This window comes from Chanodichthys erythropterus, chromosome 12 (genome assembly GCF_024489055.1).
Source record: "Chanodichthys erythropterus isolate Z2021 chromosome 12, ASM2448905v1, whole genome shotgun sequence".
Taxonomy (NCBI): Eukaryota; Metazoa; Chordata; class Actinopteri; order Cypriniformes; family Xenocyprididae; genus Chanodichthys; species Chanodichthys erythropterus.
In genome coordinates this window covers 228,912-282,019 of record NC_090232.1, presented here as the reverse complement: position 1 = coordinate 282,019, position 53,108 = coordinate 228,912, and the positions used below count along the sequence as shown (strand labels likewise).

Sequence of the window (53,108 nt, the reverse complement as noted above, 5' to 3'; positions counted from 1 at the left end):
ATAGCCAGAGTTGGGCCAGTTACAGTGAACAGGAATCGGCCCAGTGCTTTACAGCCGTAACAAACATACATGTGCCAGAGCGAGCAGCGGGCCACAGTCGGCCCAGTTAACACACGCCGATGCCGATTCTGAGCCGCAGGCACCGCGGGGCAGCCGAGCTCGGGCCGATTACTGTCACGGAATGCACAGACACAGGATGGTAAGATCCAAGCGCAGCTTTAATGGGGTAAATCTACAGGCATAATCAAACAGGCAACGGTCAAAAATCCACAGAAACAGTCCACAAAAGAAAGCCAGAGTCACAAAGTTCATGTAAAAATATACAATGAACCACAAACAAAGGCAGAAACAACAGAGTATAAATAGACAGAACTAATGAGCAAACACAAAACAGCTGAGTGCAATGAAACGAGGATAATGAGTCCAGCAGGTGAATTATGGGAAATGAAGTTCTGACAGGTGACAAAAGTCCATGTTGGAGTGCACTCTAGTGGTCAACTCGGGCACTCCAATTCGTGATCATGACAGTACCCCCTCCTTACGGAGCGGCTACCAGACGCTCCATGAAACAAAGACAAAAACAAAACTCTCAGGAGGGAGGTGGACTGGAGGAGGACCAGGGGGAGGGACGGTGGGCCAGGACTAGAGCCCCTGACTGAAGGCCAGGGAGGAGTCGGAGGAATAGACCACGGGGGCTCTAAGAAGGTCGGGGTCCTGACTGAATGCCAGGGCGGCGCTGGAAGAACTGAAGAGGAGGGGTTCCAGCAGGTCTGGAGTCTTGGCTGATTGCCAGGGCGGCACTGGAGGAACTGACCAGGCAGGCGGGTTCCAGCAGGTCGGGATTCTTGGCTGAGTGCCAGGGCGGTGCTGGAGCAACAGACCAGGCAGGTTTCAACGGTTCAAACGGCCTGGGCAGTGATAGCAGGGCAAAATCCTTGGATGGCGGCAGCAGGACAGAAGGCATGGATGGCGGTGGCAGGACAAACGGTGGCAGGGCAGACGGCCTGGGCAGTGGCGGCGGCGGCAGGGCAGAGCAAGGGGACTCTGTGGCCGTATCAGGGAGAGCGGACAGCTCGGTGACGGCCTCCGTGGCCGTATCAGGGAGAGTGGGCAGCTCGGTGACGGCCTCCATGGCCGTATCAGGGAGAGCGGGCAGCTCTGGGATGGCCACAGGCTGCTCTGGAATGGCAGCAGGCCGCTCTGTGACGGCAGCTGGCTCGGGCTGGTAGATTGGTACAGAGTCATAACAACTTGAGTGCATCCTCCAGGCACGCAAGAACGGCAAGAAGTAGAAGGCTAAGACCGTCCTCCAGGCCTTGACCGAACTGACATGGAGAGCGGGCTGCTCTGGGACGACAGCAGGCTGCTCGGGCTGCTCTGGGATGACAGCAGGCTGCTCGGGCTGCTCTGGGACGACAGCAGGCTGCTCGGGCTGCTCTGGGACGACAGCAGGCTGCTCGGGCTGGCAGACTGCTCCAAAGTCAATAGAGCCATAGAGCTCGAGTTCATCCTCCACGGACGCAGGACAGCCAAAACATAAAAAGTGAGCACAGCCCTCTGGGCCAAGACAGGACTGACCAGGAGAGCAGGCTGCTCTGGAGCAGACTCCCTGGTTGGAGCGGACTCCCTGGCTGGAGCGGACTCACTGGCTGGAGAGGATCCACAGACTTGAGCAGACTGATGGGCTGGAGTGGGCTCTGGAGTGGACTGATGGACTAGAGGGGGTGCTGGAGGTAATCAAACCTGCCCAATCTTACTGTAACAATCACCATCTGTTCCTGTCACGTTCCTGCTCACTCCGGACTCCATTTCCCATAATCCTCCCTTGCCTATCACATGCACTCACTCCACCAATCACCTGCTGCCACATACAGCCTAGCACTCCACACTGATCACCACACCCAGCTGCACATCATTACCAGAACTATAAAGGACTTTCACACACACCACCTCACCGCGAAGTCTTGATTACCATTGTGTCCTTACTGAGCGTTTCTATCCTGTCTGCCTGCTTGTTATCCTTCTTGCCTGTTTCTTGTTTTTGACCCGTTGCTGCCTGTCCTGATCTTTGCCTGTTCCTTGACTACGACTCTGCCTGTTCCTCACTGTTCCTGTTTGTTCCTGTTTTGACCCTGCCTGTACGACCACTCTCATTTGTAAATAAATGCTGCACTTGGATCTCCCGCCTGAGTCTCCATTCATGACAGTAGACTTCGCCAACTACGATCCAGCAGCTTCTACGAGTGTGTCCAGCCTCAGCATGGACCCAGCCATATGTCTTGTCAGCCTTCGTCAAGGTAACTGTACCCTGGAGACACATATTCAAAAGTTTCTGGATATAGCCCACCTATCTGATCTACCTGACTGTGCCCTCGTTGACTTTTTTATTCATGGATTAAACGAGCCACTTAAGGACTATGTATTCACCAATGGTCCACGAGGGTCGTTCGTGGAGTTCTTGGACTTTGCCCTGCTCACAGCTGGTTCAACTTTTACCGTGGGGGTCGCGGAGGAACGCGACACCACGCTGAACCACATAATGGCGGCTGTTACAGACTGCGCACATAAAATGGCGGATGCGGCAACGCTCAATCATGTCTTCGCTGATCGCCCAGAGCAACGTCACGCCTTCGCTGATCGCCCAGAGTCACGTCACGTCTCCGCTGATCACCCAGAGTCACGTCATGTCTCTGGATCTGTCCAAGGGTGCAGAGGACTACGTTCCAGTGTGACTGATCCACTGCTGATTTCAGCACGAGCGGCTGGCATTCCTAAGCCTCCGCAGGCCGCTTCGATCTCGAGCCCACCGACCGCTACACTCTCAAACCCGGTGGCCGCTTCGCACTCAAGCCCGGCGGTCGCTTCGCTCTCAAGCCTGCCGGCCGCTTCGCTCTCAAGCCCGGTGGCCACTTCGTACTCAAGTTCGTTGGACGCTTTGCACGCAAGTTCGCCGGCTGCAATGCTCTCAAGTTCGCCAGCTGCAACGCTCTCAAGTTCGCCAGCTGCAACGCTCTCAAGTTCGCCGGCTGCAACGTTCTCAAGTTCGCCGGCTGCAACGCTCTCAAGTTCACCGGTTGCCATGGACTCAAGCGCCCTGGATGCGATGGACAAGATGGCTGCTTTGCCAGTGCCCACGGGCAAGATGGCCGCCCCCTCGGAGCTTAAGGATATAGGGAGCGTTCCAGCCATTGAGTCTGCTCCAGAGACCGCTCCAGTCGGTGAACCATCGCCTCACTCTCGGAGGAAGAGGAGGAGGAAGAAGGCGTCCTCCTCTCCGCAAGACACAGACGCCCTTCAAGAGGCTGCTGTGGTTCTGGAGACCATTCCAGAGGTCTCTCCTGCTCTGCCCAAGCGCTTTGCCCTGCCGGTGCCTCCCGTGCTTCTCGCCCTGCCGGCGCCTCCCGAGCTCCTCGCCCTGCCGGCGCCTCCCGAGCTCCTCGCCCTGCCGGCGCCTCCCGAGCTCCTCGCCCTGCTGGCGCCACCCGAGCTCCTCGCCCTGCCGGCGCCGCCCGACCACTTTGCTCTGCCAGCACCACCCAAACGCCTTGCCCTGCCGGCGTCATCCGAACTCCACGAACCTGCTACGGGCCCCGCTGAAATCCCCAAGAACTTTTTTTGGGGGGGCAGTGTACCTGAGGGTGGGGAACTTGTGGGTGGGGACCCTGCTCAACCAGGGCCGTTAAGGGCCCCTGAACTGCTATGGCCATCTATGTACTCTGACCCACTGGGGTCACCTATGGACTCTGACTCACTGGGGTCACCCATGGACTCTGACCCGCTGGGGTCACCCATGGACTCCGACCCGCTGGGGTCACCTATGGACTCTGTCCTGCCGTGGTTACCCAAGCCACCTAACCTGCCGTGGCTGCCCGAGCCACCTGACCTGCCGTGGTTGCCCAAGCCACATGACCCGCCGTGGCCGCCCGTGGCTCTTGATCCTCCGTGGCTGCCCATGGCTCCTGACCCTCCGTGGCTGCCCGAGTGCATGGACCTGCTTTGGGGACCCTGTTCTTGTCTGCATGCAGGTCCCCAATGCACCCACCCCCCCTCCCTAGCTCTTCCTTTCACGCCGCGAGGACGCGCCTTCCGGAAGGGGGGCGTTATGTAAAGATCACCATCTGTTCCTGTCATGTTCCTGCTCACTCTGGACTCCATTTCCCATAATCCTCCCTTGCCTATCACATGCACTCACTCCACCAATCACCTGCTGCCACATACAGCCTAGCACTCCACACTGATCACCACACCCAGCTGCACATCATTACCAGGACTATAAAGGACTTTCACACACACCACCTCACCGCAAAGTCTTGATTACCATTGTGTCATTACTGAGCATTTCTATCCTGTCTGCCTGCTTGTTATCCTTCTTGCCTGTTTCGTGTTTTTGACCCGTTGCTGCCTGTCCTGATCTTTGCCTGTCCCTTGACTACGACTCTGCCTGTTCCTCACTGTTCCTGTTTGTTCCTGTTTTGACCCTGCCTGTACAACCACTCTCATTTGTAAATAAATGCTGCTCTTGGATCTCCCGCCTGAGTCTCCATTCATGACACATACGCAGATACAGGTAACTAGAGAAATTCCAGAAACTTAAATTCCCCACAAACTCCATCTCCCACTGCGGCAGAGGGTCGTCCAGACACTGATTAACACTCTGAGGTCTAAAAACGCATTTTGCAGTTTTTTTTTCACATTGCGGCAAAACAGACTTAAAATACTCCGTCATTTTTTGTCATGGAGACATAAGTAATATATCAATTGAAACTATAGAATATCTTCTTTTATTTATATACACTCAAAGTAAAAACAAAATGTTGTGCTTTTTGTAAAATAAAGAAAACTAACATGATGCGTGATCTCTCCTCTCCCTCTGAACGAAATCCAATCTGATAATTCTCAGAAAATGAACTGTAACTTAGTGAATACTAATCACAGAAAAATTAAACTTGTCTAAAAAACGTTAAGATGTCAGGTTTTAAATCATGTAAGTCAAATCGAAAACAAACCTTCTGTGTTTATGTAATCTGTATGAAAAGAGAGCCATGTCAGAAGTCCATGATTCAGCTCATTATCCGCTAATGCGGCCACGCCCACGGAGGGAGCGCTATTCAGACGCAAATTCAGAGGCAATACATGCATTCATCATCTCAATTGTGTTTATTGTCTTGAAAAGTGTTTATCTGGATGTAAAAGTCATGGTTAGCGATCTCTAGAAGATATACAGTTAGTTCCTGTTTACTTTTCTTCTACAGATGAAGTTTAGATGAGTTTTTGTTTCTTTAGCGCCCTCCGGCTGCAGTATGAATTGGAAACTCCATTCATGGAATAGCCTCTTCTTCTTTTAGATGAATTTGTGGACTAAAAATGCACAGAGTGCCCTCCGACTTCAAGGATGAATTGAAAACACCAGCGCTCATAGTAATGACAATGAATATTAAATTAATATAACTCCTCTGTATAGAAAATTGACATAAGCATATGAGAATCCAATATTTCTCCAAATGTGCATGCTTTTAAACTAAAAGCCTATATTCAGACTCTTTGCATCACAGAAATACGTTATATTTTAAAGTATAGTATAAAATCATTACTTTATATTGTAATAATATTTTTCTGTATGTTTCATATATCATAATGAGCTTGAGACATCACAGAAGGTTTTTTTCACAGCCTACCTGACTGAAATGCCTCATTAATATGCAAGTCATTTCAGCTCATTACTATCCAATTCTTTTGTCTTCTCAGGTGAGAATGGGCATTATTCAGTGGTGATTCACGCCTCCTCGCATACTGTGTTTCTTGGCAAAAAGTGTCTTACAAAAACTAAATCAATATATTGTTTTATATGAAGGAGTAGGCAGCATAATTTTTACATAATTTTGAAGCAAAAACTCTAGTTTACAACCTCCAATACCCAAAAGTCTTGTGAACACAGATTTACTATACTTTTTTTGGCCTTATTTCAGTGACTTAAGTTTTTTGTTTTTTCAATAACCACGCATAAATGTTATTCCTTCAAAAACACAAATATGTACATACATGTTCCTCACATATTATTGTAGCCTAGTTTGTGCTGAATACAGTGTAATGACACTTTTTCCATTAATATGTTTATGAACAACTGAAAAAAGCACAAATGTCAGGGCATGTCAAAACTTCTCCAGGCCCCAAATCAGCCTCAGACTCCAGAGGGTTAAACATGTCCCTGAGGACCAAATCAGGGAGATTAAATCTCTCTGCCCGCGACAAAAAAACATTGGGTAAATTTCCGCACCTCCATACCCCTCTGCCGAAGCTGAGCCAAATCCTGGGGATTGCTCCGACTTCCCTGTGTGTTGGTCGGTGGCCGGACTCTCTTGCTGCTGGATCTTTGCATGGTGGTTCGTTCTGTCACGGAATGCACAGACACGAGATGGTAAGATCCAAGCGCAGCTTTAATTGGGTAAATCTTAAGGCATAATCAAACAGGCAACGGTCAAAATCCACAGAAACAGTCCACAAAAGAAAGCCAGAGTCACAAAGTGCATGTAACAATATACAACGAACCACAAACAAAAGCAGAAACAACAGAGTATAAATAGACAGAACTAATGAGCAAACACAAAACAGCTGAGTGCAATGAAACGAGGATAATGAGATTACTACATGCTATCTGGGTCAGTGACTAGAATGGTGATTATATTGGGTGTGTAATGAAAACAGCCACAGATTACACACTTCCTACAGACCCCAAAGCGGAGGAGTTCTGGCTCTGATCTGAAATGAGTTTCTATGATGAAATAAACAGGAATCACACACAGACCAGCAGCAGAAACAGCAGGATGGAGACGCACAGCTGGATTCTCTTCATGTGGGGTGAGATATTCATTTATAAGATATAGATCATATGTAAAGTTAATAATGCATCAGTTTCACTGAAGAGTTTGTGTCAGTCTGGAATCATTATAACATTATGTAAAGCAGTATCTGTTCATTTAGATGTGTTTGTGTGGTGACTTATTAATCACACCAAATGAAGTTTTTTGAAAATGTCTAAACAGAAAGTTTTCTGTAAGGATTGGTTTAGGGGATAGAATGTAAAGTCATTGTTATGAACCAGTTCTTTTCAGTGAACTCAGATTGGACCTTCTGAAACAGTCACTCCATCTAGAAATGAGTCAATATCCAGAAGTATATGATCCTATGATGCCTTGCCATCCCATTCAGTGCTCCAGTTAGTCTAACAGTACACTGAACTGAGAACAGTCTTTCGGACAGTTCTGTCTGCAGAGACTTTCATAAAGTAGTTGACATTCTGCAGAGCCCATTCTGTGAACCGGCCGAGTGTTTCCACCCTCCTGACAAAAGAACAGTAACATAATGCTGCTGCATATTATATATAACCAGTGTAAAAACAATCACTGCACCTCTGTAATGCTGTTCACTGTGCCGGGAGAGATTCTAGCATTCTGCCAGCTCTCATATAAACTGCGACACTCTCTTCTGTGCTGATGAGAGATATTGAAACTGAAACTGTTGGTTCACACAATCTATCACACGCTGGGTCTCTCGCACAGGCTCGTGCGCAGTTTAATAGACCTTAAACATGCAGCCATCTGTAGAATTTTGTGTTACAAATGTTTACATTTTACAGTCACTTTGGAAAAACAAACTTTTCTAATGTCATATTTCATCATATTTGCATTGTTTTATTTCTGTACTGTGGGTTATTTTCTCATCCAGTTTTTCCTCAGAGAACGCTCCTGATTTAGACATGTATTTACTGACATAGTACATTAGAATGCATCAGAATATCTCTGCTCTCCGAGTCAGAAATAAGATTTTATTGCTAGGGTTGAACCAGCCTGGGCACTTTCAGCAGGCCTTCATCACTATCAACACCTTTGTGTCTTGTACCAAGAGAAAGGGGGTTGAAACAGTGAAGAAAATGTCTTGTTCATTTTAAAATATCTTTTAGATATTTTCAATCTCTCTCTCTCTCTCTCTCTCTCTCTCTCTCACACACACACACACACACGCACTTCCACAGTCTTCTATTGTTTTTCTATCCGTGTAGAAGCCAGCAATTTCCTGTGGATAGGCGAGGCTATATAAACACCTAGAAGAATAGTGTGTTAGAAGTGCAGTAAAACTATTTGCACTACAAACCAGTGTGTCCATTAGAAAGACAGACTGACTGAGTTTCCAGAACCGGAGTAGATTGGTAGGCTAGTGTGTGCTGGTGAAGCTGGTCATCTGGTCATAAACTGCAGCTGAACACACTCAAAGCAGTTCAGATGATTGTGGACTTGAGGAGAATACAGCACTGGAGTGTGTGATGGTGCTTCTTCAGGTCCTGAGAGACGTAAGAGAAGCGGCACAATCACAGACTCCAGAGCTGGTGCTTCTGAGGAGGTTCAACATCCGGACTGCCGAGAGGATTCATGTACCTCTGCTGTCCACCCTTCAAGAGCTGTATACATCCAGGGCTCAGAAAATCTCTGTCATGTCCAGGACACTTCCTTTTGACCTGCTGCAATAGAAACTGTGTAATACCAAACTTACCAAATTTATACTTATACTCAGTAGATGAGAAACTTTGGCTTTTATAGTGCATCTTTAATAAAGACTGACGTCTCACAAACATCTCGTGATGTCTCAACAGTCTCTCTCACTTCTCCAGCTTCTCTTTCAGAGGCCTTCAATATTGACACTGAACATCCATTGAGATTTAACGGCGCGGCAGAAGATTTCTTTGGTTACAGCGTTTATCAGTCTGAGTTTGAAAACAGGAAACAGTGAGTGAAACACACACACACTGGTTGCTAGGGTGTTCTGTGTGGTTGCTAGGTGTTTTCTGACTGTCTGATTGATTGTGAGGGTGTTTTTGGCAGGATCATTGTTGGAGCCCCATTAAAAAGAAACTCAACAGGTGAAATTTACAGCTGCACAGTAGATCTGCGTTCCTGCAGATCGCTGCACTGGCCAGGTATCAGCGCCACATACACTATCTGTCATGAACTTTCTGTTGACTTCCACTGTCTCACACAAACCTTTGTGCATCTGTTTAATCTGCTCTAACTGTGTTGTGGTTTGAGTTTGTCCTGTCATACTGAGGTCTGATCTCTCTGGTGATGATTGACAGGCTCAGAGAGCGTCCGGTTCTTCGGCATGTCTGCTGCTGTGTCGTCTGCTCCTGTCGGACGCTTGACTGTAAGTTCAGCAGATTCCTTCATTATTCACTTCAGTGTTTGACTTCTGCTCACGGTCTCTTCTGTACTCGTGTCCACTGAAACACTGCAGGAATGTTTTTATTGACTGTCATACTGATGTAAATTGTAGGATAGAAATTGGCAACTCTCTAAAACTTCCCTGAAATTCAGTCTGTCATCACTTCCTCTCCTTCATATCATTCCAAACCCACATGACTTTCTCTCTTGAATGAAACACACAAAAGGTGAATGTGAAAATGTGTTTTTCTAGGCAGTACCAGTGAACTGGGACTGAAGCTATTATGCATCTGAAAAGTGATCATTATGACTTTTGCACTACAATGCATGTCTTGAAGTCATGTGATGCTTTGTGTGATGTCAGTTTCAAATAGTTGATTACACTGAATCAATGAGCCGGTCGCAGTGATAAACAGCAGAAGACCATGTGTAGCCCACCACCCACTCTAAGCAGGACTCGAACCCGGGCCCACCTGTATGGGACTCGGGCGCTCTAACAGGGTGTCTAAAGAACAAAGTTTGTAGCGTCAGTTGCTAGAGCGCCTCTTGAGATCAGGAGAGTGAGGTTTACCCACACAGCTCTTACTAGCCCACGTCTGCCTCATAAGCCCTGAGTTTCCTCAGTTCACGGTCTTGTGTTAACATTATGTGGTGTATGTTTATCTCTTGGTGTTCAGTAAAAGTCTTTATTATTTCTGCGAAACACATCTCATTCTTTGGATTATCACACAGCAACCCCGACAGAACATGAGACCTCAAAAAAGATTTAAATGGAAAAAATAATAATGTATATCCCCACAGTCCACCTGCTTCTGCTCGAGCAGGGAGATCGCTCCCTTGAGGATCACACGAGAAACTTTCTTGATCTGGTGTGCCTTACTCACTACCCCTACTGCTTGCTATGTGTTTTCTATCACACTGAGCTTATTGAGCAGTCAAAGACCCATGGATGGCCCTTGAGAGGGAGCTTCACCGAGTATGAGGAGTGTGTGCTGGTGCGGTGTGACTCATCTTTTACCATCTGCCTCACTGACAAGGACATCACCAGCCTCACTTCGGACCCAGAGCCCAGCCAGCTGCCAGTCATGCCCGCAACGGAGCAAGAGCCAGAGGCTGTTTTCATCTCTGAGCCGGGCCCATCACGGAGACTTCTGTCGTTGAGAGCGTATTAGTGGAGTTTGAGGAGGTGTTGAGGAGGTATTTACTATACTACAGTTACTGGTGACCCCATTCAGTTCCAAGTCTTCTTAGTCATCACTGGATAAGTCCAGTTCAATGTCACCTTCATCATCCAGCAACTAGTCTTCATCGTCCAACCCCAAGGGTGTACTCACACTAGGCTCTCTGAACCGTGCGTTTGACCCATAGACTGTAAAAAAATATGGACGTAGTGTCCGTGACGTCACCCAAGAGTTCTGAACAGCAGTTTTGACGCGTAAATGAGGCCGCGGCCATCTTAGCTGCGCGTCACCGCACGTCACTCCCGGATAACTGAAAATGGGCAAAGAGGCGGGGAGGTGGTTTGAGCTGATGTGATTGGTTGCTGAAACCACGCCCGCCTAGCTAGACGTGACCATGTTAGCAGGCAAAGGAGCTATCAATCTATCTTAGATACGATCTAAAATAATAATGAAGATAAGTTTTATCATCAGAACGTTCTAAAGGTTTACTGTCAATCTACGGTGTTTTTTTAAGATATAGATCCTCCAACATCAGAAGTGTTGGGTGTGCAAATAACAACATGGAAAATCAAATGGGACTTCATACCTTTATAATGAAATAGAGATCGCGAGATGAATCCAATCTGTGGCACTTGGGTAAAATATGAGTGTCCATTGCAAAACAAAAAAACATGTCACATTTCTTCTGAATGATCTGCTCTCTGTCATCGTTCTTCAAGAAAGGATGAAATCTGAGCAGCATTTATCTTGTAAAATTGTATACGATCGTATCTAACAATATTTTTTCAAAATAGTGCAGCAGTTTTAGTTATAATATCCAAGCAGTGCTGTCAGAGTTGTATATCCTCCTGGTATTGTCATTGTAGTAAATCTCACAATCAAAACTTTCAGCCAATGCCACGATCCACAACGTGTGTTCTGTTTCTTCCGCGTGCGAGCACATCTACACAGACACACATCAGTCTCGAATATTATGCAGCAAGCCATATTTTATAATTGTATAAAATAATCGTGCACAAATACGGCTGAGATGCCAAATTCAGCAGCAGCTGAGGTAAAGTGACGGCTCACAGACAGCAGCGCAATCTACCTGTCACTCAAGTGACCATGCCCTTAATTATGCAGAACTTTAAGGCATAATATAATTTAAACGGATAAGTTATAAAAAAATTCACCCCCCTCAGAGTTGTCATGAAGGGCAAAAATAGCAGTATAGACCAAAACCACAATTTGAACCAACTTGTAAACATGTTTTTTTCTGCTATAAACTTGGCCAATTTAACAAGGGACTCTATGAGATTCTGCTCTCTTTTGGAGCCTGTCCCTAGTGGCCAGTCGATGAATCGCAGTTTAAGTCACTTCCGTATTGGCTTCACGAGAGAAAGGGGTGGGTTGCCGCTTGGTTTGACCCCCAAAGCCCGGTTCGTTTGACAAGTGTGATCGCTCCGTTCTGCACCCGGGTGTGGTTCGTTTGACCGTCTCTGGTCCGCTTGGAAGAGATGGGCCAGAGCACGGTTCGGTTGGGCTCAAGTGCGGTTCACATGCATTGTTAGCTCTAACCGTGCCTGAGCATGGAACAGCTACTGCTTTTGTGTACACTACTGTCATAATTATGGCAGCAAACATGTTCATTACTACTTTGATAGTGCACTTTTCAATTCATGTAATGAATTTGAGTGTATTTGGGTTTATAACGGCTCTGCTTCTCACCTTATTGATGAACAGGAATTGTAGTTTGCAAGTAAAGCTGCAAATTCCTCCATTAAAGTCAGCTGCCTTTGTAATAATCCTCTGATACGTGCAAGTGAGAATCACTGTGTGGCATCAAAGATAAATCGGTAACACTTTAGAATACTGATCCTTCGTTAATGAATAACTACACAGGAACAAATAAGTAATGCATTATTAACACTATAATAACTACAATTATCTAACAAGAAACTGATGAATGAATTAGTAAGTAATTGTGCTCAGTTAAAGGTGGTCGTTCACTATTAACTAATCAGTAACTACTGTTTTTTCATAACTCCCAGACAACTACTATATACAGGTTCATAATTAATGTGAATAATGAATAATGTATAATTAATTCTAAAGTAAATGTCATAGTAACCCACTAGTAATGACTGAATTATTACCAAATCCTTCAGAATTACTAATTATTTGGATCAGTATTCTAAAGTGAAAAACATGATAACTCTCTAGTAACTACTGAAGTCACTGTAAACTTTTGAGGTTTTTGTAAAGTATTGGATAGTAATAACTTAAGTGTTACTACATCCTTCTAAAGGAACTATTACTGGATCAGTATTCTAAAGTGAAGATCATAGTAACCCACTAGTAATTACTTTAGTGTTAGCAAATAATATATCATAAGGAACTACTGTAGAAAAACATATAAAAACATCAAAAGTTTACAGTGACTTCAGTAGTTACTAGAGAGTTATCATGCTTTTCACTTTAGAATACTGATCCAAATAATTAGTAATTCTGAAGGATTTGGTAATACTTCAGTCATTACTAGTGGGTTACCATGACATTAACTTTAGAATTAATTATACATTATGCATCATTCATGTTAATTATGAACCTGTATATAGTAATTCTTAGTAGTTCTCTGGGATGAATGAAAAACAGTAGTTACTGATTAGTTAATAGTGAACTACTATCTTTAACTGAGCACTAATACTTACTAATTCATTAATCAGAGTTACTTGTTAGATAATTGTAGTTACTAAAGTGTTAATAATGCATTATTCATTTGTTCCTGTGTATTTATTTCATTAACGAAGGATCAGTTTTCTAAAGTGTTACCGATAAATCTTTTAGGCAGTATCTTAGTAAAAGTGCATTTCTTCCTGTTTTCTTCCATTCAAAAGTTGCATCGTATATGACGTAAGTATGCTCCGGCCCAGAACATTAAGTGCAATATGAGTGTGGGGTAGTGCGAAAGGGGACAGTCACGCTCAGGCTCGCTTCAAGGCAACCGTGTCTAGTATGAGTACACCCCAAGTCTCCTTCATCGCAGATGGTCCCATCCAGCTTCCCTCTTTCACTATCAAAGCCATCCTCGGCCTCGTCTCTGCTGTCTTCCTTCAGGGGCTGTGGGGGGTAAAGTTAAAGTCATGTTTAGTTTCTGGTTATGGCTGTTATTTGATTATCATCCTCCGTCAAGTCAAGTGAAGTCACCTTTATTTATATGGCGCTTTTTACAGTGCAGATTGTGCCAAAGCAGCTTTACATTGATAACTGGTACATTATTTTGGCTGCACAGCAGCTCTTAAAGAATAGTGTCAATGCAGGCAGATCAAAGCACTGTTGAATATCAAACGTCTCCGTGTATATAAGCCCTCAGTTTCTTCAGTTGATGGTCTTGTGCTTACATTATGTTAGTTGTGTAGTGTACATTTATAGCTTGGTGTTCATTAAAAGTCTCTATTTATTCATTCTGGATCACACATCATCTCGTTCATTGGATTATCACACAGCGACCCCTGAGAGAGGGAGAGTAAATGATGACAGAATGACAATTTTTGGGCAAATCATTCCTTTAATAGTTAATGTTCACAGAATGTTCATATAATAAAATGTGGCATTTGGTAAATAAAAAATGGGAACTGGATTTTTGAAATATTTTATAGAAATATATATATCAGATGTTTGTGTGACTGATGATCCTCCTGATGTTACTGATATTGTGTCTCTTTCTCAGAGCTGCAGTCCGTATCTTCCTCATGACTGTGATGGAAATTCGTATCTGAACGGTGTCTGCTTCCAGTTCAACAGCGATTTACAGGCCGTCTCAAACTTTACGGCTGCTTACCAAGGTCTGATGAGACACAGAAACCAGCTGATACTGACACTTTTAGTACTTGGTGAAGTTCCTAAACGTAATTTCAGGAGGAGTGAACCCATCTAATCTCTTAATTAACTGCCGGAGCATTACATTTGAGATGGTGTGATCTTTATTGAAAACTCAATTCATAACTAAAGACACGATTAAAGATATTATGTTAAATACTTGGGGAATAGGAATCTTTATTGGCCATCTTGTCAATAATTTATGGTTTGATTGCTAAAAGAAGTTGTTGTAACAGATGTGTTTCCATATCTTGTGATATTTCTGCAGAATGCACGAAGAGAGAAGTCAATCTGGTGTTTCTCTTTGATGGATCTGCCAGTATGAAAGACAGAGAATTTGAAATGAACAAAAAATTCATTATAGATGTTATGAAAAAACTCTCAAACGCATCCATAAAGGTAGATAATCCACCACTATTAATGTGGAAATGTCGACATGTAATAGTTTGCTAATGATGTTAACGGCACGTGTGCTTGTTGTTTGTCTCTCTGTGTGTCAGTTTGCTGCTCTCCAGTTTTCAACTGATTTCAGAACTGTGTTTGACTTCAATGACTATCAGAACGGCTCCGCTGAAGAGAAACTCATGAAAGAGAAACACATGAAAGCTCTCACAAACACACGCAGAGCAATCAAATATGCCTTGTGAGTGAAACCTTCATGTACTTCTAGATCAGGGGTGTCCAAACTCCCTGTCCAAACTCAGGGCCACTGTCCTGCAGAGTTTAGCTCCAACCCCAATTAAACACACCTGAACCCGCTAATCAAGGTCTAACTAGGCAAACTACAAACTTCCAGCCAGGTGTGTTAAGGCAAGTTGGAGCTAAACTCTGCAGAACAGTGGTCCTCCAGGACCGAGTTTGGACACCCCTGTTCTAGATGCTCACTGAATTTACACTTTAAGAGGGAAAGTCTTGAAATGCACACAATGATGGCTCTATCTGTAGTTTTTCTCTTTTGTTCTGGTCTGATAAACACATTAAAGTTGGACTTTGTCATTCTTTAAATTAGAAGTTAAAACACATTGGTGTAGAAACTACAGAGGCATGATGACACTGATCAAATTTTCATATGTCATTATTTCTGATTTATTAAATCACCAGAACCAATCTCCTGAATAATGCGTCGTCTGGAGCCGATCTCAGCGCTCAGAAAGCCCTGGTGATCATCACAGATGGAGACCCCACTGATCCAGATACTGAAAATATCATCCTTAAAACATGTGATGAGCAAAATATCCTCCGCTACATCATTGGGGTGAGTTTCCTCACAGCTCAAGCTGGTCATTTTCATTGTGTGTTCAGATAGTTCGTGGTGTGTCAGTTTCGTTTGGTGGTTCGGTAGTTTCTTTCCTGAAGAGTGAAACACTGTGACACTTTCACAACATTGTTTTTTTGAGAGGCCTGTCATATCAACTTGACAAACAAATGTAAGTTTGGGGCAGGAATATCAAGAAATGTTCAAGAAACCTGTCTGGAAACAGTCATTATTTGTGCAATTTGTAATGCAGAAATGACACAATTCAGCTTTAAGTGGCAAGTACTACAAGTACTAATTTATCACAGATTAGTATCTGTTACTTTTATGTTTTAAGGGGAAGGGGAAAATTCTCAGTTTTCAGTTTGTTTCCATTTTTCAAGAACCAACATCCAAGTTCAGTAAATGATGTTTTACACATTGAGCTGTTTCAATTAACATGGTTATTAAGTGTTTATGCACACACAGTCAGACTTTATGTTTTGTTCATCAGGTGGGAAATGTTAACTTAACCAGACTCACTCAGCTGGCTTCAGAACCAAAAACAAACAACACCTTCTACATTCAAAACTACAATGGACTCGAAGGACTTCTTGACAACCTGCAAAAAAAGATCTACAATATTGAAGGTAAAATGCAAGTGTAAAGAAAATGGATGTACTGTGTAATGTTTTTTTTTTTTTTTTTTTTTTTAAAGCAGCTAATGAAGAATCCACAGATTATTTTTATAGTTTTCCTTCTGTAGTTTCAGGGTCAAAGGATGCACAAGGCAAGGACAGGCCGAAAGAGTTATCACAAAGTGGATTCAGTGTCCTCTACCACAAGGTCAGAAATATGCCATATTTAAGTTAAAAACAACAACAACAACAACAACAACAAAAAACGGTTTCTTTTAAGGAATAATTCATGTTATCCCATAATAGCTGTTGTTCATGTGATTTGTGCACTATATTCCAAATATTCTAAGGTCAAATGAAACCTCTCAAAATCTCATAAAATGCTGCCGATTTGTCAGTTTGTCAGTAGGCAATGATTCTCCCTGGTTTTTGTGGTGCATTATGGGAATGTTTAGTGGTGAATGTATCAGTGCACTGGAACAATTTCAACACTGTGACGGTCGAAGAAATGGCCAAACCTCTGAACTAGCGAGCTGGTTGAGAAATGCTCATGGATTGTGCTTAAAAGCTATGAATTATTGAAATAAACAAATAAAAATAAATGAAGAAAATAATATTTAGAAATCAAAATTGGTCCAAAAATTGTCATATTCATTCTTGAATATGTAACTAATTTTACATATTGTTGTGTCTATCCCATTCATGGAAATATAAATGAATTTAAATGTTTAATGAACATGTTTAATGAACACTTACGATACAAAAATCAATATTGGTTTGCAACTTGAAGGTACTCAACTAAAACCAGAGCACCACTGATCTGGTTTATTTATTGACAAATGATTGCATGTAATAGGGTTGTAACGGTACATGTATTCATCCCAAATCTTACGGTATGGACATCACAGCTTGGTTCATGCAGTTAGACGACGAATACAGTCAGTTACAGGTGATCCACACTCCAATCCAGAAGGGGCATGCAGTATTGCAACATTATTTGCTAACCGAGAAGAAGATGAACAGACCATCTAAATATGTTTGTAATCTCTCAACCAGTGTATTAACCACAGAAAGATATCAATAAAACTGATTGAGAATAATATCTTATATTACATTTTCCTCAGGCAAGTCATTATCACTCATCAGCTCTCCCTTCATAAGCAGTCACCATCCTCACCACAGTTGTCTGGTCTTGTCAACATGTACGTCTATGTGTAATGCTACGTCTATGACAAGCTCAACAACCCACCTGTTATGTTCACCTTATATGTTCACCTGATAAACCTACATGTTGTACCTGACCTATCTTCTGTCCCTCCTGTCATCTCCCTGGATCCTCCACTCAGCCAGCATCACCGTCTCCACCGTCACCACTGCACCTGTAATACACAGACTGTTACTCTCCAGCTAATTCATCCATAGACTCACTCAAACTGCAATACTCATCATTGCTACATCCAGATCCTGTCATTCATTCCAAACTGTTCAATAAACTCTGTTTATATTCTACTAACCTGTCTGTTGCCTTCTGTTCCATGACAACCGTCTGATGTGCAAATTACGTGTTTTTTTTTTTTTTGTGTTGATTATATCTAAAACAATTACAAAAATTGTAACCTTTAATATTATAGTAAAGTACAAATAAAGTTTACAAATAGTTTACAGCACTGGCTGAGATTTTTATTATCTTTAAGAAAATGTTAATTATAATTTAACTTATTTAAAGAGAGACACAATGTGTTCAATAAACACTGTTTAATTTGTTTCAGGACTCTGTGATTGTGGGTTCAGTTGGATCTAATGACTGGTGTGGATCTCTGTATGAAGTGACGGGGTCAGGATTTGGATTTAAAGAGACAGAGATTAAGGATCCAGCTGTCAGTAAAGACTCGTACATGGGTATGTTGAAGCTTTTGTTCCTTTCTGGTCTGATGTGAAGAGTCTCTGCATGTTTTAATGATGCTGATGATGTTCAGGTTACTCTGCTGTGCTGGGAATGAGAAGCGGCATCTCTCTTCTGTTCTCTGGGGCGCCGCGGGCCGAACACACGGGTCTGGTGACCCTCTTCACCAAGAATGAAGGCGCATGGACAGTGACTGGGAACATCACCGGAGAACAAGTTAGTGAAGAAAAACCTCATGATATTCAGATTCTCCAATGGCAGGAGCAGGGCTTCTCAAATCCTACAGTCAATAGGACATTAAATATAACTGCAAACACCTTTTTACCACACACTCTCATGAGATTGTAAGGACCACCTGTCTGCCCAACGAGCGGATTCCAATGGCCTGGGCAAAGGTATAATGCTTTCCAGCGCTCCTGTGAAGTTCACTTAATTTTTAGAATTTAGTTTCAATTTTACTTTAGCGGTGCGCTTAATCTGTCTCCAATTTCAAAAGATTTTTATATTTAGATTGTGATTCTAATTAGAAACAAAAACTATTGGTTATGTATTAATTCAGATCTTTGATTATTCTGGGTATCCCATACTTTTAATTCTTCGTTCAGATGCACCGGGATACGTGGATCTCACAGACAGTTCTGATTCTAAGAGAATCAGAGTAAGAAATGCATGTACACACAATGGTGTGTGTGAGTTTTTAAGACACTCACCCATCACTGCATGGGGGTTTCTGGGGGTTTCCTTGCCGCTGTTGCCTTTGGCTTGCTTAGTTGGGGACACTTGACATTTGATATTCAATAGTATTCTTGACATTTATTCAACAGTGCTTTGGTCTGCCTGCATTGACACTATTTTTTAAGAGCTGCTGTGCAGCCAAAATTATGTACCAGTTATCAATGTAAAGCTGCTTTGACACAATCTGCATTGTAAAAAGCGCTATATAAATAAAGGTCAAGTCAAGTCAAGTCAAATTTATTTATATAGTAATTTTACAATTGGTAATTGTTTCAAAGCAGCTTTACATATTAGAAGCACAGAAAAAAGGGAAGTGGTTAAAAATAAGCTGTACAAACAAGCGTGGTAATATGTAACATATACAAGATGGTTGGCTGACTCCCAGGGGTGGAAAAAAAACCCTAGGAGAAAAACCCAGCGTGCTAACACTGGGAAAAAAGTCCTAGGAGGGAAAAAACCCCTTGGAAGATATATATAATATATGTAAATGTATATGGAGATCAAAATCTGAATTATACATTTTTATTATAGAGATTAAAAATAGATTATATATAAATATATGTAAGCGGATACGGGGATTAAAAATCGGAATTATAGATGCAGCCAGAACTGGATCTGTAGGCCCATTGTCTCCTGGGCTACATTGTAGTCAGGTCCAGACACAGGTTCTCCATCTGATCTGGATACGGCCTGGATCCAGCACCCGGCAAACCTCAGGAAAAGCAGAGAGACTGATATTAGCGTAGATGCCATTCTTATTCTGATGTACAGGTATATCTAGTGTTATAGGAAATGTTCTCGGTTCCGGCCGACCTAATTATTGCAGCGTAACAATCCTTTAACGGATTTGAAAAAATGTTAATGTATTGATAATGTGTTATGTGTATGTGTAGTACAAACAATGTTCGTTAGTGTAGGAAGGAAGGGGACAGGGTCGGCGGTTAACTGCTGACTGAGCTTTATTTCAAAATTCAGAAACGTAAAACCAAAAACGTCTCGGGTTACAGATGTAACCCTGGTTCCCTGAGTAGGGAACGAGACGCTGCGTGACAACGCATTGGGAACCTTCTGCGTGATGTCGTCACTGAAGCACTCATGTATCTAACCAATCGCGTAGCGAGACGTCAGAGACGGGTGACGTCACGGACCAGGAAACTATAAAGCACACCCGGATGCAGAGCACGGTAGCTTCTGGATAAGTCTGAAGCAAGCACTCACAAGTGTGCAGGGGTACGCCAAGAGACGCAGCGTCTCGTTCCCTACTCAGGGAACCAGGGTTACATCTGTAACCCGAGACGTTCCCTTTCGTGGGAACTATCGACGCTGCGTGACAACGCATTGGGAACGCAATCCCAACTGAGCCGTAGCTCAAACACTTGTCAAAGTTATCTTGACAACCCGGAGGACCCCAGAGTGGAGCCGATATTAAAGTTATAATACTTAATAAATGTGTGCTGGTATGACCATCCTGCTGCATCACATATATCACCCATGGAAACTCCTGACATCAAAGCTTTTGATGCCGCCATACCCCTAGTTGAATGGGCGCGAACATTCAAAGGAGAAGGCTGTCCGGCCGCTTCATAGGCAAGTGAGATGGCCTCGACCACCCACTTGCTCATTCTCTGCTTCGATGCTGGGCCGCCTTTTTTAGGGGACCCATAACAGACAAACAATTGATCTGACTTACGCCACAGGGCAGCTCTGTGGACATAAGCATCCAACGCCCTTACTGGGCACAGCAGATTAAATTTTTCCTGATCCGCAGATACAAATGGAGGAGGATAGAAGGCCTGAAGCACAATGGGGCCTGGGACATTGGTAGGGACCTTTGGGACATAACCCGGTCTAGGATACAGGAATGCTTTCACCATTCCTGGAGCAAATTCAAGAAAAGAAGGAGCAACAGAAAGTGCTTGTAAGTCTCCTATCCGCTTCAGAGAAGTGATAGCCAATAAAAGAATCATTTAAGAGTGAGGAACCTCTCAGGAACCTCTAGTGGTTCAAAGGGAGCCTCAGCTAACCCCTGTAAGACCACGGCCAAGTCCCAGGCCGGAACCCTTGTGCGCACTGGAGGCCTCAACCTCAATGTGCCACGGAGGAAGCATGTGACAAGGGGGTCTCGCCCTACCGAGATATTCCCCTCAAGAGGAACATGTTATGCTGAAATTGCTGCAATGTAAACCTTCAAGGTTGAGTGAGATAGGCCCTCAGAGAATTTTTCCTGGAGGAATTTTAGCCCACAGCTAATAGAAGAAAGGACAGGGTCCGTATTATTGTTTCTACACCAGGTAGAAAACAAATTCCATTTGTAGGCATGCAACTTCCTCGTGGCGGCAGCATGGGTCCCTGGGACAGGAATCAAGGCTTTTTCCACATGACCCGAGCACGAAGGCATCGCTGCGTGACTTCGATCATGCGAAAAGGGTTTCCCCTCAGGGAAAACCCCTTGGTCCTGTGCCACCACTGTAAGGGTCTCATGTGCAGAAGGCCAATAGTAATCACGTTGGACGCAGCTGCCATCAGACCCAACAGTCTCTGAAACTGTTTTACAATGAGAGTGGTTCGAAGGGAGCCTCAGCTAACCCTTGTAATACCACAGCCAGGTCCCAGGCTGGCCTCAACCTCAGTGTGCCACAGAAGGAAGCGAGTAACGAGGGGGTCTCGACCCACCGAGAAGCCACCCTCAAGAGAAGCATGAAAGGCTGAGATAGCCGCAACGTAAACCTTCAAGGTTGAAGGCGATAGGCCCTCCGATAATTTTTCTTGGAGAAATCTTAGCACAAAGCTGATAGGAGGGTGGACAGAGTCCATATTATTCTGTCTGCACCAAACAGAAAATAAATTCCGTTTATAGGAATAAAGCTTCCTTGTGGCGGGAGCTCTGGAGTTAAGGATGGTCTCCACAACCTCAGTTGGAAGACCAGCATCTATGAGCCTGGCCCCCTCAGAGGCTAGGCCCATAGCTTCCACAGTTCTGGGCGGGGATGTATTATCGAGCCGCCCGCTTGCGACAGGAGGTCCTGTCTAAGGGAAAGCTCCATTGGGGAGCCGTCTAGTAAGGACACTAGGTCCGAGAACCATATTATGGTTGGCCAGAAGGGGGCTACCAGTATTAGGCTGACCCCTTCCCGGCGTACTTTCTCCAGAACTCCCGGGAGCAAGGTGATCGGGGGAAATGCATACAGACGTAGCCTCGGCCACGTCTGTACCATGGTATCCAGACCCAGAGGTGCTGGATGTGTTCGGGAGTACCAGAGTGGTCACTGGGTTGACTCTCCCAAAGCAAATAGGTCGACTTCCGCTCGACCGAAATTTTTCCATAGGAGATCCACCTCTTCTGGGTGGAGTCTCCACTCCCCGGGCCTCGGCCCCTGCCTCGACAGGGCGTCTGCTCCCTTTATACCCCAGGATGAAAGCTGGCTTCAGAGAGAGCAGCTTCCCTAGGGACCATAGGAGGATCCGACGAGCCAAGTAGTAAAGTTGGCAAGACCGCAGACCCCCCTGATGGTTTATATATAAGACCACTGCCGTGTTGTCCGTGCGGACCAACACGTGATGGCCTCTCTGGTCTGGGAGAAAGTGTTTTAATGCTAGAAACACCACCATCATCTCCAACCGATTTATGTGCCGGCCTGGTATGCAGAAAGGCTTTCACCATACCAGGTGCAAACTGCTGACAGCGCTTGTAAATCACCAATTCTCTTCAAAGAAGAGACGGCCAGGAGAAAGATAGTTTTAAGTGTCAAGAACTTGTCTGACACCTTCCAGGACCTCCCATAGACCCTGAGCTGAGCGACCACTCATGATCGCCCCCCAGCCCGTGAGGGAGGCATCTGTCGTAAGCATTACACGACGACCAGAAGACCCCAGCACGGGTACCTGGGACAGGAACCAGGGATCTTTCCACATGGCCAGAGCACGAAGGCATTGCTGCGCGACTTTTGATCATGTGAAAGGGATTTCCCCTCGGAGAAAATCCCCTGGTCCTGAGCCACCACTGTGTTGAGCTTTCGTATTGAGTGATTTAACACATGTAAATCTATGATAGGACACATCCTTCTTTGGAACAATGAAGTAGTGGCTGTAGAAGCCTGACAGCTTGCTGGTAGGAGGAACCCTTTCTATAGCTCCATTTCGCAAGAGTGTCATAACCTCTTGTTCCATAACCAGAGACTGCTTGGGGGTCACCACTATGGGAAAGACCCCATTGAATCTGGGCGGGCGAGACCCTGTAACCCTCTGATGAGCAGCATCTATTTTGATATATTCGGTAGAAGTTTCCATTCTACCATAAAATCTACTAAGGGAACCAGTCTCTCGAGACTGACCTCTGGTGTTCTCGATTCAACGTTCTGGAGCGGCGCACCGGCAGAAAACAGACGAATCAAGTCATAACCGGCTCTCCTCGGAGAGTCGGTGGAGACCGTTGTGCCCTGACGCACACTGGGTGGCAGGGTTAGCATAACGGCCCCCTGTACAGTAAATTCCGTTTATAGGAATAAAGCTTCCTCGTGGCGGGAGCTCTGGAGTTAAGGATGGTCTCCACAACCTCAGTTGGAAGACCAGCATCTATGAGCCTGGCCCCCTCAGAGGCTAGGCCCATAGCTTCCACAGTTCTGGGCGGGGATGTATTATCGAGCCGCCCGCTTGCGACAGGAGGTCCTGTCTAAGGGAAAGCTCCATTGGGGAGCCGTCTAGTAAGGACACTAGGTCCGAGAACCATATTCTGGTTGGCCAGAAGGGGGCTACCAGTATTAGGCTGACCCCTTCCCGGCGTACTTTCTCCAGAACTCCCGGGAGCAAGGTGATCGGGGGAAATGACTGACCTCTGGTGTTTTTGAGCACTCGATTCAACGTTCTGGAGCGGCGCACCGGCAGAAAACAGACAAATCAAGTCATAACCGGCTCTCCTCGGAGAGTCGGTGGAGACCGTTGTGCCCTGACGCACACTGGGTGGCAGGGTTAGCATAACGGCCCCCTGAGGGCGCCAAAGGGGGACGGGTGTCAGATATTCTAACACAGGACCCCCTCCGGAGGGGGCTGCCCTCATGGATCCTGGCCCACAGATGTCAGGACCTCTTTGAAGCCTTCTTGGTGGTAATAACAGTCCGCAGATCTGTCCTACTTCACAAGGACTTCAGCTGTGTCACCTGTCCCGGTCCCCAAGCCTTCTGCGGGGGAGCAAGGGTGGTGACACCCTTTTCCTTTAAATTCCTCAGAATTTAATGTATTCAATATTTCATTTAATCCTTAAATTAAATGCAGCCCAAAACAGTCAAAAATGACAGGCTGAATATATTAGAATACAAAGAGAATTATAGCTCGTAATAGTTTGCAAGGTATTATAGGGAAAGAGAGAAAGGGAAACTCCCGTCTACTCAGTTCCCTCCAGATATATATATTATGTATAAACATTATATACAATATATACTACGTGCACGCAATCTATGCGCAGCCTTGGCAAACGCAAGATCCGAGCGAGCCGTATATTTTTTGTTGCACACTTAATCTACGCTCTGCCTCGGCAAACGCGAGATTCGAGCTATATATTCCTTATTGCAGGCTTAATCCACGCGCTGCCTCGGCAAACGCGAGATCTAAGCCTCGTGTTAGACTTTTATTCCCTCGAGAATAAAGCCAACAGGAGTGGAGATAAAAACTCCCGCTAGTTCATTTCTTTTACACTCCGGGACATTTTTATGAATGAACCGTCAGCTGCTTTGTTTTTGAACTGACGTGCATGCTCCACTCCCTAACACGATGTGTGTGAGGTGGCGAGTCCTCAGATCGATATCACAATATCCACCTCCTCAGAGCTGGCATGTGAAATACCGGTGCCTCAACCCGGGGAAGAAACCGCAGAGCGTGCTTCCACCTGGGAGACGGCACTGAACCTGGCAGGTAAGGGCAGAGAAAGGGCAACGCCCGTCTCTAACCCCTCTGTCAGATCCATTTGTGAACCCCACGAATGGCTTCTTTTCCGTGATCCGCGGGGAACACTGGAACACAGTATTCTGAGAGCGAGTTTCTTTTTTTTTTCTTTTTTTTTTTTATAGTGCACACAGACGGCTCCCTCGAGAGCTGCCCAGGCTTACTCAACTCCCATTCAACAGCTGTTTCTCGCCATAATACGTGTCTTTTTTATATATATATATATATATATATATATATATATATATATATATATATGGATTGGTGTGAGATACTCTTGTCCTCAGACAAAGATATCGTGACTTGTTTATATGAAATAAGACAAACAACACCAAATAAGACACACGATAACATAGAGTGCTTGCTGAAGACACAGAAGCTTCCGTGCTCTGCATCCGGGTGTGCTTTATAGTTTCCTGGTCCGTGACGTCACCCGTCTCTGACGTCTCGCTACGCGATTGGTTAGATACATGAGTGCTTCAGTGACGACGTCACGCAGAAGGTTCCCAATGCGTTGTCACGCAGCGTCGATAGTTCCCACGAAAGGGAACTGTGCAAGGCACAAAACAAAATAAACCACAAAGGGCTTCACTCCAGTCACGGCATATACAATCCACAAAGGGCTTCACTCCAACGTGTCGTGCACCAGCGGCTCAGTCAGCAGTCCCCCTCTCTCTCACCGACTCCTGCTTCTCGCGGCGTTTTAACCTGTCTCCGCGCCAATTACTGAAAAGAGAAACAGGTGTTCGTGATTTACATATAACTCGCTCACTCACCAAAGATCTCCCGATGCTCTCTCCCGCTGCAGACCTCGCTGAACCACGCCCCCCTCGCCACATACACCCACCGCCCGACTCAGGCCGGGGAGCCGTCCGGCCTGCAGCCCCCCCCCCCATTCCTGGAGAGGAAATCGGCCACAGCCATCTGAACACCCGGCCTGTGGACCACCTTGAACTTAAAAGGCTGTAATGCTAGATACCAACGAGTGATCTGCAGGGGAGCGTGGTCCGAACAGAGAGTGAATTCCCGTCCCAGGAGATAATAGCGGAGGGTGAGGACGGCCCACCTGATAGCCAAACATTCTTTCTCAACGGTGCTGTACTTAGCTTCCCTCTTTGAGAGCTTGCGGCTAATGTACAGCACCGGCCGTTCCTCTCCCTCTATCTCCTGGGACAGGACAGCACCCAGCCCCCTGTCCGACGCGTCAGTCTGTAACAGAAAAGGGAGAGAAAAATCAGGAGAGTGAAGCAATGGCCCGCCACAAAGAGCAGCCTTTACCTGGGTGAAGGCCTGCTGGCACAGCTCCGTCCACTGGACCGTATCTGGCGCATCCTTTTTAGTTAGATCAGTCAACGAGCTGGTGAGGGCCGAATAATTAGGAACAAACCTCCTGTAATATCCCGCCAGCCCGAGGAACTGTCTAACCTCCTTTTTGGTCTTGGGGCGCGGACAGGTCGCAATCGCTGCCGTCTCATCAATTTGGGGACGCACCTGTCCATGCCCCAAGTGGAAGCCCAGATACCTTACTTCCACACGCCCGATCACACACTTCTTCGGGTTGGCCGTGAGCCCGGCCCCCCTCAGCGATCTCAGGACGGCCCTCAAATGCTGCATATGCCGCTGCCAGTCATTACCGAAGATGATAATATCGTCCAGATAGGCAGCAGCATATGCACCATGGGGCCGCAAAATTTTATCCATGAGACGCTGAAAGGTAGCCGGTGCCCCGAACAGCCCGAACGGAAGGGTAAGGAATTGGTGTAATCCGAACGGCGTCGTGAAAGCTGTCTTTTCTTTGGATAATGGCGACAAGGGGATCTGCCAATACCCTTTCGTTAAGTCCAGTGTCGAATAAAATCGAGCCGTACCTAGCGGGTCAAGCAACTCGTCCACCCGAGGCATTGGATACGCGTCGAACTTCGACACTGCGTTCACCTTGCGGTAGTCCACACAGAACCAAACTGAGCCGTCCGTCTTGGGAACCAAAACTATCGGGCTCGCCCAGTCACTGCTGGACTTTTCTATTACTCCCATTTCAAGCATAGCCTCTAATTCTGCCTGAACTACATTTTTCTTGTGTTCAGGCAATCTATACGGCCGGCTGCGAACCACCACGCCCGGCTCTGTCTCGATGTGGTGCTGAATGAGGTTTGTACGGCCCGGTAGGGGAGAAAACACGTCTGCAAATTCTGCTTGTAACTTGGATAAATCAGTGAGCTGTGAGGGCGAGAGGTGATCTCCCCCCGGGGCCAGAGCGAGGGATTGTTTTCTGATATTCGCCTCTGGCCCGAGATCATCCTCTCCGCTAATCACCGTCGCCAGCATCACTGACTCTGCCTCATTCCATTTTTTAAGGAGATTGAGGTGGTAAATCTGACGTGCTCCTCTCCTATCGGAACGCACAACCTCATAATCGAGCTCACCGACTTGCCGTGTCACCACAAATGGTCCTTGCCACTTTGCAAGTAATTTCGAGCTTGAAGTGGAAAGTAATACAAGCACTTTATCTCCCGGTGCAAATTTGCGTAAGTTGGCTTGTCTGTCATACAGTTGGCTCTGTCTGTGCTGGGCTTGTAACAAATTCTCCATAGACAGCTGCCCCAATGTGTGGAGTTTTGCTCTCAAGTCCAGCACATACTGAATTTCATTTTTGGCCTGAGATGGTCCGTCCTCCCAAGTCTCTCTTAAGATGTCTAACACCCCACGAGGCTGGCGTCCAAAGAGAAGCTCGAAGGGGGAAAACCCCGTGGAGGCTTGTGGGACCTCTCGCACTGCAAATAACAGAGGTTCCAACCACTTATCCCAATTTTTGGCGTCCTCTTGAACGAATTTACGAATCATGGATTTAAGCGTGCGATTAAACCGTTCGACCAGCCCGTCCGTTTGTGGGTGAAAGACGCTGGTACGCACGGATTTAATGCCCAACAATTCGTAAAGTTCGCGTAACGTGCGTGACATAAACGCCGTGCCTTGATCAGTGAGGATTTCTTTCGGAATCCCCACTCGGGAGATTAAACTAAACAGTGCATCCACAACACTCTTAGCGGAAATGTTGCGGAGTGGCACTGCTTCAGGATATCGCGTTGCATAATCCACAATGACTAATGCAAAGCGATGCCCTCTTGCTGATCGCTCTAATGGCCCGATGAGGTCCATACCAATTCTGTCGAAGGGGACCTGCATTAATGGAAGGGGGCGCAACGGCGCTTTTGGGGTGGCCGGTGGGTTAACCAACTGACATTCTCGACAAGACGCGCACCACCTGCGCACATTCTCGTGAATGCCCGGCCAAAAGAATCGGGTCATGAGACGATTTAGAGTGGCCGTTTGTCCTAGATGCCCAGCCATCGGGTTAGAATGAGCCGCGTGGAAAACCATTTCCCTGCGGCTCTTTGGAACTAATAATTGGGTCGTATCTTCTTTTGTTTGAGTGTCTTGGGTCACTCGATACAACCTATCTTTTATGATCGCAAAATACGGATAAGAAAGTGGGCGTCCAGGCTGGAGAGGCTGACCATCGATAGTGCTGACCTATTCAAACGCGTTTTTTAGCGTCTCATCGTGAGACTGCTCCAGGGGAAAGTCATCGCGATTTGAAAGAATAAGTCTTCCAATTTCGCTCTGTTCCCCTGAAGCTGAACTCACTGGTCCCTGATCAGTCTCTCCTGCCTGTACTGGCACCTCCTTATCCCGCGATTTTTTCTCCCAAGAGGCATCCGAGCATAAACACCCCAATAATTTGTTAAATGCAGGCCAATTTGTACCCAAAATTATCGGATGCCGGAGGTGCGGATTAACTGAATAATGACGGGCACTAACGGATATTCCACCACATCCCCGTGCACACACCTCACCTTAACCAAGCGGCCTGCATCCAATGCCCCGGACGAAATCAGGCTTTGATGCACCGAGGTTTGGTTACATCCTGAGTCCACCAAAGCCTGATACGTACCCCCCTTGACACTCACTGGTATTTGGTACTCGCCAGCTTGACCGGGGGCAGCCTGCGGATCGTCCGGGACCCGGATCAATGCCCCAACCTCCATCACTGGACACCTGTCCACAAAGTGCTCCGGGTCCCCGCAACGCCAACAGGCCGGCCCAGACCTGCCCGCCGCTTTTGTGGCAGAGAGCGGGTTAAATGGTTGACGCGGAGAGAGGGGAGAAGCAGGAGCGGAGTCCGGCCCGGCGGCAGGGAGTCCCGCCCCCCTGGGCGGGGCTCTTGGTCCATAATACGGGCCCTGTTCCGTTCCACCCCGCCCTCGGGGCGGAACATGTGGCGGGCCGGGTGGACGAGACCTGGGTAGAGGGACAGGTTTAGAGAGAGAGGGGGAATTAAAAGAAGGAGAGAGAGAGGCAGATGGTAGGGGTTCGCCGACCCCTTGGCACGCCACCATGTGGTCCTCCGCCAATTCGATGGCTGAGTCCAGCGACGTGGGGCGGTGGCACTGGACCCACTCGGCGGTTTTCTTGGGGAGCCGAGTGATAAACTGCTCCAGTACCACGCGATCGATAACCAGGTCCACGTCGCTTCCCTCAGCCAGTAGCCATTTGCGGCACGAGTCCTGGAGCTGTTGGGCCAACACGAAGGGCCGGCCGGACTCGCCCAGGTCCAGAGAACGGAAGCGTTGACGTGCTGCTCGGGGGTCCGGCCGACCCGCTGGACGATGGCCCGCCGAAGATCGTCAAAGACCAGGAGGTTCTCTGCTGGCAGCTGCTGCGCCGCCACCTGCGACTCCCCCGAGAGGAGCGGGACCAATCTCATGGACCATTGGTCCCGCGGCCAGCCACTTGCCTCGGCTGACCGCTCGAACAAGTCGAGGAAGGCCTCGGGGTCGTCACATGGCCCCATTTTGTTCAGCGGCAGGTGGGTAGGTGCAGCCGGCTGCCCGATGGTCTCCTGGCGAACCTCCCGGTCAATCCAGCTCCGGAACCTCTCGCGGTCCTCCTGCTGGGCCTGATGTTGCTCCTGATGCAGGACCGCGAGGGAGGCGATGACTTGAGCAAATGTCGAAGGGGAGGACGAAGTTTGCATGGCAGCAGCCACCCAGCTTCCTTCCCGGGTTTCGGCACCAGTGTAGTACAAACAGTGTTCGTTAGTGTAGGAAGGAAGGGGACAGGGTCGGCGGTTAACTGCTGACTGAGCTTTATTTCAAAATTCAGAAACGTAAAACCAAAAACTGTGCAAGGCACAAAACAAAATAAACCACAAAGGGCTTCACTCCAGTCACGGCATATACAATCCACAAAGGGCTTCACTCCAGTCACGGCATATACAATCCACAAAGGGCTTCACTCTGGTCACGGCATATACAATCCACAAAGGGCTTCACTCCAACGTGTCGTGCACCAGCGGCTCAGTCAGCAGTCCCCCTCTCTCTCACCGACTCCTGCTTCTCGCGGCGTTTTAACCTGTCTCCGCGCCAATTACTGAAACGAGAAACAGGTGTTCGTGATTTACATTTAACTCGCTCACTCACCAAAGATCTCCCGCTGCAGACCTCGCTGAACCACACCCCCCTCGCCACAGTATGCAAGAGCAAAGAGATGTGTTTTTGGTCTAGATTTAAACTGACAGAGTGTGTCTGCTTCCCGAACAATGCTAGGAAGATTGTTCCAGAGTTTAGGTGCTAAATAGGAAAAGGATCTGCCGCCTTCAGTTGATTTTGATATTCTGGGTATTATCAAATGGCCTAAATTCTGAGATCGCAATAAACGTGAAGGACTATAATGCATTAAGAGCTCACTTAGGTACTGGGGAGCTAAACCATTTAGAGCTTTATAAGTAAGTAGCAAGATTTTAAAATCTATACGATGTTTAATAGGGAGCCAATGTAATGTTGACAGAACTGGGCTAATATGGTCATACTTTCTGGTTCTAGTAAGAACTCTAGCTGCCACATTTTGGACCAACTGTAGTCTGTTTAAAAGCCGAGCAGAACAACCACCCAGTAGAGCGTTACAATAATCTAGTCTTGAGGTCATGAATGCATGAACCAACTGTTCCGCATTTGTCGTTGAGAGCATATGTCGTAATTTAGATATATTTTTTTAGATGGAAGAAGGCGGTTTTACAGATACTAGAAACATGACTTTCAAATGAAAGATTGGTATCAAAGAGCACACCCAGGTTCCTAACTGAGGACGAAGATTTAATGGAGCACCCGTCAAGTGTTAGAGAGTATTCAAGGTTTTTTCGTGAGGAAGTTTTTGGTCCAAAGATTAGGATATCAGTTTTTTCTGAATTTAATAATAAGAAATTTCTTGTCATCCAGTTTTTAATGTCAGCTATGCATTCTGTTAGTTTTGTGAATTTGTAGGTTTCGTCAGGGCGCGTGGAAATATAGAGCTGAGTATCGTCAGCGTAGCAGTGAAAACTAACACCATGCTTCCTAATTATCTCTCCTAAGGGCAGCATGTACAGAGTGAAAAGCAACGGTCCTAGTACTGAGCCTTGTGGTACTCCATATTGAACCTGTGATCGATACGACATCTCTTCATTAACTACTACAGACTGATAACGGTCAGATAAGTACGATTTGTACCATGCCAAAGCAATTCCACTAATGCCAATATAGTTTTCAAGTCTTTTTAAAAGAATGTTATGATCGATAGTGTCAAAAGCAGCACTGAGATCTAATAACAATAATAGAGAAATACAGCCACGATCGGATGATAAGAGTAGATCGTTTGTAACTCTAACGAGAGCAGTCTCAGTACTATGGTTTGGTCTAAATCCTGACTGGAAATCCTCACAGATTCCATTTCTTTCTAAAAAGGAGCACAGTTGTGTTGAAACTGCCTTTTCTAGTATCTTTGACAGAAAAGGTAGATTCGAGATTGGCCTGTAACTTACTAAATCTCTCGGATCTAGTTGAGTTTTTTTAATAAGAGGTTTAATAATAGCCTGCTTAAAGGTTTTTGGCACGTGTCCTAGTGTTAAAGATGAATTAATTATATCAAGAAGTGGACCTACGACCTCTGGAAACATTTCTTTCAGTAGGTGACTTGACTTGACTTGACTACAGAATTTCCCCAATGGCTTCTCTGCCACCTTCCCTTAAATACCCAGACCAGAACAAAAGGATTCAAGTCAAGTCAAGTCACCTTCATTTATATAGCGCTTTTTACAGTGCAGATTGTGTCAAAGCAGCTTTACATTGATAACTGGTTCATAATTTTGGCTGCACAGCAGCTCTTAAAAAATAGTGTCAATGCAGGCAGATCAAAGCACTGTTGAATAAATGTCAAGTCAAATTAAATTAAATTAGGGCTGCACGATTAATTGTATTTTATCACAATAACGATATCTGCTTCTCTCGATTGATTTTAAATAAACGTCAGGATATTGGCCCGCTCTATGAAAATGAACATAATTTGGAAATATTGGAAGTAATATTAGGAATGTCGCTGTTTTATCTTTTGAAGTTCCTAAAGGTTTTACCAGTTTTCATAATGTTGATCAGCTAGAAATGATTTTTCTTTGCTTTACGAATTTGCCGGGCAATTTGAATCTGGTTTGTCTTATTGCAAACGAATTGTGTTGCTTTAAAATCTAATGTGAATACATATTACAAAGTGCTCACCAAAACCATGTTTTGTATTGATTTACCATCTAACGAAGTTATCATAGTTGGTTAAATCGAAGTCTTTGTGCCACCTACAGGCCTTTTGGGTGAAGTGTAGGTTGGTAAAGAACTTGCAAAATAGCCATAGTTACATGAACATACATAGAATAAACGTAATTAATAATCGTGATTATAATTTTGAGGAAACTGTGACACTGGCTGTCGTGTTGATGATGTCTTCACAATGGATGATCTAGTCGACTCGATCTCTGCTGATACTTCAGGGCTGCGTTGTGGTCGTGTCAAGGCGCCGGTCCTCGGTCTCATCTGGAAACGGCCCCGAATCCGGTTGACTACGGTAAACCTCGGGATAAACAGAAAGACTAATATTAGCGTAGATGCCATTCTTTTTCTGTTGTAACGAGTACATCTGGTGTTATAGGAAGTGTTCCCGGTTCCGGCTGAACTAATTTATGCAGCCTAATAATCCTTTAACAGATTTGAAAATATAAATATATAATGTGTTATGTGTATGCCAGGTTAAAGAGATGCGTTTTTAGTCTAGATTTAAACTGACAGAGTGTGTCTGCATCCCAAACAATGCTAGGTTGTTCCAGAGTTTAGGTGCCAAATAGGAGAAGGATCTACCACCTGCAGTTGATTTTGATATTCTAGGTATTATCAGCTGGCCTGAATTCTGAGATCACAATAAACGTGAAGGACTATAATGCATTAAGAGCTCACTTAGGTACTGGGGAGCTAAACCATTTAGTGCTTTGTAAGTAATTAACAAGATTTTAAAATCTATACAATGTTTAACAGGAAGCTAATGCAGTGATGACAGAACTGGGCTAATATGGTCATACTTCCTAGTTTTAGTAAGAACTCTAGCTGCTGCATTTTGTACGAGCTGTAGTTTATTTATCAAGCGGGAGGAACAACCACCCAGTAGAGCGTTACAGTAATCTAACCTTGAGGTCATGAACGCATGAACTAACTGTTCTGCATTCTTCATTGAGAGCATATGTCGTAGTTTACATATATTTTTAAGATGGTTAAAATAAAGTAAAAATAAATCTACATTGACGTTTGCCTTGGTAAAGCAGAACATATTTTCATATAGCTTATGCTAAAATGCAAAGGCATTCATTTTGTTTGATTTTTGTCATCAGATTGGATCATATTTCGGAGCGTCTCTAAGTGTGTTGGATCTGGACTCGGATGGAGACTCAGACTTCCTTCTGGTCGGAGCTCCATTATTTCATCAGTCTCAGCCGAGGGCAGAAGGAAGGCTGTACGTCTACGCTTTATCAGAGGAGGTATGGACAGATTCACAACATTTTCCAGTTATAAATACAAAAACATATGGTGGTTAATGTCAGGGCCTGTGACTGGAAGTTTGCTAGTCATCACCATTGTGTTTCTCCAGTGATGGGATGGGCAACTTCAGTCCTGGAGGGTCAGTGTCCTGCAGAGTTCAGCTCCAACCCTGATTAACTCACCTGCCTGTAGCTCTAGTGATCCTGAAGACATTGATTAGCTGGTTCAGATGTGTTTGATTATGGCTGAAGCTGAACTCTGCAAGACAGTTACCCTTCCATCCCTGCTCCAATGGGATTGTCGGTGTAATAGGTTCCCGGTGAATCATATTAAAGTCATAGAAGTATCGGCACTGTTCATGTGCCGATGAATAAATATTAAGTTCTCTTTCTCTCTCTGTAGTATTTTCAGAAGACACTGAATGTGAGCGAGTCAAACACAGGCAGATTTGCAGCATCTTTGGCTTCATTAAAGGACCTGAATGGAGACAGCCTGTCGGATGTGGCAGTCGGAGCACCACTTGAGAATGACGGTGAGGGAGTCGTCTACATCTACCTGGGTGACAGGACACATGGAATAAATCCTGAACACACTCAGGTGAGACTTTGCTTTAGTTCCCTCAATCCCAAACACCCCAACTAACAGGGAATGCTCTCAGAACTTTCTGCTAATGTTCTGGCAAAATAATGAACAAATTTTCTTCCAGTAACGTTAATAGAACGTTTGTTGAATGTTATCTGGTCTTTAATAATGTTTTCAAAACGTTAGCACAAAACATTATTTTTACATTGTTTGTAGGTTTTTTAAATGGCATCATAAATTTTGGGGAAAAAAACATCCTTAGAGCAACATACTTGGAATATCCTTTAAACATCAGAATGACAATTAACTTCAAACGAATAAGGTTGTGAGTGCTATTTTAAAAGAACATACTTGGAATACTTGGATTTATGTAAAGGTTATGCAAGTGTTATAATTAAACACTTTTAAAACAATGTTCATGAAATCATAACATATTTTCATAAGTATTTCATGACTGTTTTTCATAATGTTGGCAGAAAACATTCTTTGAACAACATTCTTCAAATGTATTTTAAACATTAAGGGTAACAAAATTTCTGGCTTAAAATGGATTAACGTTGTATGTTACACAGCAAAATCACCTGTGTCACACAACAGTGTTGAAATGAAGCAGTGATGGAGTTAATGAGATAATTAAGTGATGATTGAGCATTCGTGATGGCACACTGAAGTAAAGAGGAACAAGCATTTAAAGTCATCATTGAGGTGACTAGTGTTTCCTGTAGTTGGGCTCTTGACCCTTGGTTGTTTTGGTAGGTTTTTTTCTGGCTGCTTTAAAAGTTTGTTCAGAAAACACATTCACTGCGTCAGAGTGGGGCTGGCTCGATACCACAGTTTTGGCTTCCGTATGCTACCACAATCTAATACTGTAATATCAATATTAAATTGATACAATAAACGGTGCGAATTTTGGCTCAGGATTGTGAGTATTGCGTATATAATTTTACTAATTCCCGCAGGTTTCGCATTTATAATGTGGGAATTACTGCAAAACTGTGTGTGAGAGCAGCCATTAAAGCAGACCTTTCAATCTGCTTTTTCATTTTTCTCTTTCTTGAGCAATACGCAAATGTTTTCTAAAAACACTATTACAATTGTTGAGAGAGAAATAAACTAACAAAAGTCAAGGGTTAAGAGCCCAACTAAAGTGAATACAGATTACCATAATGGTGACTTCAACAGAAGAATTTTTCGATAAAACAAACATTTAAACCTTCATAAGAACTTCTTGAAGTTCCACTAACATTAAGAAAACTGGATATTATAACGTTCCCGTAAACAAAACTGAATGTTTAGAAAATGTTCTTAGAACAAAAAATTGTTAGGATAAACATGTAGAATGATGAACCGCTTTGGCACAATAGACCTGTGTGTGTGTGTGTGTGTGTGTGTGTGTGTGTGTGTGTGTGTGTGTGTGTGTGTGTGTGTGTGTTTAGCGGATCCCAGCGCGGTCGGTTCTGCCCGGTCTGAAGCAGTTTGGAGTGTCTCTGTCCGGTCAGATGGACATGAGCGATGATAATCTGACAGATGTGGTGATCGGAGCACAAGGAGGGATTGTGCTGCTCAAGTAGGACATTTTACCACTCATTTACAGAATAATGTAAAGATTCTCTCATGGTCTCAACACAAGGTGTCATTTATGAACTCTGGCTCTGTTTGAGTACAGTCACATCAGTGGCCAGTTTTTAACTGTTTTTGGAGAATAAATGTAATGATTTTAGTAAACTATCAGCTTGAGTTGGTCAAGTTTTTCAAGGCCCAGTTAGTCTCACTGTATCATTAACTGTTTACTCTTTTCTCTCTCTTCTCAGGGCTCGTCCTGTGATGTCTGTATCTGCACAGCTCAGTTTCAGTCCCAGTGAAATCAGTCTGACCGACTTTGAATGCCCGAGTGACAAAGAGTTAAACGCGTTTAATCTCACTTCCTGTTTGACGGTGGCCGAGCGAACCAGTAGCAGCGGTAACGCCAATGACATCTCAAAGAGTTTCTGTCACATGAAGAGCATGGCCTCCATGTCTTACCTTCTCATGTCTCTCAGGATCTCTCAAGAAGAACCTGAATGTTTCTCTGAACCTGAATGTGGACGTGATAAGAGGAATCAATCGAGGATTCTTCGTTCAGAGTGATTCGTCATCCAGGACTCTGCAGCAGTTCGTCCTGTTGGATTCTGGGATCTCCTGTTTCAGCTTCCCCATCTTCATGAAGGTATATTTCGTCTATCACAGATTCAGCCAATCATGGCAGCTTCGGTTTGACAGCAAACGTTGTGTTTGTTTTAGAGCTGCACTACCGACACAGTGTCTCCTCTGAAGATACAAATTAATTTCTCACAAACCAAGATGTTTTCTGAAAGCTCCATGGCTATTCTTGACATCCACAGCAGGACGAAGGAGTATGTCGAGGTGAGCTGAGCTTCAGACATCTCTATTTATACACTATAGGCTTGTTAAATTCATGTCTCTCTCTGCTCAGAAATATCAGATCAATATCAGTCAACTATTAAGATCTTTCAGATTCACTGTATAAAGTTCCTGGAACATTCAAAATCTCTATAAAAGTTTCTGTTTTGTATGTGACTAGGTGCCGTTTCAAAGGAACTGTAATTCAAACAACAGCTGTGTGTCCGATCTGAAGCTGAACTTCAGTTTTACGTGAGAAACAATCAACAAATAAATCTGACATGATTTTAATGTGAAATATGATTTTAAATGCTTCTGAATATTGTCATCCTTCATAAGGTCTTGTTTTTTAATTAAGCATGAGATTTTGTGTTTGGTTTGTTCTGCAGGAACGACACGTTACTGGTGGTGAATCAAGCTCATTTCACTGTCCTTGTATCGCTGGCCAACCCAGGTGACGACTCCTTCAACACCAGCATAGTGCTGCACTACCCAGAAGGCCTCTCGCTCTCAAAATTTGACACCGTTAAGGTACAGCTATCCACACGTCAAACTAAGGACTGTCAAGAACTAAACAAACCTTCTGAAAATGGTTTTGGCATTAAAATCAAAGCATCAACTGAAATATACCTCTATATCAGTCCGAAACAACCACAGAATACATACAAGAGTGGTCATGCTTTGTAAAATTTTTAAATTTAACATATTAAAATTTTTTTATGAATTTTATTAAAATATTTAAATTAATTTTAAGTTATCTAATGGTCCCCTTGGGGGATCACTGAGGCCCCCTAGTGGGCCACTGCCCGCGGTTGAGAACCACCATCCCAAGCTGTTTATCATTGTGCCGCTGTGAAATACAGACTGAACGGCGGCTCAAAACACCCAATCATGAACATAGGATACACAAACTACATCTCTCAGTGGGATAAAGAAAACCAGTGTTGCTAATAAAGTTTTGATGGGTGACTATTGTAATGAATGCAAAGCGGCTACAGTGACATACAGGAGTCGCACATTAGGCATGTCCGTTAATGGAGATCAGTGTTTGCTTTAGTTACTCTTGATCCTTGACTTTTAATATTAGATTTTGTTTGGGCTGCTGTAACTGAGTTATAACAGCCAAACAAGCAAAGAGAAAAGATGATCAGGTGGTGTTGGTTATGTTTTCACATGATCATTATTTGATCTGAATCACTGAACTCATTTAGAGCCCAATCTCTGAGTTAGATTTACATTATTGATTACAGCAGAACTGTGATTCTACAGCTGAAGATCAGCTTCTTCAATATAATCTAAACCTGATGGAGTATGGGTTCCTTGCTGCTGTCGGCTTTAGGTTTCTTGGTTGAATATCAAATGTCAAGTGTCCCCAACTGTGTTTTGATCTGCCTGCATTGACACCATTGTATGTAACTGAACTGAGCTGGATGATGGCATCACTGTTTACTCCAGTGCTGATATATAGATAAATTAACTAAATTAATAACTATTGATTCTTACAACGGAATGAATCAATACTGAATTTACTTGAGATGGATACTGACACCATTTTGTTTAAGAGCTGAAATTATATACCAGAATATACCTTATCAGAATAAGTTGCTTGTCACAGTTGTTGAGATTCACAGGCTGATTCTTGATGTCTGTGTGTGCCTAAAAGAAATATTTATTTATTTATCATTATTTTTTGATCAGAACACCTTTTGAGAAATCCTTTAGATTATATTGATAAAGTTGATCGTCTGCTGTAGAATCACAGTTCTGCTGTAATCAATAATGTAAATCTAACTCAGAGATTGGGCTCTAAATGAGTTCAGTGATTCAGATCAAATAATGATTATGTGAAAACATAACCAACACCACCTGATCATCTTTTCTCTTTGCTTGTCTGGCTGTTATAACTCAGTTACAGCAGCCCAAACAAAATCTAGAGCCAAGAGTCAAGAGCCCAACTAAAGCAAACCCTGACCCTGATGAAATTGTGATTTTTCTCCTTTGATTCTGCTTGTTAACAGCAGATCACCTTCCTGACACATTTAAAATCATTAACACAATGAATGTGTCAAAATGAAAAAAATGAAGTCATCCACCGATGAAGAGGCATGAACTTGCTTAACGGCTTGCGGAGTGACATAGCAGCAATGTGATTGGATGATAGTTAACACATGTTGTGTTGAACACATTGTTTCTCTCTTTCTTTTTACACATGATCAAGTCAGAATGAGACAAAACGTGTTAAAATAGCCATAGCACAATTTTTTTTTTATTAATTAACATCCTTTTTGAGAGCACAGTGTTGGGGAGTAGCTAGCTGTTAGCTACATGTAATGAAGCTAACTACATTTTTCAGTAGCTTGACAGTAGGTCAGTTCCTTTAAAAACAGTGTAGCTTTTCCAATAGCTAACTACTTTTCCAGCAAGTAGTGGTGTAGCACATTCTGTTTTCCATTCTGACTAACCTGCAATGCATTAAAGCAGCACAGCATCATCTTACTGCCATCTGTTGTTATATCATGCATCTTGCAGCTTTACAGTTCACAGAGAAGAGACCGACTGATGAGGATGTACAGGAGTGGGTTGATAGTACACAAATTAACTAATAAAAGATACACTTAAAGGATTAGTTCACTTTCAAATGAAAATTACTCAAAGCTTGTATATGTATATGCTATGTATAGGACTTTCTTCTTTCTGATTAAAAAGAGAAAAATATTAATGAATATCCTGACGCATCCGAGCTTTATAATGGCAGTGAACAGGATCAATGAGTATGAGCTGAAAAAAGTGTCTCCAGCCACATCCATCCATCATAAACATACGGCTCTGGGGGTTAATAAAGGCCTTACGAAGTGAAGCGTTTGTGTAAAAAAAAAAAAAGCAGTTCAAAATAAGTCTTGACACTTTTTAATATATTATAGGGTTAGTTCACCCAAAAAGGTAAATTCTGTCATTTATTACTCACCCTCATGTCGTTCCACACCCATAAGATCTTCGTTCATCTTCAGAACACAAATTAAGATATTTTTGATGAAATCCAAGGGTTTTTGATCCACATATAGTCAGCAACGTCGTAGTACCTTTTGAGGTCCAGAGAGGTACTGAAGATATCATTAAAATCAACTTGACTACAGTAGTTCAACCTCAGTGTTATGAAGTGACAAGAATACTTTTTGTGTGCAAAAACAAAATGAAAATAACGACTTAATTTAACAATTTGAACTCGTGTCATATGCAGTTGACATAATGAACGCAGTGAAGGCTTCCCGGTTTGCGTCCAAATGTCAGCTCAGTATTGGCCGAAACTGAACATGTGAGCAGCACGACGCAGGAGCCGGCCAATAATCAGGTGCATTCGGACACAGAACACGGAAGCCTGCGCTGTGCTCTCTGCGTCAACTGCATATGACTATTTTAATGGTCTTTAATACCTTTCTGGACCTCAAAAGTTACTATGATGTTGCTGCCTATGTGTGTTTCACAAACCCTCAGATTTCATCAAAGATATCTTAATTTGTGTTCTGAAGATGAACGAAGGTCTTACGGGTGTGGAACGACATGAGGAAGAGAAAATTTAATTTTTGGGTGAACTAACCCTCTAATATATAACCTGCAAATACTGCAAAAAATATTTAATTTCCAGTAAAACACTATTACACAGAGTTGTGTGTCATTCTGAATTAAGTTTCAGATTCAATTTATAAACTAAAATGGTGCCAATTCTACAATCAGAGATATTCTGATTAATTTATATATATTTAAATTAATAAAGATATAGGTCAAAGAATCGAAGATAAATAAGTTTCTGAATATCTGATTATAAGTCTAAATAAATGATGTTGTGGTGTTTTAAGGTCTATTCACACTGCACGACCAACAGCTACTGACACTGTGAGTTTTGGTGAATCAGTGTGTTGTCATGTCATGTGGGTCATGGAATGTCTGAAAAGTGACGCACTGTAATCTGGAGATTGTCCTCATTGGTCATTGTCTGTCGGTGCAGTGTGATTTGGCATTTTAAGGACTTTATAAATGTGTGTGTGTTCAACAAACAGCCCAGCCAGACTCGAAGCAGCTGTGGTGATCGTGACAGTGGAGCTATGAACAGAACCACCTGCAGTATCAATCTACCAGTGTACCGCAGCGGCACCACGGTAAGACACACAAAACATGTTTCCTGCATTGCTGTAGTAACTTTCCTCATGTAATGAAACACAAACATCCAGAAACATTTAGTTTCACATCTCTGTCAGCATGAGGAGCTGAATTATCACATACAGTCACAGGGCAGGGAGAGAAATTAAAAATATACCCATATTCCTTACATTTCATACTTCCAATGTCTTTTTTTTACATTTATAAGGGCAAAGTCTTTTAACCTTATTAAAGGTATGTCTCATACTTTATGTAAAATTATTAAATTTAATCAATTACTTCAGTTCAAATGCTGTTATCAAATGAATTTGGTATCAACTTCATCCATTTTTGCGCTGCAGCAGTGGCTCAGAACTGGCATTTAGATGTATTTACACAGACTGTTTAATGCAGCTCAGAGGTGACGTGTGCATTTACACTGCAGTTACAGTGGCATAAATAAAATATGAATTGGTGTTTTTAAAATAACATTTTCAATATAGAACTTTGAATTGGAAAAAAAAAATTAAATTATACTTTTAAATCAGAAACTAAATCTTTCAGTAGGTCATGAGCAAGTCATTTAATCTTGGATTCAATTGATTTGTTCAAAACTGCGATTAATTCAGTAACTGTTACTACATTCGTTGGTGAAATAAACAATATCGACAATATTTTGTTTAAAATAAATTATGCATTTAACCAGAAAGAGCACACATGCATGAATTAACGTAACTCTAATGCTTTGAACATGGGCTGGCATATGCAAAAGTTGGGGGCGTACATATTAATGATCCCAACTGTTGAGTCACAGTCAGTGTTATGTTGAGATTCGCTTGTTCTTCAGAGGTCTTTTGCAAAAATCAAATTTACATAAGAAGGAGGAAACAATGGAGTTTGAGACTCACTGTATTTCCATCTACAGAACTGTAATTATTTAACTATGCCGAGGTAAATTAAATTTTTAATTCTAGGGCACCTTTAATCATTTGAATCATTCAGTCAGAAGACTTAGTTTCAAAATGTTGATGCTAAACCAGATCCGAGGACTGGTTTGTCATGATAGTTGTAAAGGATCTATACTTCCATGTCTCCATCCTTCCGCAGCATAGGAAGTTCCTCAGGTTTGCTTTCAGGGGCGAAGTATACCAATATTAGGTTCTTCCATTTGGTCTAGCTCTATCACCCCACATGTTCATGAAATGCGTAGATGCATCTCTGGCTTCGCTCAGGCTGAAGGGCATACGCATTCTGAACGGATTAGATGACATCGAGATGTCGTTCTTGCTCATATGAAAAAGTGGGGTTGTGGCTGAACGCCAAGAAGAGTGTGCTTTCTCCATTACAGAGAACCACCTTCCTGGGCGTGGTATGGATTCAGTGATGCTGCGGGCCGTTCTGTCGCCCACCCGTATTGCTGCAATCTTTTCAGTCACACAGGAGATAAAACTAGGCCAGTCACTCACTGTAAAACAGTTTTCTAAAACTGTTGGGTCTGATGGCAGCTGCGTCCAATGGTGATACCTTTTGGCCTGCTATACATGAGACCCTTACAGTGGTGGCTCAGGACCAAGGGTTTTTCCCTGAGGGGGAACCCACTTCGTATGATCAAGGTCACATGGTGGTGTCTCCGCGCCTTAGTTATATGGAAGAAAAGTTGGTTACTGTCACAGGGACCTGTGCTAGGAGCTTAATATCATTGAGTCACTCTCATGATAGATGTTTCTCTCACAGGCTGGGGAGTGGTAATGGAAGGCTGCTCAGCTCAAGGGCTGTGTAGGAGTCATCATCTTTCGTGGCACATAATTGCCTGGAGATGATGGTGGTCTTCAATGCGTTGAAGTTCTTCCTCCCAGACCTGAGAGGTCATCGTGAGACAGTGGCTGAGGCCTGGGGAATGGAGACTTCACCTCAAAGTGGTGAAGCTCATATGGGAGATTTATGGCCACGTGGGAGTGGACTTGGAATGGATGCCATGGTACAGACATGGCTGAGGCTATGTCTATGTTTTTTCCCCAATTGTTCTGCTCCCAGGAATTCTGGACAAAATTCGCCTTACTGGCCAAGTTGGATATGGTTCTTGGACCTTGTGTCTCTCCTCGACGGCTCTCCCTCTGAGATTCTGATCAGGCGACAGGCTTGATTTTTCACCCAGCCCAGAAGTATTGAACCTGTGGGTTTGGCCCCTGATGGGGCCCAACTCATAGTATCTGGTCTCTCAACCGAGGTTGTGGAGACCATAATTTACATTTACATTTAGTCATTTAGCAGATGCTTTTCTCCAAAGCGACTTACAAATGAGAATAGTAGAAGCAATCAAATCAATGTACAACAGTATGTAAGTGCTGTGTGAAGTCACAGTTTCGTTAGTAAAGTGCTCATAGCAAGGATTTTTTTTAATACACAAATAGATGGAAAAAGAATAGAAATTTAAAAAAAGAAGATTAAGATAGATAAATAAAAAGTAAGTGCTACTATTACTGGGTCAAGTGTTGACGAAAAAGATATGTCTTTAGCATTTTTTTGAAAATGGCTAAAGACTCAGCTGCTCGGATAGAGCATTGTAGGTCATTCCATCAGCCAGGAACAGACCTGGAGAAGGTCTGTGAGGAAACTATAGGCCCTGAAGTGGAAACTTTTCACTTCTTGGTGTGATGTGCGACAGCTAGATCCAGTTAATTGCCCAATTGGTATAGTACTGGAGGTCTTGCAAAATCGCTTTCATCAGGGCTATCCTCGTATTTCTGCATACCATGTCCCTGTGGATGGTACAATTGTGGGGTATAACCCTTTGAGGTATCGTTTCCTTCGTGGCACTCTGAGAATGAGGCCTGCAACATGCACTAGGGTTCCTGCTTGGGAGTTGGCCTTTGTGTTGGAAGTCGCTTGATTCTGTCTCTGAAAAATTTCTGACATTGAAAACTGTTTTCCTCCTTGCCGTTTCTCCCCTAAAAAGAGTAGGAGACCTTCAGGTCCTATCTGTATGCCCTACGTGCCTTGAGTGTGCACCAGGGATGGTCAAAGTGTTCCTTTACCCTACCGGGTTATATACCTAAGGTTCTGACCAATATTCCACGGCCTATAGTGCTGCAAGCTTTCTGTCCTCTGTTCTCAGATCCAGAACAGGAAAAGTTAAATCTTGTGTGTCCGGTGTGAGCATAGAACGTCAGATCAACTATTTGTTTGTTTTGGACCGCGCAATTAGGGGTCTCCCTGCCTCCATACAAATGGTTAGCAAGTGGATAGTTAAAACTATATCACTTGCTTATGAGGTCTCTTGTCAGCAGTATCCAATGTCTGTCAGAGCTAATTCTACTAGGAGTATGGTGGTCTCCAAGGCCTTGTTGTTGGGGGTTTTCCTTGGACAGGCAATTTTGTAATATGGCGTTTTGTGATATTGTTCCCATAGCACCCCCTTGGGACGCAGTGCGAGTTCCCTTGAAGGAGAACTTCTCAGGTTATGACTATAACCATAGTTCCCTGAGAGAGGTAACGAGACACTGCGTCCCGAAGGGGGCGCTATGGGAACGATATCCCAAAATGCCACATTTCCAAAATGCCTGTCCAAGGAAAACCCCCAACAACAAGGCCTTGGAGACCGCCATACTCCTAGTAGAATTCGCTTGCGTTGCATTGCCATACTCCCTGCATCCCTGTGATCGATTTGCTTCGATTTGCAATTTAAGCTAAAGCTGGTCTTTCCAGATGTGTATTTATCCTTTCCCGGTCATGATGTCACCCGCTGGTGATGTTCACTCTCGCCATTGGACTAGTTGACACACGTGCATCAGACGCATTCACACTGAGGGCGTTCCCATAGCGCCCCCTTCGGGACGCAGTCTCTCGTTCCCTCTCTCAGGGAACTATGGTTATAGTCATAACCTGAGATGATTTCTGTTAATCTGGTTTAAAAGGCCATTTTATTCTAGGACTAGGCTTAATCTCTGTCTGGGAAACTGGACTCTTATCTTCAGTTGATTTTATCTAAGACTGTGGATGAAGTCCGCTGTAGTTTCTCTTTTCTTCAGTGATTCTGCTTGTTATTATTAGGTGTCTTCAATAATGCTCAATCATTACTTAATTAATCACTTAATTACCTCTTAAACTTAAACACTACAGTATAACAGTGTGGACTCATATAAACCCTTAGCAGTGTTAATTTAACACTGGGAAATTTTCTGTGATGTGCAAAGATTCTCAGAAGAATAACGGATGTTTCAGCTCACTACTCTTAAAGGGACAGACCGCTCACCCCAAAACTGACCATTCTGTCTTTACCTGCTAGAGGTCACATATAATATGTGAGCGATGATAATGAGGTTAATTTTATTTCAATCATTCTCTTGGCCTTGCTACAAACATCTGTGATTTCTATTGTGTTCTAGACTAATTTTCTGGCAATCTTTCGTGTGAAACGGGATTACGACTGGGCTGATAGGATGGAGATGATGATCACCGCTAACAGGTGAGTGAGGCTGAACTTGACAGATGTGTTTGTTTTCAGCGCTGTTTCATATCAGTAATGATCAGCAGAGATTTGGGCTCGCGATTAAAAAAGACTTTACTGCATTTCATGTTCATTGAGTCAGTTCTGTTTGTTTGTTCACAGTGATAATAATGGAAACATCAGCGATACGGTGGTGAGGAGGAGCATCCCGGTTCAGTTCGCCGTTGATCTGGCGATCAGTCTGTGAGCGGCATTTATTTAATATCTCTCTTCTGTGTTTCTCTTCATGTCTGAAAGATTGAAAACTCAACATCTACATGTCTTTCTCTGTTCTGACTTCCTCTTCCTCACTTTCTGTTTTAATGACTTTATCGTAAACACACACAGTGTTATTACCATTATCAGTTGTAATATATTGTGTGTTTGTCAGAGTGGCTGAAGACTCTGTGAGGTATCTGAACTTCTCTCTGGAGGACAGAGGTCCAAAACCTCTCAACATCATCTACAAGGTCAGAGAGTCAAACACACATCTGCAGCTTCATTGTGTCGTGAACTTCATGTGTCATCATGAGGTAAATATGGGCTTGACGTGATCAGATTGCTGTGTGTTTGTGTTCACAGGTGGAGAATCTGGGTTTCAAAGGTCTGCCGGTGTCGCTCAAACTCATCCTGCCCTGTCAGACCACACATGTGATTTTAACCTCTCAGAACTTCAGCATGAAGGTGTGTCACTCGTTCATCAGATCATACCTTCAAACCAGCATGTGTTTTGCTGAATGAACATCTTCTGTTCTTCTCTACAGAACTCTTCAGTGCCGTGCGAATTCACCAAACCACAGGTAAGAGATCATAGACCCATTCACACCTGCTGTTAAAGAGATCGTTCACCCAAAACATGATCATTCTGTCATCATTTACTCACTCGCATGCCATTCAAACCTGTTGAATGACATGCAGTTCTTCTGCTGAACACAAAAGAGATGATTTAAAATAAAAGTTTGGTGTTCAAACACACAGATTTCATCTCTGTTTAGTTCATTTGATTCTCTGGTTTATTGGTGTCAGTGTTTCAGTTCTCAGTGTTGTGTTGATGTTTCAGGACGGTCACTGCGGGAAGTTTGAGTGTGATCAGTTTGATCTGCAGAAATTTTCAGAAGTTCACTTCATCCTGACGGCAGACGCAGCTCTCCAGAACGTGAAGGAATACGAGAGCGTGAGTGACGAACACAGACAAACAAACGAGTTTAAGACCGAATAACTCTGAAATCAGACTCTGTTTCTTCTGCTGTAGAAATACTCTTTCAGCGAGTTCAGAAAGGATTTGGGATTCGACATCAGCGCCGAGCTCCACTTCAACAGAAGCCGCTACAACCAGACGTCAACCGGCCTGAAGGTGAGCGAATGAAAGCTGTAGCTTTGCCATAATTGGTGCCATCTACAGACGAGCAGCTGTGTGTGATCGTCAGTGTCAGTCTGAATTCACACCACAGACCTGCAGCTCTTGAGTTCATGACTGACGTCACTGTTCCAGTATTACAGACACAGACACTGTCATATTTATAACTATTTCTTCTTCATTCTGCAGGACGACCCTCACAAATCACAGGTACACACATTTCATTCCTTCATCCATCATTTAATGATGATCAACACTGGAAGCTGGATAGTTTCTCTCTGTTCCTCTCAGACTAAAGTGAGTGCGGAGTTTGTCGTTCCACCCAGTAAAAAGCTGATCGTCTGCACTGGCGCAGGGGGCGGGTTCATCCTGCTCATTATCTTATTGATCCTGCTGGTGAAGGTAGGAACCAATCAAATCACGTCACACTTGATGTCATCATTCACCTCTCAAATTCTCAAGCCAACCTGTTTGTGTGTTTGTGTTTGTGTAGTGTGGTTTTTTTAAACGAACGCGCCCTGACGAGTTTCCCTCAGGGAATGAAAACATAACTTCGGTTGAAGACTCTCCTCTCATTAACACGAATGGTAAAGAAAACGGAGGAGTCAGTGAGAACAACAGCACAGAGAAAGAGAATAAAGTGACAGAGACGAATCCCAGTTCTAAACTGCCAAACGCTGAAGAATAAATCCACATCTAGCTGCTTTTCCACCACCTTGGCCTGGAATTCTCGGCACGGTTGTCTAACCTGAATCGTGCTGGTAGAATCCGTGAATTGATGATGCTACTCAGGATTGGTCACTTGTCTGTTGCTTGGCTACCAGTTTATCTGGCTAATCACTCTATTTGAACGATGTAAACATAAATTAATAATAAAAGTAATTGAAATATCTGATCATCCTCCATAACGCAGCTGTTATTTACTTCTCATTTCGTCTGTAAACCTTTGCGTTACCAAAGCAATGGCTGATGCTTTTGTATGACATTCCAAAGAGCAGCCGTTATATCAGCCGCACAGTGGAAAATGAAACCGTAACTGTACCAGCTGGCCTGTATCGGCAAGGAATGGAACGGTTACGAAATGAGAACCATTCAGCCCGATGGTGGAAAAGCGGCTTTTATTTTCAGCACAACAAAAGTAAATGAAGGTGAAGATGTTTGTTTGGAAGGAACTGAAGATTCTTTCATTGTTAATGATTTTTGGCCTGTTGCATGAAGCTAGTTGAACAAACTCTGAGTTTCAGAGTAGGTTTGGAGTTATTTGGACAAATCCAGATAAATCCAACCTGGTTTATATCAGGCTCAACTGTTGCACAACGCTTAGTATAAACTTTCTCTGTCAACTCAGGATTAATCCAGAGTTTGCAAAGCGCGTGCACCTGAAAGTGTGACACGTGCTGCAAACAGCCAATCACACGGAACAAGGAGAACGTCCGTTTGATTCACTTCTCGCGACAGAGCCGCGCAATTCATGTCTCTTCCTAAGATTAAGAGATCGTTATGAAAAATATAAAATTAAACGCATTTACAAAAAGCAGGAATAAACACTGATGCAGTGAAAGCATGAGAAGGCAGCTGAAAGAAAATATCTGACTCAATCAGTGCATGTGAATCAAACAAATAGACCAAATAATTAATATAGTTTCACAAAGAGCTCAAAAGAATACATGTAAGCTTAATATGTTGAAAAGCTTTATATATTATACATGTATTATGTTTATTTTAATTTAAAAGCAAAGTTTAATATTGTCAATTAATATAATAGGCCTAATTATATGAATTTGTCGTGAATTATTCATAATTCTAATTTATTTAATATAAATATAATGAATAATTAACAGCAAATGTCTCTAAACAGTTTTCATTATAAACTGCTTTAATTTGGAGCGGGAGATACAGGGGGAGTGGCTTTATTGCATCAGATACGTGTCACTTTACTCACAGCTGGTTTGGGTTTGTGATCTCTAACTCGGAATAAAACCTGCTCCAGAGCAGGTTAGCCGTGTAGCGTAAGTTACCATAGCAATGAAACCCGCTAAAAACCAATCCACCTTCATAAGCTCGAAAAAAACAGAGTTTGCTCAAACTAATCTTGAACTTACCTGGGTAGCAACTGAAACCGGCTTTGTGCAACAGGCCACTGGTTGTGTGATAATGTTTTCTTGAGGCTCATTGTGTGTTCAGTATGTTTAGATTAATGATCTTCAGCTTGTGTTGTAATAGCTGGTCCTCATCATGTTATTCTGAATATTAATATTTTTAAAAGAAGAGAAATTAATGTTCAATTATAATACAAATAAATGAGTTTTATACGTGACATTGATGTCTGTTTATTGTTAGACTGATGTTTTTGGCACTATTACAAGACATACATGAAAAATAATTATCAAAATGCTTTATATTTATTTAAACTAATTACATATCCTCACTACATAGATTACAGTAACATAAAAACACACATCTTTAAGCAAAGTCCCTTTAAGACAGTCATTCACTCGGCGGCCATCTTTGAAACTAAGGCATGCAAGTGCAGCTCCTATCTCTTTGAATGGGGAAACATTCAAATTCTCCAAAACTGTTTGCCAAGCTCATAAATATCATATTTAAAATTACAGATGAAATCTGACAACAACCGTCTCATAAATTTTGTTTCTAAAAGCTAAAACCATGACAAAAAACTGCATTTTTCAGGCTGGACCAAGCTATCCGGTTGTTAAGTCTGACGTCACGTGGCAGCGCTTCCGGGTCCAAACGGGTAAATCTCATACCACAAGAAAACAACAAATGGTGCTAATATACATACACGATGTGGTGTAATACTACAAAAAATATATAATTACAACCTTTATCTCCATATCAAAATTCCAGATGGCCAGACAATGATTCATCTTTTATAAATCATTAAAATATAAATATCTGTGATGCTGTGAGCACGGAGACTGTTGTGTAGACTGTAAGAATTTAAAATGTTTAACTTTTTTAAATGATTGATGTTTAATATGAATAAATAGCGCTCATAAACGGCCGTCGATGGCATTCTCAAGTGAAATGAGTCGAGGCTTTGACCCGGAAACGGCGTTCCTTACGTCACGACTTAAGCGGATTGCACATGCGCAGTCCTAAGTGCGCATCTCAGAACACGGACTGTTTCTATAGCAACCAGAGCTTCTAAGGGCAGCTGCAGCGATGCGATGACTACCAATCAGCGAGTGGCTTTTCTTCAGAAGGCAGGAATTATTCCGCCATATTGAGCATTGCACTTTCTCCCATTCATAGTAATATGAGTGAACCATCTTTCTGGAAGTTAATCAACAGAGAATGTGAAATGCAAAATGTACAAATATAAATTAAACTGAACATGTGCCACCTTCTACAAGTCATTTACAAATGTGAATATGGTACATATCAGAATGATGAACATCTACAAAGGCCTGTTCACACCAAAAATTATAACTATAATGAAAACTATATTATTGTCATCACCAGTAGATGAAAGCTATAACGATAACTATAACGATAACTATAATGGCAATTATATTAGCACCTACACCAGTGGACAAAATCTATAATGATAACTATAATGATAAATATATTAGTGTCCACACCAGTGGATGAAAGCCATAACAATAACTATTATGAAAACTATATTAGCATCCACACCTGTGAAGTACATGTGTAACTAGTCCAATGCTGATTGGTGCTGCATCACCTCGTGACGTGTTACGGTATAACACAGAAGCTACAAAGGGAAGCTGGCGACACAGTAGCATCAGCTTTGATAGGCTGAAGCAAGCCACTCCCAGGCATTGAGCAATTATGGCAAAGGGATGCAGAGTCTCATTCCCTTCTCAGGGAACAAGGGTCATAGTCATAACCCGAGACATTCCCTTTTGAGAGAACTCGATAATGATGCTTTGTGGAATGAGATGCACACTACGCCATACTCACAAATGCCTGTCCTGGTCTGAAATTGTACAGGCAAAGCTCGAGACGAGAACACTCAAGACCCTGGCGTAGCCAGCAGGTCCAGGCAATAAAACTTTACAACAAAGGTTCCCTTTCATGGGAACATCGACGCTGCGTAGTCGCATGTACACACAGCACCCCATATTGACAGAAAAACACAGAATTGTTGACATTTTTGCAGATTTATTAAAAAAGAAAACAACACATATCCTATAATATCTTGCAAACTATTATGAGCTATAATTCTTTTTGTATTCTAATATATTCAGCCTGTCATTTTTGACTGTTTGTTTCTGGCTGCATTTAATTTGAGGATTAAATGAAATATTGAATACAATTACATTCAGAGGAATTTAAAAGAAAAGAGTCCGGTCTGCTAACCCTGCCACCTCGTGTGCTTCAGGGCGCAGCGGTTTCCAGTGATCCTCCAAGAAGGGGAGGGTCATAGAGTGTCAGTTCAGTTGTTCCCTGCTGGTTCGCCGTGTTCAGGGCACTGGTCTGACCATTCATCCAAAAAAAAAAAGTGTCGCCACCCATGCTCCCCCACAGAAAGCTTGGGGACAGGGACAGCTGACAGTTGAAGCGGAAGTCTTTGTGGGGTAAAACAGATCTGTGAACTGTTATCACCAAGAAGGCTTCAAAGAGGTCCTGACGCCAGTGGTGTGGGACATTTGAGGGTAGCCCCCTTCCAAAGAGGGTTCTTTACCACACTATATGGTATCCGCCCCTCCTCGGTGCCCTCAGGGGGCCGTTCTGCCAACCCTGCCACCTCGTGTGCTTCAGGGCGCAGCGGTCTCCACTGACCCTCTGAGGAGGGCAGGTCGACATTTGATTCGGTTGTTCCCTGCCGGTTCGCCGCTTCAGGGCACCGAGTCAAATGCTAAAAAAAAACAAAACAAAAAAAAAACACCAGAGGCCAGTCTTGAGAGACTGGTTCCCTTAGTAGATTTCTGGTAGAATAGAAACTTCCAAGTATTTCTCAATGGGTACTGCTCACAATAGAAAAGGGTTACAGAATTCGGGTCTCACCCGCCCCAATTGGACCACTTTCAGTCCCTGATATTGGAACACATAGTTCTGACGCTCTTGCAAAAAGGAGCTATAGAAGGGTTTCTCCTCCCAGCAAGCTGTCATGGTTTTACAGTCTGTACTTTGTTCCAAAGAGGGTTGGAGAGTACTTTCATGTATCCATCCATCCTCAACACAGGAGGTTCCTCAGATTTGCTTTCGGGGCGAAGCTTATCAATACAGGGTTCTTCCTTTCTGCCTAGCTCTTTCACCCCGCACCTTCACAAAATGCGTGGATGCAGCTCTGGCTCCTCTGAGACTCCAGGGCATTCGCGTGTTGAATTATATCAACAATTGGTTGAATTTAGCTTAGTTTGAGCACATGGCAGTCCAACATCGAGATGTTGTTCTGTCTCACATCAGAAGGCTAGGGCTGAGACTTAATGCCAAGAAGAGTGTGCTTCTTCCAGCTTAAACTACCAACTATCTAGAGGTAGTCTGGGATTCCATCACGATGCAGGCACGTCTGTCTCCTGCTCTGGTGAATTCCACTCTCTCAGCCGTGAATGGGGTGAAATAAGCCAGTCACACACTGCAAAAAAGTTTCAGAGACTGTTGGGTCTGACGGCAGCTGCGTCCAACATGATACCTTTTGGCCTGATGCACATGAGACCCTTACAGTGGTGGCTCAGGACCAAGGGATTTTCTCAGAGGGGAAATTCTTTTCGCATGATTAAGGTCACGCAGCAATGCCTTTGTGCCTTAGTCATGTGAAAGAAGCCTTGGTTCCTGTCACAGGGACCTGTGTTGGGGGCTCCTTGTTGTCGTGTACTGCTAACGACGGATGCTTCCCTCACAGGCTGGGGGGCGATCATGAGTGGTCGCTCGGCTCAGGGTCTTTGGGAGGACCATCTACTTTCCTGGCACATAAATCATCTGGAAATGATGGCGGTATTTTGAGTACTCAAATACTTCCTCCCAGACCTGAGGGACCACTATGTGTTGGTTCACACAGATGTCGGTGGTCTCTTATATCAACCATCAGGGGGTCTGAGGTCTCTCCAGTTGTGACCCAGATAGCAGACCAACATTGATTCAACGTTGAATCAATGTTAATGCCTTAACCAAAATAACGTTGAATCAATGTTGATCAACGTTGAATTTTAAGTTGATTTTTCATCAGGTTTGCACCCTGAAATAATGTTATTTCAATGATGAAAAATAGATCAACATGGTTGCAATACCAATGTTTTTTCAACCTTAGTTAAATCACCTATTTAACATTGAATTAACGTGGAAACAATATCAAATCAATCTTGCTTTATGTACAGCAACATTCTAATTTCAATCAGAGACAATGTAAGGGCAGCAGTAAATATGGTTTTAATGAGAAATTCACAACCTCCTTCAGTTTACATACAAATGTATTCATTTATAACCACACACAGTTTGAACGGGAATTAACATCACATTCAGGAAAAACAAGTGGCTGTAAAAATGGCATTTCATGGTGACTAAAACAAATAGACCTGGTTTCACAGACCTAGCTTAGGCTAAGCCAGGATCAGACCTTGTTCAATTATTTAAGTAGA

At 43.6% G+C, this 53,108-nt stretch overlaps 1 pseudogene; it reads left to right on the top strand.

The window, feature by feature from the left end:
- Window positions 1-6,458: 6,458 nt before the first annotated feature.
- On the top strand, window positions 6,459-49,561 carry LOC137033186 (integrin alpha-M-like; annotated as a pseudogene).
- The last annotated feature ends 3,547 nt before the right edge of the window (window positions 49,562-53,108 follow it).